The sequence below is a fragment of the Hibiscus syriacus genome, unplaced genomic scaffold, assembly GCF_006381635.1.
Source record: "Hibiscus syriacus cultivar Baekdansim isolate YM2019G1 unplaced genomic scaffold, ASM638163v2 tig00111213_pilon, whole genome shotgun sequence".
Lineage (NCBI taxonomy): Eukaryota > Viridiplantae > Streptophyta > Magnoliopsida > Malvales > Malvaceae > Hibiscus > Hibiscus syriacus.
In genome coordinates, this window is record NW_024063022.1 from 1,193,649 (window position 1) to 1,265,737 (window position 72,089).

The following is a 72,089-nucleotide window of genomic DNA, read 5'->3' on the forward strand; positions in this document are numbered from 1 at the left end:
ACCATTTTGCTTTTATATTGCGGATCAGGGCGGCAAAACATTAGCTCATTCACGTTTATATGATTACATTTGTGCTCCTCTAAAATTGATAAATGTTGGGCTCAATTATAGGATAGAGTACATAAATGGTTTGGTGTTATTTTGTTAAGTATCTTTATTATTAAAAATTTATAAAATAATCATTCGATTATAAGATGTTATTTTATTGAGTTTCTCAAGTATTAAAAGTTAGAAAATGATCATCCGATTATTTATATGTTTCAAACTCATCATTTTTTCATTGTAAAAATAAAGGTTGTCTAAGATGGACATTAACTTGTTGACTATAATATGATAGTCGTTTGAGATTTTATGATCATATTTTATTATATCACAATCAACAAGTTAACCTCCAACTTAGTCGTTAATATTTTAATCGAAAATGATAAGCTTGGAACATATGAATAATTTGATGATCATTTGTAACTTTTAATAATCGGGAATTCAACAAAGCAACACCTTATAATTTAATGATCATTTTATAACTTTTAATAGTTGATGTACTCAATAAAGTAGCATCCTATAATTAGGGCACCATTTATGTACTTTACCCTAAATTATAACACAAATCACTTTATTATTTGTATGTTTAAAATTGGATAATTTTATTTTAAAATTTAATAATTAAGTCATCCATTTATTCAATTGTGACAATTAAGTAATTATATCATTAAATCTCAAACGAATATTAACTTTTTTATATACATTCAGTTATGAATAAATTTATATTTTGATTACTCAATTTTAAAATATAAGTTAACTTTTTTAATTTTTTTAATTTATTACATGTTGGTGCAAGATAAATTATTATATATTGTGATAGAAAATTTATCATATTATAAAAATTTGATATGTATTAAACATATAGATGACGATGATTATGGTAAAGACAAGTATTGAGAATTCCGATAATACAATAATTCAAATAAAAATTCTTTTTCGTACTATGTTTTACAAAATTATAAAGTATAAAAACAACAACAAAAATTTATCTAATAAGAACATTAAAACAATAAGGACGTTGACATATACAAAATTTAAAAAGATAAATCCTAGAGATTGCTCACATCTAAAAGTGGTGTGACCAAAATAGTCATATTCATAACTGAGTGGTTAATATAGCAATGTTTTATTTTACATATTAAATTAAATACATTTAGTATGAAAAATAAATACATATATTTGTTTTATAAATATAATATAATTGTTTGAGTTTAAAGTTTTAAAATATATTATTTTTATTTATAATTGAGACCGGTCAATAGATTTATATTGTATAATTAATTAATTTTACATAGATTAAAGTTTTATCATAACTTGGGAATAAATTATTATGCATGACTACAGGTAAACGTCCTATATTTGATAATAATTCATTTTTTTCAGAGCATAACAATTCAAGGTATATAGTTATATATAACATTAATTTTACTTGTTTTCTCAAAACAATCCCGCGAATACGGGTTTTTTTTTCCGCTTTCCTTCAAGCTTCCGTTCGCAAATCCATGGCTTGATCCAATCTCAGAAAGCATCCACCTTTATCTTGAGTCTTCATTTTGAATCTGCACCGTTCAAATTGTTGGGGTTTTCGCCGCCGGTTTCTGTTTTGTTTGTTTGAATTCACATATTCCCAGGGTCTTCCCTGATTTCAGATCTGGGTTCCTTTTTGCATGCGATTTCGCTGTTAAAAATTTGCGAAGATGTTTTGGCGTATGACTGGATTGTCAACTGCGTCTCCTGTGAGTTTCGCCTTTTTTCTCTCTCTCTATGGTTTCTTGAGCTACACAGAGGTGTATGCCATTTCTCGTGAAATTAATTGAATTATGGTTTTTTTTTATCTTTGCTTGTGGATTTCTGTTTGGCTGCTGGTAAATTGCTAGAAGAATAATAATGGCTTGCAATATTATGTTTCTGAGCCTGGAATTGTTCAAAAGCTATAAGTATTGGGTGCTCCTCATTGTTAGAATATTGATACAGTGTACAATAGGGGGCGTTTAACTTCATACATTGTTTTCAAATCAAGTACATGGATCAGGCTGCATTTATTACGGGATAAAATTGAATACCCTTGCTTCCTTTGAATTTCGGTGTTTGTACTTTGGTATGAATGTTCTCAATACTCAATTGCCTCCTTTGAGGGCTTTGGATGAGTGGATGGAGGGAAATATTTACTTTGTTCCAATTGGTATACATTACTATATTTTAGATTAGCAAAGGGACAAAAATAATTGGACCCTTTTTTTTTCTTTGAAGTAAGTGATATTCTAGGGGAAAATCTTGAGCTTACTTTATCATGTTTGTAGCTGCAAAAAAAGAATTCACAGAATTTTTTAGGATCTTACCCAGGTGCCATGTTTTTCTCTAGAAGCCTAAGATGGCGGTCCCGAAATAATTGTTTCTATTTTGAGTTTTAGGTTCATATTGTGTGTGTTTTCCCATAATTGTAAAATGATATTTAAGGGACAAGACGGCTCTTGTTAATCTACAGTCAGCTTGTATTCACTCCATTTTCTGTTTATGAGTTCCTTAGAAAGTGTGACTTTTGTTCTTCTATTTACTTCTCTTTTGTAACTTTTGTTGTTATGATCAATGTAGATCGACACAATTCTAGATAAGGATAATTTTACATTGGAGGAGCTTCTTGATGAGGATGAAATTATTCAGGAATGCAAATCTCTCAATGGGCGGCTTATAAACTTGTATGCTTTCTAGTCTCCACATATGCTTGCTTTCTTTATTCTTTCAACTCATAGCATGTTAAATTGTTGTATACCATCATGTTTCAATTCAACAATATACGGACTCTAACGTGCTTATGTAGTGCTTTTAAAATCTGATCACCATGCATGTTATTTCAATATCCTTAGTAATAGTTCTCTCTTTTCTACACCTAATATCACCACCACCACGACATGTTACATTGAAACACCTTAGAAGATGAAGTGAAAGAAACCCCTGAAGGACATCAAGGGGATCCCTAGAAGATATCACCAATGTCAAAGTAAAAGCATAAAACCCAGCGTCCAAAAACATTGCCATGGTTTATACTTGGCAGGTCAAGCTAAAGCTTTTTTACCACCTGTACTAGAATGTGAACACATCCAAACCTGTAACTCATTTTCAATAAATGGCTAATTCTATATTTTTGCTTTTTTGGTTTTTTTCACTATTGTTTTGTTCTTACTTGCAGTTTGCGAGAGAAGGTTCAGGTTGAACAACTTATTCAATATATTGTTGTAGAACCTCCAGAGAATGCTGATAAGAAGCAAATTTTCAAGTAGGTTTTAATAGCTTTCGTTGATCAGTTTTTGCCCCTATTCCCTTGATATTACTACACATATTGTTTTGCAATGTTTGTTTCGTGTGGTTGTAGGTTTCCTTCGATTGCATGTGAGATATTTACATGTGAGGTTGATATTGTACTAAAAACATTAGTAGAAGACGAGGGAGTAAGAAGTTGACCCTTTTATTCCCCCTTTCCTTTTGTGTTTGTATTTTCTTTTATTTATGTCAGTTTCTAAATCATTTGGTCCTTGATTTTTTGCAGTTAATGAATTTGTTATTTTCCTTTTTGAATAAAAATCACTCTCATAGCACCCAGCTGGCAGGGTACTTCAGCAGGGTATTCTGTTCTGAACTTTTGAGATATTCATATGTTTAGAATTGTAGCTCCTTTTCCTTTAATTTCTGTTGGTCTGTTTAAATAAGGGACTTTGAATATCTTGTTATCTATGTTTCATATTTGATTACTTTTCTTGCTAGGTTGTCATTTGTCTGCTATTGCGGAAGACATCGACATTCTTGCAGTATATTAAGGTACATTTAAGATTCTATTAAATTTGATTGAGGAATACCTTGTATATATTTATACTGTTAAGATAGGTATGGTGATGTTTTATGGCTATTACATGACATTCATGTGAATATTGTTTTTCTTTAACGAGACCTCCAATTCTTATAAAAAAATTAGATATTGACACATTATTCTAAGAATGAAATTGAAATTTATATTTGCTTTCAAGATCTGATTTGATCTTAAAAAATAGTCATGTCAGAATTAGGACTTTGTGATATGTGTCACAATTTCGTCCATCTAACTATTAAATTTCGTTGTGCCCTTCTTTTAGGGGTCGGTTCATCTATGATCCTGCATCTTGTCTTTTGTAATTTTGTTAACCCTCATGTCAATGATTGTCTATTGGTTAAATATTTGTAGTATTGTTTGTAGAAAACAGACTGTGTAGAAAACAGACTGTAGAAAACAGACAAGTCTGTTATTTTTATTGTTATGTACATTCAGTAGAACATATTACATATTTATATACAAATTATGCCTCTAAACTAGGAAACTCTAAGAAAGTAAACTAATCCTAGGAGATGTAATCCCTTGAAATAAGGGATTGAAAAACAGAAAATAATTACAGAATCTCTTAACTGTTCTGTCTTGATTTTTTCTAAATATAAGTCCAGCTCCTGGGATAAATTTCAAGAACCTTAAAATTCTGTTAACAGCTTCCAAATGTTCTTCTCGAGGATCACTCATATGTTGGCTGACAATGCTCACTGAGTATGCAATATCAGGCTTGGTCAGTGAAAGGTAGATTAACTTCCCAACTAACCTTTGGTAGGTTTCCTTGTTTACTGGATTTCCAGTCCTTTCCTTGCAAAATTTCAAGCTTGGCTCCATTGGAGTTTCAACTGGTTTGCAGTCGAGCATCCCAGTTTCTGCAAGAAGATCCAAAACATACTTACGCTGGTTTATGACCAGCCCTTCCTCGAACCTTGCAACTTCCATACCCAGGAAATACCTCATACTCCCTAAATCCTTGGTTTCAAACTCCTTTGCAAGATTCATCTTTAGCTTTTCTATTTCTTCTATATCACTGCCAGTTATAATCATATCATCTACATAGACAATTAGGAGGGTTATCTTACCACTTGGTGTAATTTTTCTGAATAATGTGTGATCCGCTTGGCTTTGTTTGAAACCATTCTGTGTCATAGCCTTAGCAAATCGATCAAACCAAGCCCTAGGAGACTGTTTTAAGCCATATAAGGATTTATTGAGCTTGCACACAGTTTTCTTAGTGACCTTTCCTTCTAATCCGGGGGGGACCTCCATGTATACCTCTTCTTCAAGGTTCCCATTCAGAAAAGCATTATTTATGTCCAGCTGATGCAATTTCCAGTCCATGTTAACAGCTACTGATAACAATATTCTGATGGTATTCAATTTTGCAATCGGTGCAAAAGTCTCCTGGTAGTCGATGCCATAGGACTGAGAAAAAACCTTTAGCAACCATCCTTGCCTTGTATCTTTCCACACTCCCAGCCGAATGATATTTGACTGTGAATATCCACCTACATCCAACAGCTCTCTTCCCTTTTGGCAAATCTGTCAAACTCCAAGTCTTATTCTTTTGCAACGCTTTTATCTCTTCTTCCACAGCCTTTTTCCACTCAGGAGATTGAAATGCTTCTGTCACATTTCTTGGGATTTTCACAGTGTTAATGCTGGTAGTGAAGGCCCTGAAATTAGACTGTAATTTCCCATATGCAACATACTTATTTATGGGATGAGCAGTGCATTTTCTTACCCTCTTCCTAATAGCAATAGGAAAGTCATCAAGATCAATATTAGTAGCCTCTTGGTAACCATCATTACTGGTAACCATCATTACCTTCTGTTTCAGCTGCAACAGGATCCGAATCTGGTTCTTGGCAAATGTTAGGCTGACTGATTTCTTCAGCAACATCTTTCCTTCTTCTTGAGTAAACACTGAGTTGTTTCAGTTGGGGAGTTATGGTTTCAGGGTCATTGTTAGGTGCATTTTTGGTAGTGGTGGAAGGTGTTTTGCACGGACTAGAGTGCTGAGATAAGGAGGAAGGTAATTCATCAGAGTTATTTAGGTTATTCCCATCACCCTCCCTAGGAACTGTGACAGTGTTAGCCGGCTTTGGAGAGACAGTAATAGGTAAGGAAAGGATAGGCTGTAAAGAAATATCGGTTTGAACAGGTTGAAATTCCTTGTAACTAATAGGCTGTAAAGAAATATCGGTTTGAACAGGCTGAAATTCCTTGTAACTCTCCCCCTAAATTTATGTTCCTGAAAAATAAGGTTGGTTTTCAAAAAAATGTAACATCAAAGGAGACATAGGTCTTTTTTGTGGAAGGTGAGTAACACTTGTAACCCTTCTGACTCGAAGAATAGCCCAAGAACACACACTTTATAGACCTAGGATCTAATTTCCCTCTGTTGTAGATATGAACAAAGGCTGTACACCCAAACACCCGAGGAGAAAGACTTGAGTTTAAATGTTTAAAATGGGGATACAACTGAAACAGAACCTTAGTAGGAATTTTGAAATCTAAGGTCTTACTTGGCATTCTATTGATGAGGTAAGTGGCTGTAAGAAGAGCTTCCCCCCAAAGATACTTAGGAGCATTAGCAGCAAACATAAAAGACCTAGTAACCTCTAGAAGATGTCTATTTTTCCTTTTTGCTACCCCGTTTTGTTGAGGTGTGTTGACACAAGAAGTAAGGTGAACAATGCCTTTTTCCTTAAAGAAATACCCAAGGGTTTTATTCAAATACTCACTCCCATTGTCACTCCTTAGAATTTTGTTTTTTGTGTCAAATTGGGTTTCAATTTTTTGATAAAAACTTTTAAAGAGAGACTCAACCTCATATTTTTCTCTCATTAAGAAAACCCATGTTGTCTTAGAGTAATCATCTATAAAAGACGCAAACCACTTATACCCAGAAATACTTTTGACAGGAGAAGGGCCCCAAATGTCACTATAGATGATGGAAAAAGGTGTTGTTGGTTCAAATTTGGCTGGAATATATGGTTTTCTGGTGTGTTTGGCCATTTGACAAATTTCACAGGAAAACAAAGATGAATCTTTATTAATGAATAAGTTCAGTAACATTTTGGAAAGATAGAAAAAATTAGGATGACCTAATCTAGAATGCCATAACATAATTTTATTGGTATTGAGATCAGAAGATAAAATTAGTTTCCTAAGAGCACTGGATAAGGCATGATTATGAGATGCTTTACCTCCAAGGGTGTACAATCCTTTGCCCAGCCTAGCATTGCCAATCACCCTCTTCGAGCCCTGTGCCTGAAAAATGCAACCACCAGTACCAAACACAACATTACAACCAAAATCTTTAATTAATTTGATGACTGACAACAGATTGCATGCAAGTCTAGGAACATAGAGGACATTATGAAGTAGTAGATTTTTGTTTAATGTAATAGAACCACTCCCTTTGACTGTAGTGAGAGAGCCATCTGCTATTTTGATAGAAGCTGGTAAGCTGCTTTCACTATATTCCTCCAAGAGATCAATATTTCCTGTCATATGATCTGATGCACCCGAGTCTATTATCCATTGTACCGAGGAAGCATATGGATTATTTCCATCAGTAGTAGTATAAGTCACATTTGTAGGCTTGGCTGTCATACTGCTCAAAATCTGCTGCAGTTCCTCTATCTGTTTCTTGCTAAAACTGCTTGAGGAATCATCTTGAGAGGCAATATGAGGCTCCTTTTGAATCCTAGACCGTGTGGGTTGCTAATCGACTGGTTTTCCGTGCAGCTTCCAACATTGATCTATCATATGGCCTGACTTCTTACAATGTTCACACCAAAGGCGATTTTTCCTCTGTTGCTTTGAAAATTTGAAATCTGAAATTTGAAAATCAGATTGAGGGGCTGGTCTGGGAAGTGATTTCGGATGCTGAGGGATCCGGATTAGCCATGAAAAAAAAATAGAGTTGAATAGGAATTGATTTAAAGAGAAGCGGAAATCGGATTGATCGCTCTAACCTGATACCATGTAGAAAACATACTGTGTAGAAAACAGACAAGTCTGTTATTTTTATTGTTATGTACATTCAGTAGAACATATTACATATTTATATACAAATTATGCCTCTAAACTAGGAAACTCTAAGAAAGGAAACTAATCCTAGGAGATGTAATCCCTTGAAATAAGGGATTGAAAAACATAAAATAATTATAGAATCTCTTAACTTAAGGGATTGACAACTCATTTCTATAATTCCTACATTGTTAACCCTTTTGTCAATGATTGTTTAAGTATTGGAGGCTGTTTTCTTAGTTGCACGTTCCAGTCTTCCTGTTTGGTAGGAATTCCATGGTTTCCCCTAGAAGATGTATGTTTCGTCATCAGGAAGAGGATTTTAAATATCAACTTGCTGAATTTAGGTGGTAGTATTTTGAGCTCTTTACGTGTCCATATATTAGTTGGGATTTCTATTTGCACAGATAGAGTCTCTCATTTAGCACTTTTCTCTTTGACCTAAGTTGCATAGAATGTAGATTGGTTTGCTTCAAGCAACAAGACTGAGTTTAGAAAACCACCTATCAGAAAGTGGTGTGTGTGTGTGGAGAAGAGGGGGGGGGGGTTCTTTCCTATTATTTTTAGCTGATTTCCTAGGTCTAAATTCAATTGCTGTGGAGAAAGTGGTGGGTCATTTCAATTGGTAGTTGCCTAGCTTATTTTTTCAGTAGTTACATTTCCAGATGCTTTTTCTTCTTTTCCTATGGTTTCATTTAACATTTTGATTGGATTGATTATCTTTTTTCAGTCTTTGAAGATTCAAAATTTTCTACTTGTTTTGCATTGCGCGTTTCAGTTCAAACTTTTGGTGGCCGGATTTTATTCTTGTAATGACTAAGCTGCAACAAAATTCTTGACTGCACTGCATTGTGTGCTGCTAATATTTGTTTCTTTGTTCAATATAACAAGGCTAAGATGTTTGTGCTTATCGATATAATGTGGCCTTGCTGTTGCTTCAATGCTTGAATTCTTTGGAAATTGAAGGAATCTGATGGGTGTCTCTTCATTCTGTAGTGTTTGTTGAATATGAACTTTCTGCTGAACTTCTCTTTCTTATATCACCTACATAACTGTTGCAGTTGTAGATGCTTATTGTTTTTGTAATGCTTTTTATAGGGAACATAGCTGTTCTTTTTTGCTTTTTAGCTCTCTATATAATCGATCTGAATTGCTGCCTTCACAATGCTGTGCAGGGTCATCAGGAAATTGTTGAGATGCTAGTTGACCTAATTGGCATAACTTCCATAATGGAGGTTAGTGTTGGTTTATCTTTACATTTTTTCTCTCCGTTTGAACCTCTCAAAAACTTTAGGAGTTTTTTACTCTTTCTATTCTTTGTGCTCATTTAATTGGAATTTCTTATGCTTTTGGTTTGTCTAATGAAGTTAATGTTGTTGGAATAATCTGTTGTTTGCAACGAATTAAATAAATTTTGATACTTATTGCCACTCATGACCCTTCTGAGAAGATTTTAGTTATAGCTTGTGAGCAACATTCTTTGTTAAGCAGGTTTTAATACGTCTGATTGGTGCTGATGAGAATATGTACACTAACTACATGGAGTCAATGCAATGGGTAGAGGATACAAATATATTGGAGATGATTGTGGACAAGTTCAGCTCTTCCGTAAGTGCCTTTGAGTGTTTGAGCATACCAAAATCTGTACTTTTCTTCTACTTTGGTAAAACGTGGTTGTTACTTCTCTTCGCACTCATATGGTGGATAGGTGGAGGTTTTCTTTAACTTGTGCCCTGGCTTTATCTTCTTATTTTTACTTTTCCTTCGTTGTTTTATGATAATATCTCTGATTTTGTCAAAGTATTTGACACTTCCAATTCCTTCCACAGTTCTTCCCTTATGCAAGCGAGGAGCCTTTAGGTAGAAAATATATTAGTATCAAGTAATGACTTCTAGTGATGAATTTGAAGTGAACAAATGCGAACATTTGCTTGTCTTCTGATACATCAGAGTTCAGAGTACTTTTGGAACTACTAGTTTATACTCGCACATGGAATGTTTGTGCAAATGTGCAGAGTAATTAACAATTTATTAAGTCCTACACTACTTCACATTTTTATAATATTGAAATTTTATTATTCCATATGTCGAAATCCATGTTTTATTCACATAGTTTGTGTATAGGAATACCAGTTTAAGAATGATAAAGATGATATGCTGATTATTTGTCAGATATCTTGGATTGATGTCCACATAGATGTTTTATGGTCTTTGAAGAGTACAGCTGACTTACGCTTATCGAGGGCATGCGATTAAGGTGTTATTTCATTTATTGTTGTTGAAATGTGGGTCTGTTTTCATTGGAATTTGTTAAAATGTATTTTACAGGATTCTGCTGAGGTGCATGCCAATGCTGCTGAAACCTTGTGTGCTATAACACGATCTGCTCCTCCAGGTCTTTCTGCCAAAATTACAAGCCCAAAGTAGGTGTCATTCTTTCCCTCTCATTTTGCTTATAGATGTGCTGAAAGTGTTCTCTAACTTGTAAATAATTTAATTCTGATGTTTTAATGGGTGCTGTCCTGAAGTTTCATAGGAAGATTATTTAATCATGTTTTGGAAGACTTGAGACCAAAATCCGTTGTGGTCAATTCCTTGTCTGTCTGCGTATCTTTGTTAGATCCCAAGAGGTTAACATTGGGTGTATATCACACATACAACCGCCAAGTCTCTCAAGGTTCAAAGATATCTGCAAACCCTAAGACAGTTGAAGTCATGCTGGAGAATTTAGGTGATGCTATCTATTGCACTTTACTATTAGCCGCATAACAAATCCTTTTGCAGACTCACCTTGTTCGTAGTTCGAAAATGAATTAGCTGGAGGTTACAAGGGCTTTGTTTTCATGGAATATGATTTCTTATTATATGTGTATACCCCCAGAGTTACTCTTTTGAAGCATATTCTCAACTACTACATACCTGAAAATATTTATGCAAAAAGAAAGGAAGAAAGAGCACCAGCATCCCACTATTGTCTCATGACATAGGAATCATTGGAAAAAAACAAGGGACTTGGGCATGATACTATGTGGAAATAGTGATACGACAAGCTTAAAAAAATCAGGACAGAACACAGTGGGATACATCGATAAAAAATGTTTTATTAATTTAAATAAAAATATAGGTAGTTTGCAATCAATTATCTCATAAAAAAGTTGTATATAGACTTTTCAAATGTATGGTTATTGTTGTAGTTGTATTGCATATTCAAATTAATCTAATCCACACCACAGCTTCTCTTTCCGATCAAGGGTTACTACAATTTGTTTTTCCTTTCACTGCCATGCCCATCCATTTCTCGAGTCTGTCCCTCTTTGTCAGATATGTATCTGTGTATCAAATGCATATCAGTGCCCGACACTGATACAGCATGTACTTTGGGAATTCTGACTCGTCTGTTCTTCATAGTTTATGAATGATGCTTAAGTAGTTTATTTTGACTGAACTTATACATCAATGTTATCTCACAGGAAAACTTATAAATCATCTTTACCACGCTGCAGGTAATTTGCTGAAGCTTTTGGATATTTCATCTTCAGAGTCAACCTTATTAACTACGTATGGGAAGTTACAGCCACCACTTGGAAAACATCGTTTGAAGGTACTTTGTTTTTAAAGCTACCTTTTCTTGGATTTTGAGGATTGAATCCGTCTTTTATTTCTTGGTGCCTGCATGAATCAGCTTTAGCTGATGGGCGAACCTCATAATTTCTATACCAATCCACTTATGGTCTATTCTATGGATCACTAACTGCACAATCAGAAACCTGATGGGATCATTTATAATTGACATGGGATTTTCCAGATAGTAGAGTTTATTTCAGTATTGCTGATGGTTGGTAGTGAAGCTGCCGAAAGGAAATTGATTCGACTGGGTGCTTTGCGAAGGATTTTGAACTTATTCTTTGAGTAAGTTTAAGATTCCTGATTTGCAGTGATTTGTTTGCTGATTGGATCCTATTGCTCATTCCCTTGGTTCTTTATGCAGGTATCCATACAACAATTTCTTACATCATCATGTGGAGAATATAATATTTTCATGTTTAGAGAGCAAAAATGTTCCACTTGTTGAAAATCTTCTTTGTGAATGTAATCTTTTGGGAAAAATACTTGAAGCCGAAAAGAATTGCATATTAGATTCTGATCCGAATATGGTAGTTATCCTGTCTTATTGGATCTGTATTGAAGAGCTGGTCTGTAGCATATTATTTTCTTCTACATTTTTATCATTTGAACTTGTTAATTTTTTACCCTCACTCTGCCCCGTCTTTATTTCAATGCTGAGTTGGTTCTTGTTTTTTCCTTTGGTCCTATCTCCTGCAGCCAACAGTTAGTGCTGAAGGTAGAGCACCGCCGAAGATAGGGAATATTGGACACTTGAATCGTATATCTAACAAACTTGTTCAGCTTGGAAATAACAATGGTGGAATTCAGACATATCTGCAGGTTTTAAATCTTTCCTACAGTCTTCATTTCATTTTCTTTGTCATTTTCATTGTTACGTGTACTTTTGCAATTTACAACACTTCATTGGACTTGAAATATCTTTTAAATTTCTGATCTGAGACTGAGAATCAAAAGTAGACCTTAATTTCTACTATTGAGTGTTATCTAACATTTGATCTATCCAATAATGATTCTGTGTTTGCATTTAATTTTGGGACGAATATAAATTATCCATAATCAGAAGTCACATGAAGTGTGGAACCATGAACTATATTTAGGTTAAGAACTTTGACTTTCTATCAGCTGAGGACAAAGAAATGAGATTCTGAAACAAAATACAGACCAAATTGCATATCTGCAGAAAAAGTTGACAATTTTTTTCATGAAATTATAATTTTGGAACTGTTAAAACAATGATACAATAGTCAACTTTATGTATAAAGAAAAAAGACTCGAGTATTGTGAACTTTGGAAAAGCTCAAGTATTGGGAGATAGCCTTCTCCCATGTCAGTAACTCCTCTCCTTTTCCATAGCTTTGAGCCTTGAGATTTCCAAGTTCTGACCATTGGGAAGATCCCAGGGGAAAAGTTCTATCAATTGCTGCCAGATGCACAAATGTTCTTTCCCCAGTTTCATGAGCTGTGTTCTTAATTGTTTTTCTTTTAGCAGGAAAATAATGAATGGATAGATTGGCAGAAGAATGTTCTATCAAAGCGTAATGCTATTGAAAATGTTTACCAGTGGGCATGTGGGTATGTCATCTTTCTAGAACGTTGTTTTATTTTACATATATGCGAATGCTATTTGCAATTGCGTGTTTCATGTGAATTGAAGTTTTCAGCAAGGCTAATATTAAAATTTTGCAAGGTCGAACCTTGTTGATATTGCTATTGCGCCTATGGTTGCTTTGATCCCCATTGACATAAATGCGTAGCCTGCTAAATGGTATCACTATAGTTGGCTGAGGGTGATAATATTGTAGTAGAACTGTTCTGAAATATAATCAATAAACACTAAAGGCCTTGACTGGATGCGATCTCCTTTTGAATAGTCAGTGGAGATGCTAAGCATTACTACTAAATTCTTTTGAAATGAAATGGATGAAAGCTAATGAAATTAAACAAACTAGAGGAATAAAGCCATTAGTTTACTGATTGGAGATTGATATAATGTTGGATTTGAAAATAGTTTTTGCATAAACCTTAATTTTCTGGTCCGTGTTCCTATGCAAATTGTTCAAGGTGTCAAACTTATTTGTCTGAATTGTTAGGAGTTTTGAAATTCAGTCCTTGCTCCCTTAGCGAATATTTGGAACTCTCTTATAATGAGTGAGAGAAAGTTATATATAGAGTTAATACAGTGTAAACGGAAGGTTGGTATAGGAAAAAGAAGAAGCATGGGTGACATATGGAGTCCTATTTTCAATTTTAAAATAGAATGCTATTTTTCAAATTTAAAATAGAATGATTATTTGATCCTTTAAACTGAAAATTTTGAATGCTTTTTGAAATGTTAAAATGTTTTAGGTACAACGATAATTTTTTTTGGATAAGAATAGGATGCCTCATTTAAAACCCCTTTCATGATTAATGGAACTCATAAAAAGCTCCTTAATCAGCGGAAGGAGGAAAAGAGTGTCTTAGAATTTCATTATTGGAGAAAGTCCTCGAAACTTGTTCAACATAAGTCTGAGATGGATGATGTTTCGAGGAATAAATACTGTGAAATTAAAGGTTTTGTGGACGAAGATAAACTTCACGTGTTGAGTAAATGTCTTGTGGGGTGGTGCAAGAACTTTATCAAAATCGGTGATCTTACTAACCAAATGCAAGTCAAGGACTAGCTGGTTTCACGCTAATGAGAGTTTTTGAAGACTCTGATTAGTTGAGAAGCGTAAAGGATGATAAATTAGAGACTCTTGCAAAATGGTTTTCCATAGTTGAAACTTGGTCAGAGAGGCTGGTGGTAGAGTGTCGTCGCGTGTGGTTAGTTTGTGAAGGTGTTCCTTTTCACGCTTAGAATTGGGATACTTTCAAAAACATTGCAGCTAAGTGGGGCAAATTATTAGCAATTGACAACAACTGTGAGTTTCCATCGTCCTTTGATCGGGCTAAAATTCAAATACTCACAAAAGCTCAAGTGAGAATTGATGAGTTGATGGAGTTGAAGGTCGGTGCTAATTTATTGAAAATCATGGTGCATGAAGTTGATCCTTCCTTTAAACCAAATTCTTGAGTCCCTGAAGATTGCGATATTTCATTAGAACTTGTTCCTTCAATTGGATCGTAACTGTTCGGCAACTGTATTCAGAGGCGTTTCTTTTAGTTTTTTGTTGTTGCAAGTGTTGGTTTTTATTTTGTTATGTTCTTTTGCAACTTGAGGTGTATTTTAGAAATTGGGTTACTGTCTTTGGGGCTTTTTGTTTGATGATGGGAGATTTTTAGGTGATATGGTTTTTTGTAATGGTGTATATTCCTGTATGAGGGTATTCGGTGTTTTCACATGTACTTGGTGTTCTAATTAATAAATTATTAGGCACTCTTTTCTTCCTTCCAATAGTATGTTGAAGAATACGAAAGGAGTTTTTAATGAGACCTCCAACTTTTATAAAAAAAATTAAGTACATAGGAATTACAACACCCTAAAACTCCCTTAATAGGAAGTAGAAAACCAAAATACCTCCCTAAACAACAACACATAAATCAACCTATTCCAGCCTTAGCTAGGGCATCTGCCTCTAGGTTAGCTGTCCTATTAACTCATCTAACAACACCTTCAAAAACTTTAAGCTTATCAACAATATCTTTAACAATAGAAGCATAAACATTTGGACATAATTCAACTTTCTTAATCCTGTCCACTGCCACCTTGCTGTCACTCTCAATAATTAGACGATCCTTGATCAGGTCTCGAAAAGAGACAAAGAACGATAAACCCTTTTGAATATCTTTTAATTCTATCAAGGTAGGAGGCCCCGGACCAGCAGACTCCTTAAAAAAGCCTAAGATCAAACCAGAAACATCTTTTAAAACTCCTAACCCACTTCTCTTCCAGTCACTGGTAGTAGCAGCATCAACATTTAATTTGATAAAGCCCTTGGGAGGAGGAGACCAAGGGAATTTAGATACAATCGGATTAGAGTAGTAAGAACAAGAATCCCCTAAGGAAGGATCAGATGTAAGTGAATCCTTAGGGATAAAAACCTCTTTATACTTAGCTAAAAACCATGAAGCAAGCCTAAACCATTCTAAGAAGAAGAATTCAGCTTGGTCTAACTTCCCCCCTTGAAACACAATAGAATTCCTGATTTTCCAAGTGGTCCAAAAGACAACCCTTGGAATAAATCACCATATAGTTGAGTTAGTCTTCAAATCATCCCAGGCTAGGAGAAAGCTTTTAGTATTAGCATGAAAAACAGAATTAATCCACCAAAACTTCATAAATTTATTCCATAAAAACCACACAACCGAACAAGTAAAAAATAAATGAGAGGAAGACTCTTCCACCATCTTGCAAAGAGGACATAACACATCTTCAATACCCTGAACTCCTCTTTTAACCAGTTCTGTCTTCACTGCCAGCTTATGAAGAACAACTTGCCACACAAATGACTCCACTCTTGGAAGCAGCAGACCCCTCCAAATTATATTCTTCCAAAAATAGACCTCCTCCAAACCCGAAGAACAGAGATTAACACAAGATTTAACAGAATACACCCCATCTCCAGTGCCTTTCCACACCAGCCCATCAAAAGATTCTATAGATAGGGAAAAATTCGAAATGACTGCCATCAAATTAGACCATTGTTCAAATTCCCAATCATTCAAATTCCTTCTCAATTGAACATCCCAAATCCAGCCCATAGAGCTATATTCATCGAACTCAAATAATTTGCCGTTCTTGTTTAAGGAAATAGAAAACAGTCTAGAAAAAATAACCAAAAGTGGATGATCCATAGCCCAAACATCTTGCCAGAACCGAATAATTTTACCATCACCAACATGAAAACTGAACATGCTTCTAAACTTAGAACCAATAAAGTCTTTGAAATGGTTATTCACCACAGATCTCCAAATCCAAGAAACTTTAGGTGGAACCTTATTTTTAAACAATAATAAGGATGAATCCATGTTATATTTAGTACAGATAATTTTCCTCCAAACAGAATTCCTGTCACTGGCAAACCTCCAAGATCATTTCCCTAAAAGTGCTCTGTTCATCATGTTGAGATTCATAACTCCGAAAGCACCCTCGTTCTTTGGTTTGCACACTGTGGACCAATTAACCCAATGAATCTTGTTTTTACCGTTTCCCCTTCCCCATAAAAAATGGACATAATTGAATTGAGGGTTTTGTAAACCGAGGTTGGAACCTTAAAAAAGGACAAGTAATATGTTGAAAGCGAACATAGGACCGACTTAATCAATACCAATCTCCCTGTTAATGAAAGAGAGGATGCCTTCCAACCAACAAGTTTGTTGTAGAAATTATGAACCACTAAATCCCAAAGAAATGAAGAATTTCTATTAGCCCCAAGAGGAAGTCCTAGGTAAAGGAAAGCAGCCAACTGAACATCCAATAGTCTTTGCCCACTCCTGAACTTCATCTTCATTTGAATTAACACTAAACAATTTACTCTTCTTTAGATTCAACTGTAGACCAGAAATAACTTCAAACACTCGAAACACCCTCTTCACATTCAAAATATGCATCTTCAAAGCTCCACAAAAGATGATAAGATCATCAGCAAATTGTAAATGAGATAAATTAAAAGTCTCCTTCTCCTTGCTAATAACCAAACCAGAAAATAACCCATCTGAAATAGTCTTAAGGATTAATAAATTAAGAAGTTCCCCTACTAAATTGAGCAACAATGGAGATAAAGAACAACCCTGGAAAAGACCCTTTGCCATTGGGAATTCCTCAGAAGGAACCCCATTGACTAAAACTGAAACAGAGGCTATTGTTACACATTTCCTGATCCAACCACTCCAACTGGAACCAAAACCCATTTTCTCCATTACTTTGAATAGAATAGGCCAATCAACTGTATTATATGCCTTCTTGAAATCAACCTTGAAAACACAACCCGTGAGTCCATTTTTCCTCCAAAAATCTATTCTCTCATTAGCAATTAGAGAACAATCCAAGATTTGATGATCGGGGATGAAAGCAAATTGTGTTGAACTAATGATGTCTGTAATACAACTCCTTAACCTCCTCGAAAGACACTTAGAAAGGATCTTATATAACCCACCTACTAAGCTTATAGGTCTATAATCATCTAGGCCACTAATGTTGGAGCCCTTTGGAATGAGAGTAATAAAGGTATGATTAATACCATGTTCCCATTCTTTCCCCAAGTAGTTGTGAAAGAAATTCATAATCTCTTCCTTAAGAACATGCCAAAACCTTTTGAAAAAGCCCAAATTTAAACCATCTGGCCCCAGAGCTTTATTACTATCATAGGACTTCAAAGTTTCCCGTATTTCCTCCTCTAAAATTCTTTTTCTAAAAACAGACTCTTCTCCAATGAAATTCTAGAAAAATTCAACCTTATGTCATCAACTTCCAAGGTAGACCGAACATTAAATTTTTTAAAGAAATGATCCCTGACAGTGGCCTTAATAACAGACGGGCTTTGAATAATCTCCCCCGTAATATTTAGAGCATTCAAGGCATTCCTCTTTCTCCTAACTGAAGCACAAGTATGGAAAAATCTAGTGTTACGATCCCCATCTGCTACCCACTTCGATCTGGAATTCTGGAACCAAATCAGTTCCTCTATCTTGTAAAGTCTCCACAATTCTATTCTATAAGTTTTCAATTCTGCTGCTTTTTCATTGTCAATTACACCTTGTTGTTGCTGAACATCAAACTCTAACTTGTGAATCTTCCTTTCTAGTTCGGTTATCAATGCTCCTGGAAACTGATCTCTCTTCCCAGCCTAATTTTCGATAGCTAATTTGGTTCTCTTCAAAATACTGACAATTACAGCTTTCCTCTGGTTTTTCTTACAGTCTTGAATAGAAAACCTAACCAATTCCTCAAAACCACCCTCCTCCATCAAATAATTAAAGAGTCTAAAAGGTTTTTTATCCCAATTAACTCCTCCATTCTCAAGTGTTATAGCATTGTGATCTGACACAGACCTTGGGAGAAGTGATTGAACAATATCCGGAAAAGCAGCCAGGAATTGACCATCAACCAAAAACCGATCCAATCTTACAAAAGTGGGATTATCTTGGTTATTGCACCAATTGAACCTACCCCATTCAAAGGTAGATCAATTAAACATGTTTGAAGAATAAACTGACTAAAGATTCCCATAGAATTCCTGTTCTGACCTCTGACAACCTTCTCTTCTTCATGTAAGTAAATATTAAAATCCCCTCCCACACAAACAGGAAGATTCTGTCCGCTTATGTACATGCTTAATTCTTCAAAAAAAAAAAACTAGCTTTCTCTTCCTCCACTGAAGGACCATAAACATTGATGAATCCACATCTAAAATTATTAGCTCGAAATTTTCCTGAAATAGCAATAAATCTTCTGCTAATGTATTGGTTTTCCAACTCGAAAATATTTTCATCCCAACAACACAATAATCCCCCTGATGATCCAACCGATGGAGATTAAATAACACCTTAAAGATTATTTAGTCTGCTTATTCTAAGAAAAGATCTTTGAATCTTCTCATTTTTAGTTTCTTGCAGCCAAAGAAAAGAAGGATAGATCTTAGATACTAAATTCTGTACATCCCTCTATTTCTCTTTTCTTCCCGAACCCCTGACCTTCCATGAAACAATGATTAACTTTATCTTTGTCATTAAAAAAAACAATCTAATCACCCCCTTCAAATTCACCTTGATTAACCACATTCGAGCCTCTCTCTAAATTAATGATTTTTTCCAACAAGGCTGTTTTTCCTTGCTTAAAAGACACCCACATAAGCTTACTTACTTCCCATGTAGCTAAAGCTTCCTCCAAGAAATCCGAGAAGGCTGAAGAGGAAGTTGTTGCAATACTCATTTGTTCTAGGGCTTCCCTTCACAGAATTCTTTTGGCTCTTCTGTTAAAAAAACCAGATTTGAAACTTGAACATTCTCCTTCTGAAAACCACCCTTCAAACTCCCCACACTCCTATCTTCTGAACATCTATCATTAGTAGGTTCCTCACACCCATAAACATTCAGATATGCTTTTAAACAAATCTGTTGACTAGCTCTTAGGACCAGGTCTTTTACTTCATATGTATGACTATGGCTTCCTCTCTTTCAGGCATAAACTTCTGTACATTCCCAGACTAATATTTTCTGTCCCTAGACCTTTTATAAACCCTTTTAAAGCTACTCATGCTTCTCCTCTCTACCAGTTCACTCTTAGTAGAAAACGATCTTTTAGACCGGTAAAGCTGTCTACCCCTTGAGTTATTTCCTGAATTATTAGTGATGGACTCTAACAGCCTTAAATTACCATCCTGAACCTCTATTCCAGCCCTATCAAACATCTCTGAATTTGAACTATTTCCCTTATCTTCTTTCTTTTTACTACCAGACTCAACCGAATCCAGATTCTGAATCATTCTCCCAAACTTGTTGATTTTAAATGCTGGGCCAGAAGGAATTACCTTTAAACTCAGACTGCCCATTATTTTCTGATTGGGCCTGTGACTAATCAACCGAAATATTTGAATTTCTAATTCCCAAAATGGCAAACTCCCCCACTTTTATACTCCCAACATTCTGACAGCCCACTTTTAATGCATTTCCTTTCTATGGAAAGACTTGGAAAATGTTGTTCCCCACCAACTCCACCAAACCCGAGAGTAGCTCCCTGGTCAACTCTCAGTCGATTTTCTTCTGTTGAACTTACTAAACCTTTCCCACTTTCTGACAGCACTCTGTCTTCTTCCTCCTCATACATCAACTCTCCAAAATGTTCCCCACCGGAACCATCCACCGGAGGTTTACTTGAAAAAGAATTTAAAGACTCACACGCCGATCCAACCTTGATACTCACTTTGAAGGATCTTCCATATGATCCAAGAGTTATCACCTCCCGAACATCAAAAGGGCTTGCCACCCTCATTAAAATTCTCGCCGTTGTGAGATCTTACCTGTTTCTAGTGGCATCGTGGATGTCTACCACCGTTCCCCATCTCCCTGCTATCTGTTCCAAGAATGGATCATTCCAGCATAATAGAGGGACCCCAAATAGTTCAACCAGATAGAAGGCCATTGGGACTCCCTCTTCATTCAATAATGGTGCCAACCGATCAAACCAGAATTCTAATTCATCTTTCTTCTTCATCCATACATCCAACATCTCTTCGGATGATTTAAAAGTTATTGCACAAGAATTCCACACATATCCCTATCTAGCAATTTGGACATCATAACCTTCATTAACTAAAGCCTTCTAAACTAACTCTAGCTCAAATGAATGTTTAATGATCCCCGTTAATGACCTTTTAACCCAGCTGGAGCTCTCCGAGGGAATATGCATTTCTAAAATATTTTTCTTAACTTTCCCCCTGTGAAGACCATCAGATGAAAACTCCCTTTTCCCCAGTGCACTTCTGTTCGACATCAAAGCATCTTTATAAGTTCTATCATCCCTTATGCTTCTGTTAAAGTCTTCTACCTCTTTTGAATTTGATGTTTCTGCATTATTCGAACTTAAAACCTTCTTCGAAGAACTATTTTTCCCCACTATCCTTGAACGAGCTTCCTTATATCTTGCAGCTCCAACTGTGATCTTCCTCCCATCTATCAATGCACCATTTAATTTATCTACTGCCCTTTTTCAAACCTGCCTCACTCTTAAACTGAACGAAAGCAAAAGTGGAGAATTTGTATTTTGGATTTCTTGTTTCTTTGGGAATGAAAACTCTCCCAACAGGACCATGAACTAAGAACAATTCCCTTAACGCACGTCGAGACACTCTCCTACTAAGATTGTCCACGAACACCGTCCAAATCTCATCAGAAACTGACTTTCCTTTCAACTTTTCTCTCTCTACGGCTCTATCTCTCTCACTCATCATTTTGTCTCTAACTGGTTACGTTCACTGGAAAAACAATGATTTCTTTCCTTTTGTTTTGACAAATGAACAAAACTGAAGTACCAGGTACAACGATAATTAATCTTTCTGAGCAATGTAAATTTGTTCTGGATAATTATTTGAGCTGTTTTAATGTAGTCACGTGTATGTGTTGTTGGTCCGTTTTCTTTATTGCTGGATGGTCATAATTGAACTCTTGTGGAGTTATGATCAGCTAAGAATATTGGGGTTTTGATATTCTAAGATATTCCTAGGGAATTTATTTTAGTCCTTTTCATCACTGAACAACTTCTGCATCTCTTTTAAAATCAGTCACCAAACCCTAAAACATGAATGATTTTGAGTGGGTTTTTGCAACTTGAACCGTTTAATAGCAAGCCCAATAAAAATTGAGACGCTGAAAGGAAAGTGCATAGAAAGTTTCTTCAAGTCGCTGTTGCCTATCGACCCTTTTATTCGGTATATTATTTGACATTTTTTTCTTGAATTACTTTAATTTTGCTTGATCGATTTTAACAGGAGGCCGACTACATTACAAGACAGGACCAGAGATAGTGATGATGATTACCAAGATAGGGATTATGATGTTACAGTCTTGGCAAATAACTTAAGCCAGGCATTTAGATATGACATTTATAGTAACGATGATACGGATGAGGTGCTTCCTATAACTTTTGTACTAATCCAGCTATATTTATGTTGTATTTATCTACTTATTGAATACCAGGACCAAGAGAATGAACTTCTAAAACAGAAATTATATTTTGGAAATAAGCAATTATTCTACATTTTTTAAGGGGTGTATTTTATTATTTATACTGCAAATCATGAGACCTCATTTGCAATTCTTTGTAGTTATATAACTAGTGATACGTAGTATATTAGAGCCACTTTTAATTATAATTGAAATGTTTCAATGAGTGGTTCTTGATTCTCCCATAATATTCAGCTTAGAAAAAGATCTTGCTGATTTTTTCGAAGCTGCTTGTGCAATTATTGTGGTTTTTCCTTATATTACTTCGACTTTTCATTTTTCTTGAAGTCCTGTTTTGTTTGACATCCATGCTGGACGAATATCTTGGACATGGGTATGAGATATGACCTTCCAAGGACCCTTCCAATACTTGGAAAAACTTGAATAAAATTGAAAATATCTGTATCTAATATTCACATTCGAGTCCGAGTAACATAGGCTTTCCCTACTATTCTCATATTACTTCCACAGTATATTTATCTTCTATTTTCGAACCCAAACTTGTTAGTTCTTTTAATTTAGCGTCTTTTCTTCTCTGCATTTTAATCTTCAACCTTACTAGTTTAGATACCAATTTATTTCATATATTTGAGTCTGTTTTTGTTCTGTTGTTAAATTAGTTAACACTTTGATTTAAAATGCACTGCCAGTTTTTAATATGCATCATTTTTTTGTGTACGTGCTTCTGTTTTTTAATATGCTGATATCATTTTTCATATATTTCAGGTACATGACTCAATTGAAAGAGATGATGAGGTATTTGTTATGTCCTATGATCTTGAATTAAAGTCGATAGATGGAGAATTGGTGTTTTGAATAGTTATGTAGGAACAAAGTTTGCTAAAAATTATTACGAGGACTCTTCCTCTTTGTGCTTTTCGCTCTAGTTTTAGTGCACAACTGCAAGTTCTTGCTAATTGATCTTGCATCCTTTTTTATTTTTTGGCCTTTGAAACCTGATCTCCATATTTTATCATCAAGAGAATCCTATGTAGAAACTGTTCTTTGTTTTCTTACCTGTGTCTGACATCCATGTTTGAAGCATGACTCTCTAAATACATGAAAAAATTTAGAAGAAACTAAACACATCTACCTCAGACTTATATTCGTGTCTGACACTCGCACCTAATTAAGTAACTTGAAGAACATCCCCTCTCCCTAACCCCTTTTTTCCCACTTTTCCATTTATCTTTTGATATTTCTATGGGTGAGTCTTTGTGAATAATAAAAAACTGTTCTGATTATACTTTTCAGGACGTTTACTTTGATGATGAATCTTCTGAGGTTGTAATATCTTCTTTACGCCTAGGTGACAACCAAGAAAGGTTGGTTCAAATCTTCTTTTGAATGAGCTGGTCAGAATTAGAATTTAGTCACTTTGTTTGCTATTGTGAATCTATATATAATATTTGTGTGGAATCATTTGTTTGACCTAATTGTTGGAGAATATTCTTGTGTTGCTGCAGTGGTTCTCTTTTTACAAATTCCAACTGGTTTGCGTTTGAAGATGACAGAGTTTCCGATGAACATTCAACTGGTGCTTTGCCTTCTGCATCTCCTAATACTGAGGGAGCTGGTGTTGTCAATGGTGATGGTGAAGATGATAAGAAGGTTGTCAGCGAAGATGATGACTCAGATGATACGACAACATCTTCTCGGGTAGCTGATGCCAAATTAGAAGTTAACTCTGCTGATCTGACTGACAACTCTAGGGAAGCTGGACCCAATGCAAATGTTGAACCACCTTCCTGGGTTGAATGGAGAGAGACCTCAGATGGAATTGGAGCATCTGTTTCCGATGAATCTGCTACTGTTCAAAATGGGGAACCGCAAGTGAAACTTGAGGATAAAGGCAGTGGGCATGACCAAGATGGTATTACCAAACCTTCGCGGTCATCATCCTCAGACAATACAAGTGAAACCCCCTTGGAGCCATTTTCAAAACCGAAAAATGAGAACCTAGTGTCTGGTGATGGCAATCCAATTCCGCCTATTACTGAGGTTGATCGATGAGACAGCCTCTGGAGCAGGGTCTACCTCTGAGGTTGCCAAGGATGCGGCAGTGGGGAAGGAGAGGGTGAACTAATGTATATTCTAAAAAATTGGTATAATGGGTCCTACCGTGGTGACACTGTTCTGATGCCGCTGACCGAGGCAGTTGTTTTCACATAGCCATCGACACAATCCTTAACCGGGAATTGTTGTTGGTTGGAGTTGATGATTCTTTATCCCCTACACATGCAAATTTTATGTATTTAGGGCAGGTAAATGCAACAATGAATCTGTTGTATAGGTTCTGCTAGTGAATTCAATCAGGAAAATGTTAAAGTTCAAGATTTCCCCCCACGAATGTCAAAGTTCTGGTTATAGGTACAATTTCTTATGGATTGCCTTTAATCAGTCCTTTGCTTCAAGTTCTTGTTTAAATTATATAAAGAATACATAATTGTTGACAAAAAAAGATTTATTTTAAATACTTTATACAGTTTCATTTTATATAAATAAGTCGATTGCTAAGTCGTCCCAGTGATTTATTTGTGGTCAGCTATCACCTAGTTGAAGCCTTGACAATTATTGGATGCACATTCTTATATCAAGGTTTGTTCTATACGACGATCAGCCAATACCTCCATGCATACTCTTGCACAATAGGTGTCATCCTTGAACTAATCAATGTCTTTTATTTATGATTTACCGGTTTCTGCTTCTACTTAATGTACTATCTGATGTTATTTTCGGTTAATGAAATTATATATTCCACAAAAGCATATATTAAAAAATATATAATCTTTTATATAAAAAGTATAATTCGTTTTTGTCATTGTATCACAAGTTCCCACTTTTAAAACTTTAATAAGAAATAAATTAATATAAAAAATAGCATAATGTAGTATTAATTAAAATTGTCATAACAAATCGGTTGCATCATTTTTAGTTGAAAAATTACATAAGAAAGAAACTTTTTATTTTTGAAAATAAATATTTGAAAAAAAATGACTCTTATTTTCTTAACAGATAATCACTAAATAACTTATTCGATTTGATTTTTAACATATCAAATATGTAATGTTAACACATAAATTCAATTTAAAATTTAATGCTCCACAATTTAATAATTCATAGAGTATGGATCACTCAATAATGGATAGATTTCTGTTTTAGTCATCCAATTATAAAACATTATAAATTGGTAACACAACTAATTAAATTTGGCATTGTGAGCTAATTTCAAAGGTAAAATTGATATTTCAATCTTTAAGATTTGTATAATAGAAAAATAGTGTAAAATTCAAGTTCAGAAAACCATTCATATATTACAAACATAAGTAAAATAATACAAGTTCATACTCAGTATAAAAATCAAATGTGACATACATGCCCCTTAATTGCACTTGTACCGTACTCTTCAACCTAAGCCAATGGAACTCCCATTACAGATATCGATAGCTGCACTGGATCAATTCTTTTAACCTGAAATGGAGAGTAAACGAGTGAGCTTTGGGAAGATCAGTAATACATAACTACCAAGTGATTCTGAAGGACATGCAAATAAATGAGAAAGCATAAAAATTTCCTTATTGATTCAGACATCTACAAGTTTTCGGGATGAGATGAGATTCCACTGATATTTCTTCGAGTAAAAGACATGAAGATTTCAGTTCAGAAGAAACATTCAGAGGACCAAGTTCAGGAGATCAGAATAGGATGTCTAGTGTGTTCCAACAAAATAGAGTAATATATATAGATCCTTTAAAAACGTTAGTAGTTTAAAACATATTTTTAAACCACAGCAATACCCTCCAACCAAACACCTTTATGTAGTTTCCCCATAACTGTATCCATAAGGACTTACCCTAAGCACACAGTAAATGAGCCACTCTAAGGGAGTACCTTGGGGCCTATGGGCCTACCCAAGGGTCTTCTTTTGTCCGTAAGGAATTACCAGCTTGATCAGAGCTGAACCTCTATACTCCGGAATCCTACCAATACAATATCCAGTAGAAATCAGATTGAGCAGTAACTTAAATATCAAAATCATGATCCAATAAAATATCTTAAGAGTGAAAATGAAGTTATTTCAATCACATAATTGCCCTCCACCCATACACCATATGCAGTCCCATGATTTACCCAAGGGAGTGCCTTGGGGCATTAAAGCCTACCCAAAGTCACCTTAGGTCCCTAAGGAATAACAAGCTTGATCAAAGCTGAACCTCCATACTCCAGCCTACCCAGATCATATCCCAATAAAACAGTTCAAGTAGTAACCAGTAGATCCCATGATCTATAAATAATGAACGATTATATTTTCCAGTGAAAACAAGAAATCAAAGAACATATATCATGTAGCCATATTTCATTAACAGTAAATCAAAACATTAGCAAATCCGTAATTTCAAAAAATCACGTTTTAAAATAGATAAAACAATTACATGTCACATAGGGAACGCACTAGAGGATCCAATTATTCTTCGGAGGTACTTGGTATTTATCAGGTAGAGAACCATGAAACTTTTGTAATTTAATTGGATTTCAGAATCAAGATCCCTATAAAAAGGGGTTTGATATCTAACAGATTCATCAGTCATTCGGTAAGTGATTTATCAAGATCATATAGTATTCAAATATTTTTCGGAGGCACTAAGTAACCAGGAAGGTATTCAAAATCTTTTGCATCAGAGTTAATTGAGATTTCAGGTATGACAAGAGTGATTCCATTATTCAAGAAATCAGGGGCATATTGGACATTTGGTTCTTGGAGAATTCTTAATAATTTAATATAATAAGAGTGAAACGATTACTCATGATATTTAAGATTCATGTCGATTTATCAAGATCTAGAGTCAACTCGAACGGAATAAATCCCAACATTATGATACCTGTCCATAAGTCAAATCGATGCACTTTAAGGATATTCACACTTTAATATTGACATCACTAGTCGAACTGAACATCTTTAGAATCATCGTTGAATGGATCTTAGGGAGACGAACATGTATTGCAATGGTATTTATTTTATTTTGGTATTGCAACGGTATCAAGAAATGTCATCGTGCTAGATTCGTGGTTCAAAACCCTTATGAACGGTAAAACATATAAGTTCATTAGTGTTTCCATACTTATCCAAGTCATTCGCTTAATTCTAGGTCATTGAGGGTACTTAGGTCATTTAGTAGTCATAGCTTCATTTTTTCAATTTTTTTGTTTCCCTTATCCGTCGCTTCTCTCTATCTCCCCAACTTCTCTCTTTTTTCACATAAACAGTAAAGAGTAAACGGGTAAGCCCGTGGGCCTTAGAATTCAAGACCGTTTATGATTGCGGGCTTTTTAAACCGCTCCGTTTAAGCCCGCACCGTTAAAACCCTCGGGCTACATGGGCGGGTAGCCTATATACCCAGCTTTAATTCCGATTTTAAACCTTTTAACGAAAATAATTAAAATTTAAAGATTATGAGGTTGATTGCTTTATCGGTTAATCACTGAACCTAAAATTATTTCTTATCAGTCTTCTAGTTTCTTATATGTGTAATATGGGTCTTATTCAGTTTAATTACACACATGTAACCAAACTTATTCACCTATGCATTAACCAACGCCAACATGTTCCATAAAGCACATATAAGATATTAATGTATTACCTCAACTTTTTTGCTCCACCGATCGAACATTTAAACTCCATTTGATCACTCTTGAACTTGAATCCAGTGTCCAATAATATCTCAGATACATATAAACATAAATTATTTCATAAACGGGGCTTAATTATGGAAAACAGATCGAATCATAAGTTAAAATGCTGAAAACAACTTACCAGGTTTGAATATAGGGAAATGAACTTCAGATTCAGACTCAGGATGACAAAAAAACATAAATATGACTTTTCAAAAAATTTAACTTTTTGGGTCAAAGTCAACGGTCAACTTCAAAGTTAGTGGGTCAAAGTCAACTGGTTGACTAAGACGAGTTGACTTAGATGAGTTTGGTTCGGGTTGACCCGGTCGGGTCAAACATACCCTGTTCAGACCAGGTTAGGCAGATTCGGTCTACCTGGACTGTTTCTAGAATAAACCAGAGCTGGGGACGAGCCTCACGCGTGTATAGCGATACGTGGTGGCATGTGATAGTGACGACAGGCTCGGGGAAGTTGGTCGATTACTCCCAAGGTAACCAAACATAAAAATCAGTCCAAAAAAGTATGAAATATGAGTCGAAATGGCAAAAATTGAATGAGAAAGGAAACCAGTGCGTTTACCATGATAGACGGTGAATGGGTGATGGTGGAGCGATGATTCCACCTAGGTTCTGACCGAAAGGGAAGGGGATCTCAATCGTGGGGGCGGTGAGGCAAGGCAATTACCTAGGAGACTAGAATCGACAAAAAATCAAGCGATGGAGTTAGGGATTCGACAGGGCTTCTTCAGTCTTTCCCCAATATTTGGCGGCCGACTAGCATCGGTGGTTGGCTGGGGTATTACAATTCTCCTCTCCTTAAAAGAGATTTCATCCTTGAAATTTTCGACAGGGCTTCTTCAGTCTTTCCCCAATATTTGGCGGCCGACTAGCATCGGTGGTTGGCTGGGGTATTACAATTCTCCTCTCCTTAAAAGAGATTTCATCCTTGAAATTTACTTAAATCATAGAAATGTAGAAACTGAGCTTCCATCTAGTCTTCATTCTCTCAGGTATCCTTTACAGGTATATGATTCCTCTTCTAGAACTTAACCAGTTGAATAAGAGCTCTAGGCAAAACTTTCCCTTTTCAAAATTTGAGAATTTGAACAGAATTCTCCTCATAGAACCAAACTTACCTTAATTACCAATCCTTAATTAGAATAACACTTGCTTACTTTCAGTGCAACATAAATATATAATTGTTTTCCTTATACAGGTTAAATCATTGAGGTACATGGCTCGGCACCTATGGGATTTCAATCTCATAAAATTAGAACAAGAATTATTCTAGAAATTCTTCAATTCAATTCATCAACGCAAAACTTTAGGGGGAAAACACCTTGTCAAAGCTTGGATCAAATACCTTGATATTCAATCCACTTGGGTAACAGTTCTTAATCTCGTAAATTCACTTATAAAGTTTAGTTACGAACTTTTCATCACAGAGCGTCTGAGGGACTAGCAAAACTCATATTCAAGTCTGGAGTCAGGTCAAAATTTTCTAACAAGTAACTTTTACGTTACTCGTGAGGCGATTTTCAAAATATGGACAAATCTTAACGATATTCTTTTCCTTCACATATTGAACCTTAGCGATAAGAATACTTAGACATTTTAGAATGTGACTTGACATCAGATTCCGACTCAGAAGAGTACGGTCATAGTCTAGGGGTATGTACAGACCAGACATCCTATGACAGTTGATCGACTGATCTACCCAGAAGACTCGACTTAACCTAAGCTCTTACACCACTAAATGTAACACCCTCAGAACAATGCGGGTGACCCGATCCAATCCGAGGTGTCAAATTAGGGCCACAAAGCGACCCAAAGTAAAAAAACCTGAAAAAATTAAAATTTTTGTTTAAATGCGTAAAATCATAAAATAATTTATAACTAAAATACAAGTTCAGAAAACCATTCATATATTACAAACAAAATTAAATACATATAAGTTCATACTCAGTATAAAAATCAAATGTGACATACATGCCCCATGATTCACTAGTACCATACTCTTCAACCCAAGCCAATGGAACTCCCATTACAGATGTCGATAGCTGCATTGGATCAATTCTTTTAACCTGAAATAGAGAGTAAAAGAGTGAGCTTTGGGAAGCTCAGAAATACATAACTACCAAGTGATGTTGAAGTACATGCAGATAAATAGGAAAGCATAAAAATTTCCTTATTGATTCAGACGTCTACAGTTTTTCGGGATGAGATGAGGTTCCACTGATATTTCTTCGAGTGAAAGACATGAAGATTTCAGTTCAGAGGAAACATTCATAGGACCAAGTTCAGGAGATCGAAATAGGAAGTCTAGTGTGTTCTAACAAAATAGAGTGATGTATATAGATCCTTTAAAAATGTTAGTAGTTTAAAACATATTTTAAAACCATAATAATACCCTTAAACCGAACACCTTTATGTAGTTTCCCTAGAACTGCATCTATAAGGACTTACCCTAAGCACACAACAAATGAGCCACCCTAAGGGAGTACCTTGGGGCCTATGGACCTTCCCAAGGGTCTCCTTAGGTCCGTAATGAATTACCAGCATGATCAGAGATGAACCTCTATACTCTAGAATCCTACCCATATAGTATCAATTATAAATCAGATTGAGCAGTAACTTTAATATCAAAATCATGATCCAGTACAATACCGTAAAAGTGACAATGAAGTTATTTATATCACATAATATCCCTCCACCCATACATCATATGAAGTCCCATGATTTACCCAAGGGAGTGCCTTGGGGCCTTAAAGCCTACCCAAGTTCACCTTAGGTCTGTAACGAATAACCAGCTTGATCAGAGTTGAGCCTCCATACTCTAGCCTACCTAGATCATGTCCCAATAAAATAGTTCAAGTAGTAACTAGTAGATCCCATGATCCATAAATCATGAACGATTATATTTTCCAGTGAAAACAAGAAATCAGAGAACACATATCATGTAGCCATAGTTCATTAACAGTAAATCAAAACATCATCAAATCCGTAATTTCAAAAAATCACGATTTAAAATAGGTAAACGAATTACATGTCACATAGGGAACACACTAGAGGATCCAATTATTCTTCGAAGGTACTTGGTATTTATCATGTAGGGAACCATGAAACTTTTATAATTTAATTGGATTTTAGAATCAATATCCCTATAAAAAGGGGGTTTGATAGCTAACAGATTCATCAGTCATTTGGTAAGTGGCATCTACACTTTAAACATTTATGATACATGCCAACCAAAAATTCCAATAACAATATCACTAACAACCATCTTATGTGATCAGTTGGGAATTGATGGTTTAGAAAGTAAGTCGAATAAGTAATTGTAATATTATAGAGGGTATTTGAAAATGATTCTATTGTGGTAAAGAAGACAAATTAAGTAGGTTTTGCTAGAAGTAAAGAAAAATTAGTTTGAAATATGTATGTAGATAGGAAATTTTTAATTGATGATAGATCAAGAATTAGAACAACAAATTCTATTCAAAGAAATTTTGGTAAATTGGGATTGGAAGATCCATCAGAAATTGTCCAAGTTGAATGAGAAAAAACAATTTATGAGTAGATAAGTATTTGAATATATTTTATGGATCAAGTGAAGAAATTTTAAGTATAAGGAATAATAAAGAGTAGTGTTCTTTACTACTATTGTAGACTACCAAAGTTGGAAGAGTGTAATAAAATTTGCAATCAATAATGGTTACAAGTAGTATGAGAAGGGTATTGGGGTAAGAAAAAGAGAAGACCTATATTATCAGGAAGCTTTTGAATTAAGGAAAGAAAATCTTTTGAGTTATGAGTGAAAGTTAACAAGTATTATGTTTGTTTGAAGATAGTGGCAAAGTGTTGGATCAATTGTATTGACATTTAAGAAAGAGAAGTTGTAAATGTTGGTCAATTAAGAAATGGAAGTTAAAACAAAGTGAAAGAATATGACTTTCTAGTAATTTTAAGAGAGTTGCAGAATTTAATATGTTATGTCAAAAAAAATTTGTTCATAAAGTTGTAAATTTTTTTATGAAAGAAGATGATAGTATAATGAACACAGGGGTAAAGTTAAAGTTATTATGTTAAAACCAAGGACGATTATAAAAGTACATGTTAAGGATATAACAGGAAAACAAGGATAAAATTTAAGATTTATAGGATATGTTTAAAGTAGTAATGATAAGAAAATATTTTTACTCTGAAAGGAATAAAGATATAAGAAATTAAAGTGGATGGTTTAAAAGATAAAGTATGACAAGGGTTATACAGAAGTGAAGTTTATAAGTTTGGCTTAATGGTAAATTGAAAATAAGGTAAAAAGTAAATTTGGAATGAAGGAAACAATTTTCAATTCTAAGTGGAATTAAGAAAGAGTTGTTATGAACTTTGTATCAGGTTTGTTTCTTATACTCAATTTGGACGATTATGAATAGATTAACAAGTTAGCACACTTTAGTTTATCTCGAAGTGAATATTCTATGGATAAGTAATATTGGGTTATATTAAAAAGATTGTTTGACTACATGAAGTATATGTTTCAATCGTATCAGATGGAGTTTAAAAGATTGGAAGAAAAAAAATTACATGCTAAGTTGACCAAGTGTGATATGGATTTGTCTAAGGTTGTGTTTCTTGGCCATGTAGACGCATCTATGGAGATAATATATATATATATATATATATATATATATATATATATATATATATATATATATATATATATATATATATATATCAAGGAAGCACAAGATATAGTTGAATGATAGTTTTCAATGAATGTTTTTGAATTTAAAAGTTCTTGGGATTTGTTGGTTATTATTGAAGGTTCCTAAAGAATTTTTCGATGATTATTTTCCTTTGACCAAGCTTTGAGGATAGACATGTTACTTATTTGGAATGTTAAGTGTCAAGAAAAATTCGAGATGTTAAAAAGGATATTGACATAATCTCCAAGGTTAGTCTAATTAGAATATGGAAAAGATTATATAAATCATAGTAATGCGTATTATAATGGTTTATGATGTCTGTTTGTACAAGAGGAAAAGCTTTTGGTTATATTTCAAAGCAATATCAGAATTATGGAAGAAAATATATCACTCGCAATCTTGAATTGGTAATAATTATGGTTATTTTGTTGATAGAACACCACTATCTACACGGATCCCAAAAGTTAAAAGTATATGTTTAATTGAAGGAGTGGAAAGAATGGAATTGGATTGAAATTCTTGTAGTCTGATGACATGCTTATCAACTACAAACATGAAAGGTTAAGGTGGTGGCTGATACGACAAAGCCGAAAGACATTTCTATTTTGAGAGTTTTGAATAAGTGATTTTCTTTAAAGTAAGATGATGTTTTGATTTTTATAATTAAACTAAATCCTTTGTTGCTGGATAGAATAAAGAATCTTAAGAGAAAAGATGAAAAAAGTTATCATCAAGTTTGGCTTTAAAATGGTTGTCATGTCAGCGAGTTAAAGTAAAATATCAAGGTAACTCAATATGAAGATTTATATGGAAGAAAGTGTAAGATATCATTAAATTGGTTTGAATGGAAAGAATGAGACATAGTGGGGCCAGATTTAATCAAGAAAGTCGAAGAGAAAGTAAGGATTATTCAATATTCATAATGTTTTTCATGTTTTGATACTCAGAAGATACAGATCAAATCATTTTCCCATCATAGCATTGTAAAAGATAGAAGTTCAATTTAACTTGACTTGTGACGAAAAACCAGTACATATGTTATTATATGAAGCTAAACAACTAAGAAATTAGATGATTACATAAGTAATACTGCTTTGGAAAATCACAAAGAGGAAGAGGTGACATGGAAGCATAAAGAGGACATAAGAAGAAAAGTTTCTCATCTCTTTGTGCAGTGAAAATTTAAGGATGAAGTTTCTCAAGGGGGAGAATTATAGTACCCCAAACTTCAGGTCAGAGACTAATATGTAAGGATTTAAAAATTAAGTGGTTTAAGTTTGATAAATTGAAATGTACAAGGATTGATTTTGGAAAATTTTGTTTAGGACTTATTATTAAAGATTGAATAATGGAAGGGGAAATGGTCTTTTGGCATGAAATGAATTTAAAATCCATTTCTTAAGGTTATATAACATGTGATGAAAATGAAGAAAGACAAGAAAGGAAAATTCTGGAGGCTCTTCTATTCCCTTCTCTTCTTCCCACCATGAAAACATGGCTAAGGTAAGTGATTTTAAAGTTGATTGTTTATTTCACTTTTGAGTTGGTTTTTAGTCCTTGGGTGGTATAGGAGATTAAGGAAGCTTAAAGATAACAAAAAACTATTGGATTGATGAGTTAATAGAAAATTGGTAAAATGGGTTTTTTAAGGGAATTGTTGAAAAATGACAACTATTTGGATTCTAAAGGTATATTTGACTTATCAAGGGTTTGAATAAGATGTTAGAAGTGTTAGAAAGGATTGAGAACATGTTTGAGGGATTGGTATGATTTTTAGTTTTAAGGGTTCTATGGAGAATTTTTTATATTAAATTGGTTTTAATGGATATAAGTTAGTTCGAATAAATGTAAATGAGTTTAAGGCATGAATGGAGTTAAAAGTATGAGATTTGGGTGAAGTTGGGTAATTTTTTAAGTGAAATAGGTGAACTCTGGGTAAGGGTTTCAGTACTAGAAGAACAATACCGATACTATAAGGTTAAATTGAAGAAAATAGTATGAATCAGATGAATAATATCGATACTGATTGAAGTAGTATTGATACTAATGTGGAGGTATCGATACCAAGAATAAGGTATCGATACTGTAGTGGAAGATGAAATTCCAGAATGTCAAAATGGTATCGATACTGAAGTAGGTATCAGTACCATAGAAGAGAACTATCTGACTGCGTGAGAGCACCGATACTGTTCAGTTTGAAAGTTTAAATTGTGTTTCATTTTGATTATGTAAATGCTAATTGATTAGACCTTAAGTGAGATTATAATTTATTTTGGATATGTTGATATGTAGAGTCGGATAGAAAGCGTATCAAACAAATCGACGTAGTGAAAAGATTGAACAAAAGTTTAAAGAATTTCGTTTAGGACGTACGTGAGGCAAAGGTGAGTGCCTTTTTACTATACTTTTATATATAATAGGATGAAGACTCGCGATGAGTCAACCTCGAATGTCTTGAAAGAAAAAGGTTTTGAAATTTTATTACGAAATAATTTTATCAAACTTTCTTCAATAAATTTTGAATAATTTGGTTTGTGAAAAGCCAAATCTTGAAAGTTTGATAATGAAATTGATTTGGTTTATGTTATGATATTTTGATATATTTGTGTTTATGGACTTTGACATGAAATGACATATGAGTTTAAATACAATGTTATGTGAAATACTATGAGTATATGTTATAAGTGAATATGTTATATGTGAAAATGTTTTACGTGAAAATATCTATGTGAATATGTCCTAAGTGAAGGTGTTATATATGAATAAACAATAATTTGAAAAATGAAATGTGAAATAAATATATGATTAAAGCCCAAAGTATATGTTATGAGAATTAGAGGTATAGTTGGCATGCCAAGAGTCGAGGGTTCTACGCGGACCTTCGGGACAAATCTATGTGGCACTTTGGTGCAAATTTTATGAGCAGTGGTGACTGTAATTATAGTACACAGCCTCAATGTACTCACATACCTTGAGTTCTTAGTGATATACGTTGGGCTAATTAAACAAATTGATTATAATTTGAACAGTGCTTACAACTATATTTATTTATATGAAACGTAAATTGATTTTCGTATTAAGTATTTTCTCTGAAATGTTTAAATAAATGTTTTATTATACTCATTATGCTTCACTAAGTCAAAGACTTAGTGTGTGAGTGTTTTCACACGTAGGTTCAGAGGAGTAAGTAGAGTAAGCAAGGACAGGAACACATATCTTTAAATAGTATCATATCAGAGAAATTTAAATCGTATGTGATTTTGTTATTGGAATTTTTGGTTGGCATATATCATAAATGTTTAAAGTGTAGATGATCTAATATGTATTCTAATTATGTTTATTAAGTTCTTCTTTCCTTGTCAAGTTTTAGTCACATTTTAAATGAGTCAAAGCGTTTGAAAAGTTAATGTGACACCTCATATTCGTATCCAGGTCGGGTACGGGTCGGGGGTATTACAGAGGTGGTTTACTCTATTTTTGAGATGATAACCTATTCGAAGTCAGAGATAAATTCATTCACATAAGATTTCTTGTTGTTGTGGGGAAGGTTAAAGAGAGTCAATTTAGGTGTGGTTCATTAATATTTACGACCCAATAGTTAAATTAGAGAAGAAGGTTTCTTTGATGAACTATTTTCTTACATTCAGCAGGTGGGTACTCTTTTATCTAATGGTGGGGATTTCAACGCCTATCTGTGGTGTCACATTAGGGTCACTAGAGCGACCCACAGTAAAAATCTTGAAAAAATTAAACTTTTTGTTAAAACGCTTAAAATCATAAAACAATTTATAAATATAAAAGTAAAATTTAACAATATTCAGAAATAAAATAGATTCCAGACTCTGATATAAAAACAAAATATAAGTTACATGCCCATTAAGCACATGCACCGTACTCCTCAAGCAACGCCGGTGGAACTCTCTTATCGATGTCGATAGTTGCACTGGTTCAATCCTTTTAACCTGAAAAGGTAAGTAACAGAGTGAGCTTTGGAAAGTTCACTAATACAGAACTATCAGATGATGCTGAAGAACATGTATATATAACAGATAAACATATGTTTCCTTATTGATTTAGACATATATAGATTTTTATGCTAAGCTGAGGTCCTAGTAATATTTCAGGTAGAAAAAGAGAATAAGCTTTCAGTTTAGTGGAAATATTTCAGATGATTGGGTTCAAGAGATCAGAATATGGTGTCTAGTGTGTTCCCACAAAACCAATGAAAATGTACATATCTGTTTAAAAATAATAGCAGTTTAAAAACGTATTTTTCAAAAACTATAGTAATCCCTCCAACCAAACGCCATATTCAACTCCCCAGAACTGCATAACCTAAGGGAGCACCTTGGGGCCTGAGAGCCTACCTAAGAAAGATTCTCGGGGCTGCAGACCTACCCAAGGGTTGCCTTAGGTCCATAAGGAATTACCAATCGATGTTGAACCTATACAAGGAATTACAAGCAGTGACTGAACCTGCGAGAGATAAGGAATTATCAGTCGGTGTTGAACCAATACAAGGAATTACCAGCAATGATTGAACCTGCCAGAGTCTTCAGTCATACTAGAGTCTCAGTGTACCCTGTATAAAAATAATTTCAATCAGTAAACAGAGATATTAGAAATCAGAGTAGAGATCAGAATAGAAATAAGAGAAAACATTCGTGTGGTCAGGGAACACACTAGAGGTTCCAGATATTATTCGAAGGTACATGATAATCTTTTCAGGAAGGGAAACACAGATTTTAAGTATATCGATAGAATATCGAAAGTTATAGTCATTACCGAAAGAGTTCATTAGCTGACGGGATCATCAGTTATTCAGAACGTGATTTATCAGGATCATATTGTATTCACATATTTTTCAGAGACACTAAGTAATTAGAAAGGTATTCAAAATCCTTTGTATCCAAGTTACTTGTGTTTTCAGATATGACAGGAGTGATTTTATTATTCAAGAAATCAGAGGCATTTTGGGCATTAGGTTCTTGGAGAATTCTTCGTAATTTGAGCTAATAATGGAGAAACGAAGATTCAGGGCATTTATAATTTGTATCGATCTATTGGAATATCGAGTTTACCCGAAATGTACAAGTCCCATCAATGATACCTGTCAACTGGTCAAATTATTGCCCTTCCAGAGTATTCACTTTTTAATACAGATAATTCTTGTCAAATTGATTATCTTAAGAATCATCACAGAATGGATCTTAGGGACGGTGCATCATGTAATTTCGTCAGTGTTTCCAGCTTATCCAAGTTAGTCACTTAACCTTAGGTCATTGAGGGTACTTAGATCATTTAGTAGTTATTTTGGTATTCTTGGTTGATTTGTCCATTTCAGAGCTAAAGATATTAGTTATTCCAAGGCTTGGATGTACTTCAAATCATATTATACTTCAGGGGCATTCCAAATAAATTAAAAGTTAAATCGGTGATTCCAAGATTCTAATGGATCATGATATAAGTTCTCAGGTCGTCTCCATTATAATAGTCATTCATATTATTTTTTACACTTTAAGGGTATTATCATCATTTCATTCAAATCCTATCAATGGCATTACTTCGAATAACTTAGGCTTAAAAGTATTCTAGTTCCATTAGAGTTCAGAGTACTTTGTTCCTTTGATCACTGGAGGTTATTTTCACTACTAGGGGATGTCTTGGTCTTTTTTCAATACAATGACATTTTCATAATTTTACCTATAGTGCTATTTTTGGTAACTTCTTATCCAAATATTCCCAACATTTAACCTTTAATGAGATTAATCAGAATTTACATGTTCTGAAATTGATTGATTTACTGATTATAAAATTGAACTGAAAGTTGCTTCCGATCAGTCTATCAATTTCATTTTTGAGCTATTAGAGTCTTATACAGTGTTCTGTCTTTAATTAAATTTCCGTCTAAGTCCAAAGATAGTTAACTACACCTAATGGAACAATAATTTCCATTTATGCATGTGCCATAATCAGTGAGTACTAAAAAGCATACAAAAGAAAGTAAAGTATTACCTCAATTTTTGTGCCATATCGATTAACCATTTAAACTCCATTTGATCATCCTCAAACTTTAATTCAATATCCAATAATTTTTCGGATACATTACAAAAGAAGTTATGTTAGAAACTGAACTTAATTAAGAAACCAATTTGAATCCGAAGGTAAAACATTGAAAAATGGCTTACCATGTGCGAATTTGGCAAAACAGACTTCGTATTCGGACTCAGTGTTAGAGTACGCCCAAAGACCAATCATATGATGATTGTAATAATACATTTATTTATAGATTTTTTGAATAAAGACATTGCCACTATTATTTTTAGTTATATATATGTTTAACATAAATTGAAAGATAATAAAGTCCATATAATGACATAATTGTTATTATTAAATGATCCCTAGTCAAGTATTATTATGGGCATGGATAATAATAATACGCTTAAGACTAACATGTTATTGATTGATGACAACGAGTTGTCATTGAAATAGAGATGTCAGAATTGATACATGATTATATTGTTAGAGAACAATGTATTGGATTGACCTACCATGAGCATATGTCTTGGATTATTATGTGACAGTCATAACATTGCTCATGGTGATGATTATATGTATGATCCTCAGACTTGAGATCAATACTATCCCAACATATATTGTTGTATGTTTTGATGCAGTTAAACAAGCTCCGTAATTGGTTGCTCTATAAAGATTGTTTTTGAATATATCTCAATATATGTAGTGGGTGTATATGATTAAGATAGGATTTTTCTTTCCTACATAATATGAAATATATCACAGGCCACTTGATTGAGTAAGACTAGAAATGCATGGCCATGCGCAAATAAGTTGATATGAGATATCACAAACTATTCATTAATTAAAGTCTACTCTAGATATCAAGAAACAATAGATGGGCTATACAAGTGTGACTATTCCAAGACTTGTTCATATTCTAGATATAAAGGACATAAGGATGTAATACATAAAAGAGTTAATAACCAAGATGATATGTCAAATCATATTTTCTTGTAACTTAGGTGACAATGGTATATTCCTAGATGTCACTCATTGTATGTAATATTAGAATTGTTCTAATAATTATTGCTAATGTTACAAGAAGCTACATGGTCACACCCTATGATTGAAACGAGCAAAGATGTACAATTTGTTGTATGTTACTAAAATATATCTAGAGTTAAAATATGTATGTTTGATATACATATGTTTTAATAATCTCGAATATTTAATTATAATTAATTAAATAAAGATTAAATTAATTTTAAATAATAAAAATCCCTAATATGATTAGGGTAACTTGGATATAAAAGGAGGTGTAAGGTCTAGCAGTCGTTTTTAACACACATAATCTTCAGTCGTTTTTCACAAAAAAAGTTTTGGGAAAAACAAATATTACTCTCAATAGTGTGAACTAAGTAGAGGTCGAGATGTGATTTCGTGGAGGCTTACGATTCGAACCGATCGACACCACCATTAGTCGCTGTTGTCCTTGCTATTTTTCAAGGAACCCACTGTAAGTATTCGCATCCTTTCCACTCGATTTTCATTTATCGTACTTGGATCGCTGGTGAGACAGTCGAATTTTGTTTCTGCTACACCATGGGTGAGCCGACGGTCCCAACACTCAGGATGTCGAAAAACATAAAATAGGATTTTTTGAAAAATTTAATTTTTTCAGTCAAAGTCAACGTTCAGACCAATCAAAGTCAATGATCAATGGATTGACTCAGTCAAAGTTAACGAGTTGACTCAGTGAGTTGACTCGGTCGAGTTAACTCAGAGACTAGACTGGATCAGGCAGATTGGGTCGGGTTGAATCTATTTAGATCGGTCCAGACCAATTGCACCGGTTATAGAAGAAACCAGAGTGAGGAAATGAGCCCCACGCACACTGTCGGTGTGTTACGACGGTGATGGACGTCGGGGTGGTCGATCGATTACTCCATATTCAATCACCCAATTACAATCACAATCAATCCAAAAATCAACCAAAATCCATCGAAATTAAAAGAAAATTACCGAAATGCCTAACCACGCCGGTAATCGACGAAAACGACAACAATGGGCTACGAACCCGATTGGTTTTTAGTCGCATGGAGATGATGAACTTTAAGAGAAGGGTGGTGAGGTGTGACGGTCACCGGATCGATCAAAAAACGTGTAAAACCGAACAGTGAGTGGGGGTTTGTAGCGGTGATTTTAAGCGTCAATTCACGGCGATCGACTTTGAATAACATTTCGTTGATGACTGGGCCTTGGTCACCGGTCAATGACGAATCAAACGGGGGTAGTAAGGGGTCAAACAGTGGTCAAATTTTGAGAACTTGGGAGCCCGATGAGGCTTCGATTGGGGATTTAGAGATTTGAGTTTTAATAATTTGGGGATAATTTTAGGGTTAACCGATCGGGGGTTTATTTCTCTTTGTAACAAAAATTAGTAAAATTTGGGTTCAAGTCCCTGAATTTTTCTGCACTTCTAAGATTGACTATAAGTTTTATAAACTTATAATTTGACCCGTAAATTGAAGTGTTATAGTCTCTAGAAGAGAAATTTGATGTGTTTCAAAATTTGCACAACATTAAGTTATTCAGAGCCTTCATCCACCAAGCTAATCTTATCGATCTACCACTAATCGGGGGTCATTTCACTTAGTGTAATAATAGAGAAAGTCCTACTTTTATTAGGCTTGATCTTTTTCTAGTGCATGTTAGATTTTTGGCAGCCTTCCCAAATATTTCACAAAAGCTACTTCCGAAGTCTCTTTTGGATCACAATGCAATTGAAATCGTAAATGAATGATTTAATTGGGGCCCCGAGACTTTTAGATTATACAATTACCTGGCAGAGGAAGAATGCTTTATTAGTACGGTTGAACCGATGATTCAAGATCTTAAATGGAAAATAAATGCAGGGGTATTTTGAGAATCCTCATAGGCACAAAAACAGTGATCAAGAAGTGGTCTGGTAGTAGATACTCAAGGATAGTTGAGTCAATTCAAGAGTTGGAGAAGAAAATTTAAAACATGGAGGTGGCATTTTGTTCGCGTGTTGTGAGTACTATAAAATATACGCAAATAATGTGCAAGTATACACAATCGCTCAAGTAATATAATGATGAGTGAGTATCGTCTCCACAGGGATTGGGTGAAATCACAAAAGTCTAACCAAAGCAATGCAATATTCTATCTAAGTATAGTTAGTCTTGATATATACAAATGTCACGGCAATGGATATGTGTATGCTGGTGGATGCGGATTGATGGTGTGATGGTGTAGCAAATGGAAATGTAGTGGCAATGATGGATGTTTAATGTTGAGTATGGTGAAATGTCAAGGCAATGAAAAATGGTAAAAACAGTAAATAAAAAGATAAATAAAATAAGAAGAAAATAATCCTCACGTGACAAGCTTCCAATGAAATGAATGGTAAAGATTGGTCTAAGGTTGCTAAACTTATTTCTCAAGTATATTTAAGCTATATTATCTTTACTTACTCGACAGGGCTTTCCTAAGGTGTTCAAAAGAACCTAACAGAATAGGATGCCAAGGCATCTGCTCTCACTCAACGATGTTGGACAGCCTACCCTATTGATAAAGACACCCTTTTTAGTCGTTGAAATCCTATTCTAGTCTCTTCCGAGATCTAAGGGATTAAGTTATAATATTCCTAGGCCGGTTCAAAGCCCCTTGAAAATACCATAACCCATTGCTTATGAGGATCTTATCTTGCGTTTCTTCCGAATACTTACAAGTATTTTTAGCTTAGGATTCTTCCGAATACCTAACCTTCATCTAAGAGAAGGACATTTCCATGCCTCTTACAAGCCTAGATGGTGAAGCATTCATAAGCAAAGCAAATAAAGAACCCAAAATAAACTTAAATATACCTTAAAAAATAAAGTTTAAATAATCGTTCAACCAACCACCATCAAATAAGTTAGTTCATGGTGGGGTTCGAAATATCCAAACACAAAGTCATGAAAATATTCGCTCCAACAACCCACAAATTAATAGAAAAATAGCAGCAAAAGGGAAGTGAGAAGAAGCCTTCGACGCGCCACCGGAGGTCTCCTCTCGGCCACCACGAACCACCTAGCTCGCTAGCTCCTTCCGGCGCCTAGCTTGCCACTCCTTGGAGCTTTATCAATGGAGGAATATCCCAAGGAAAAAGAAATAAAAATGTGATTTTTTCTGCTCTATGCGTGTGCTCTCTGTCCTCTTTTTTTCTTCTCTCCCATAAGGTGTCATATATAATAAAAATATCTAGGGGTAATGATGAGGTTGTTGGGTGCAAAATACCCCTCATACCCCTAGAATCACATGTTGTGCATGAATCTTATCCTCCAAGTAGCAGCGGTCCTTTGGCAGCTCTGGCATGCGGTTACAGCAGTCCTTCACGTGCAGAGACAGCTGTCCAGTGCCAGCTATCTTTATGCAGAAATATCTTTTTGTCTTTTTTTGCGCCAGAAATGCCAAGGCATTTCAATCTGCTTTAGCAATGTGTGATGCCGCGGCATTACTTCCCAAAGAATCCTTTTTCTTGTTATTCCCTGCACACCATAAACAAACTGCACCTTTCCCTCAAACAGCACCATTAAGAAATAAAATAGCACAACCACCACAAATGCAACTATATGCAACTACATGATCCTAAAATGACTAAAATGAGCTTTTAAACAAACAACAACTTAAGTGAAAAGGGCTTTAAAAGTAGCCTTTTTAGGAAGTTAACACACCCCCAAACTTAAGCTATTGCTTGTCCTCAAGCAATTGATAGCAGTTACATAAGCATAATGTCATGGCAAAGTTCGATAGTAAGACAGTAGGACAAAATTGAATTTCAACCCTCAGAACGATAGGCTTCAACATGCTAGACTTATCAAGAATTCAAGTACTTTTCCCTAGGTCAAAATCCTTTGTGGTAGTGTGTGTGCGTGATTGTATCCAATCTATACTTAGCGAATTTAGACAATTTCTAATCAAGTCCCCTAGTTTTTTTCAAGGAATTTACTTGTCATTAAGCACATTTTTACTCCCTTCTCTTTGAATATTTTTTTTAAACTATTACGAAGGGAGTCAGCTCATCACACCTACTCTCCCACACTCTAGATGAACGGGAGCATACCTTCCATCCCCGAGCTAGTTAAGTAGAGTCATCCCGTGACTTCTTTCATTCACTCATATGCACAAGGCTTCCATTTATTAAAGAAAGTTACAGGAAATGCCACGGCAAAGAGGAGTGTCCCTCTACAGTTATGCTTAAGCATTTATTCACAGTTTCATTTCTAAGGGAGTTTGTTTTTTATTTTTCTTTTAAACACCATACTATATTTCAATGCCAAGACTAACTAAAGTTCCTTCATAAAAATTTCCTAAATTTTCTAAGTATAGAAAACATACAAATCGTTTAAATATTTTTCACAAAGCATCAAGCCCTAGAGTGAGTTCTATCATTCTCAACAGTCATTTACATTCAGATTCTAGCCTAACAAAATTATCATCATCGAGTATCCTCAAAACATTTCATCTAACTGTCCTACCATTTACTGATGCCATGGCATAATACTATGCTAATGCTATCATGCATATGACCTACCAAGAACAATACCTCCCCCAAACTTAAGGGAAGCATTGTCCTCAATGCTTTAAAGAGAACTAAACTAACTATAAACTATATGTTATGCAATGAAATGCAACTAAATGAAAATGGATGCAAGAGAGGTACCTCAATATTTACGTGGTGGTGGTGCTTTGGAGGTGCTAACAGCTCCTCGTCGGGTGCGCTTTTGGATAGGTGCTGGGCTGGACTCGGAAGAAGTGGAGTAATAGTGCGCAATGCGTCCAGCCGTGGTCTTAGTGCAGCGACCACTACGTTGTGCATGAGAAGGATTGGGTGCTGGGACGGGGCTGGGTGTTTCTTCGACAGGGACAGTGGGCGGATATTCAGGAGTCTCGGACCGGTGTGTATCAGGAGTAGGGTCAGCAGCAGGAGGATCGGGTGCATCGTGCTCAGGCTCTGGAGATGCCTCGGCATTGAATGCCGGCAGAATTTCATCTGGGAAACCAGGGAAATTCCGTTGACTGTGGGGAATAATTTCTTGAAACAACGATTCCACCATAGCATCTCTATACTTCACGTATCCAAAGAAATTATGGATATCACCGTGTAAAGCATGTAGTTGAGCTTGAGTCTGCGTCACAGCTTCCTCGAGAGCAAGTAACCTTGCCTCGGCATTCGATTCTGTAGTACCTGTAGATTGCTCATGAACAGGGTCTTTAGACTTGGGATTTTCAAGTCCCAACAATAGTGGAAGTCTAGCCCTAGTGATGCCCGATAATCCAGGTAAAATTTCATCAAAAGCATTTTCCTCAACCTTTTTCTTACGACATAAAGCGTTAATTAAATTAGGAAACACCAAAGCACTTGCCTTTTTACCCAAATAGTCATGAACTTGCTGAACAATAATACGACCCACATCGATCGGACGGGATACTATCATAGAATGTAAAAGCAATAAGCGTGAAAGTGATATCGTAGTGTTGTGGGAAGTGGGCATTAGTTTATGCTTGAGAAAGTGATTCCATAACTTTGCGTGTGACTGAAGACGTTCTCGGTTGACCGAGTATCTACTCGTTTGTCGTCCATTTCACTCAGTGTTTTCAAAACAAAGGTCCTCCAATACCCCATCGTATGTGTTGCTATCAGCTTCCTCTTCGAACATGGCATGGCCGTCTACTACCTCCTGTAAATGAAAATAACGATTAATAGAACTGGATGTAAAACGGATTTGCTTACCTCGAACGAAGATGGAGTGTTGATTGGGCTTGGAAATGTTCGCATAGAACTCCTTAACTAATGAGGCATTCACCGAACCAGGATAACGGGAAAACTTCTGCCACTTGAGCGGCGTCACGATGTCCATAACATCGGGTCCAAAACCACCATCGGTTTCCTCGGTAAAAATAAATCCCAACTCAAAAAAGAGTTTTCGGTTCTTGAAGTTTTGGAACCGAGCCTTGGACTCATCGTTCTCAAACTGTTGCCAAGCGGTCGTGTCGGTTGGAGCTGGTCTTGAGCGCACCATTTTCAGTGTTTTTGAAGTAAGAAAAATGAAAAAGGAAGAAGCTTTTGAAAGCTTTAAAAACTTGGATGTATTTTGGCTATGGAGAGAATAAGGGAAGAAGATGAGTAAAAGAGAGAGAAAAAGTAAAAGTTAACATGAAAAAGAAAAAATGAATAAAGAAAGAGAAAAGAAAAAGTTAAAAATTTGGGAGGGAAAAGGGGTGATAGGACGGTTAAGAGATGAATTAGTGGGTGGGGGGTTGTGCATGTATAGGGAAGGAAAAAAAACTGCCAAAAGGTAATGATGGTGATAGGACAAGTCTGTGGAAAGAGAAAAAGAAATGTCAGAAATTAAATTAAATAAAAAGAAACAAATCAAAAGAATATCTCTCCAATTAATGCTTTGTCCTTTCCTCCCTTTGGTAACCGCTCCTTGTACGGTTTGCAGCAATGTGGTCCCTACAAATCAGATCAAAAATTAATTACAAAATAAAATAAAATAAAATAAAACTAAAGAAAAAAAACTTGAATGTTAAATTTTATTTATGCACAGACACAAATTCATGCCGAGGCATCGAATTTTGGTTCTCCTCTGAGCACGCTTCAGTATCGTGCAGCCGTAACACGTCCTTATTATGCGGTGGTGGAATTCCATTGTAGGCTTTCAGACGCTGGCCATTGAACTTGAAGATCTTCCCATTGTCTATTCTCTTGATGTCAACAGCTCCATGGGGATAGACATAATGCACCTCAAATGGCCCTGACCATCGAGATTTTAGCTTCCCAGGAAAGAGTTTAAGTCTGGAGCTGTAAAGCAAGACTTGTTGCCCCACATGAAAATGCCGTGGCATCAGTTTTTGGTCATGCCACTTCTTGGTTTTCTCAGCATTCTCATATGCTTGTGCTCTAAACTCTTCCATTTCATTAAGTTCTAATAATCTCTGCTCCCCAGCTAGTTGAGCATCGAAATTCAATCGCTTGATAGCCCAATAAGCTTTATGTTCAAGCTCAACCGGGAGATGACAAGCTTTACCATACACTAACTTGAAGGGTGACATCCCCAAAGGAGTTTTGAATGTTGTTCTGTACGCCCAAAGTGCTTCATCCAACTTTGGCGACCAATCCTTTCGCTTTGGGTTCACCACTTTCTCTAAAATCTGCTTGATCTCTCGATTAGATATCTCAGCTTGGCCATTTGTCTGCGGATGATATGCCGTGGTAATCTTGTGTCAAACTCCATATCTCAGCAATGCCTTGGCAATCAACTTGTTATCAAATGGGTTTCTTCATCACTGATGATAGCACGAGGTACTCCAAACCGAGTGAAAATATACTTGTGCAAAAACTTGAGTACGGTCTTGGAGTCATTCTTTGAAGTTGTTATTGCTTCCACCCACTTTGACACATAATCCACAGAAAGCAATATATATAATTTTCCTTCAGAAGATGGGAATGGTCCCATGAAATCAATGCCCCACACATCAAACAACTCTATCTCCAAAATATTTTTGCAGCGGTATCTCATGTCGTCTAGAGATGTTTCCAGTTCGTTGGCATCGATCACATCCTTTGTAAAATGCTTGGGCATCTCTAAACAAAGTTGGCCAGTAAAAGCCTGATTGCAGGACCTTAGCAGCAGTCCTTGTTCCACCAAAATAGCCTCCACTTGGGGCCGAATGACAATGGTACAAAATATCACTTTGCTCCTCTTCAGGTACACATCGTCTAATGAGCTGATCGGCACAATGTTTGAACAGATATGGCTCATCCCAAAAATAGTGCCTTGCATCGTGCTTGAACATCTTTTTAGCCTGACTATTCAAATCAAAAGGCACAATTCCACTAACAAGAAAATTAACAAGGTCAGCGTACCACGGGATTGCCGCGGCATATAAAATTTTCTCATTTGGAAATTCCTCTTGGATATCTACAGTGTCATGGCATTCAGAATTGTTCTCTAGCCTAGATAAGTGATCAGCAACTTGATTTTCAGTTCCTTTTCTATCTACCACCTCTAAGTCAAATTCTTGCAAAAGTAAGATCCACCTAATAAGTCTAGGCTTGGCATCCTTTTTGTTCACTAAGTATTTTATAGCCGAATGATCAGTGTGAACAATAACTTTAGTGCCTATTAGGTAAGGTCTAAATTTATCAAAAGTAAATACTACGGCAAGTAATTCTTTCTCAGTGGTGGTGTAGTTCAATTGTGCTTCATTTAAAGTGCGGCTAGAGTAATAAATAACATGAAAGATTTTACCTCGGCGTTGCCCCAAAACAGCTCCTACGACATAATCGCTTGCATCACACATCAGCTCAAATGGTGATGTCCAGTCGGGAGGGACTACAATGGGTGCCGAGATCAGTTGTCGCTTTAGCTCAGTAAATGCGCCGAGACATAATTCGTCAAACACAAAGGGTTGGTTTTGTTGAAGCAATGTGCACAAGGGTTTAGAAATCTTGGAGAAATCTTTGATAAACCTTCTATAGAATCCAGCATGTCCAAGAAAACTTCTTATTTCCTTGACCGATGTTGGTGGTGGCAATTTTTCAATCACTTCAATCTTTGCCTTGTCCACCTCAATACCCTTGTGTGAAATTTTGTGGCCTAATACAATACCTTCAGTCACCATGAAGTGACATTTTTCCCAGTTTAAGACCAACTCAGCCTCCTCGCATCTCTTGAGAACTTTTGCTAAATTGCCGAGGCATCGTTAAAAATCATCCCCACAAACAGAAAAATTATCCATGAAGATCTCCAGAAAATCCACAACCATATCTGAAAATATAGCTTGCATACAGCACTGAAACGTTGCCGGGGCATTACAGAGTCCAAAAGGCATCCTCCTAAAGGCAAAAGTGCCATAGGGACAAGTAAATGTAGTCTTCTCCTGGTCCTCTGGTGCGATGGCAATTTGATTGTACCCCGAGTACCCATCCAAAAAGCAATAGAATGCTTTGCCGGCTAATCGATCCAACATTTGGTCGATGAAAGGTAGAGGAAAATGGTCATTCTTCGTAGCTTTGTTGAGTTTTCTATAGTCCATACATATCCTCCATCCAGTCACAGTACGAGTGGGTAATAGCTCATTATCCTCATTCGTAACCACCGTTGTGCCTCCTTTCTTCGGAACACATTGGACAGGGCTCACCCATGAGCTATTGGAGATAGGGTAGATCACTCCAGCATCAAGTCATTTTAGAATTTCTTTCATCACCACTTGCTTTATAACAGGGTTGAGTCTTCTTTGTGGTTCAATTGAATTGTCGTGGCAATCTTCTAGTAGAATCTTGTGCATGCAGATCGTGGGACTAATGCCTTTCAAATCGGTCATAGTCCAACCAATTGCTTTCTTATGCTGTATCAAAACACTTAACAAACTTTGCTCTTGGTTAGCAGTAAGGTTAGCGGAAATAATCACCGGTAAAGTCTCATCGCTACCTAAGTAAACATATTTAAGATGCCCTGGCAAAGTCTTAAGCTCTAGATTGGGTGCATGCAATAATGAAGGCTTAGGAGAAATGAATTCATCAAAATTCAGAGGTTCAAAATTCATACCTGATCTAACTTGTACTAAGCTAGATTGCTCCTCCAAAATTGGAAAGTCGTCAGACTCCACTAAGCTTTCATCATCCACCCAATATTCATTTTCTGCTAGCTGAATGAAGTTGTTCTGGCAAAGATGTTCAGTCTCTTCTTCAATCACTGAGTTCAATTCAGAAATGCCTTGGCATTCTTCAGTGTCATCAACATATTTGAGCGTTCTAAAAACATTGACAGTCACACACTGATCAACCACTCTCATGGTGAGTTCACCTTTTTCACAGTCTATCAAGATACGTCTAGTGGCTAGGAAACGTCTTCCCAGAATGATTGGTGCCTTGGCATCAACTTCGCAGTCCAGAATTAAGAAGTCGACTGGAAACACAAACTTGTCCACCCTTACTATGACATCCTCGACTCTCCCTTCAGGTTTAACATAGGATTTGTCGGCAAGTTGTAAAATAACTGAGGTGGGTCTTGCATCTCCTATGCCAAGCTTCAAGAATATCGATTTCGGCATTAAGTTGACACTTGAACCAAGATCACATAAAGCCTTTCCAACGAAATTAGCTCCAATTGAACAATGAATAATGAAGCTACCCGGATCATTTCTCTTTGGCGGCAACCTACTCAATGAAGAACAAAATTCTGTTGCCGTGGTAATAGTCTCTATTTTCCTTTTCTTGGTACAGATGTCCTTCAGAAATTTGGCATACAACGGCATCTGTTCAACAGCTTCCAAGAGAGGTATATTGATATGGAGCTGATCAAGAATGTCTACGAACTTCTTGAACTGAACTTCATCATTGTGCTTCTTCAATCTTTGCGGGAAGGGTGGGGGAGGTCTAGCTTCCTTAGCTGTAGAAATAGAATTTTATTTTGCCTTGGCATCAGAATCTGGTACCTTGGCAGAATCCTCCTCCTTGTCCTTCTCAGAAACTCTATCATCTTGTAATTCAACTTCAGTAGTGGGATTAGAATCATCTTGTTGTGGCCCACTATCCTTGACTTATCGATTGATTTGTGTTCCACTCCTAAGAGTTAACACATTGCAATGTACTTTTCCAGTCCCTTTAGTGACTTCAGTATCACTTGGCAAACGTCCTTGCTGACGCTCTTGCAATGCCGTAGAAATCTGACCAACTTGACCTTCCAAAGCTCTTAGAGACGAGCTATGGCTTTGAAGTAAGGCGCCTTGACTATAAAGTAAAGCTCCTTGATTCTTAATTGATGTAGAATGGTCTTGCAGCATTGTCTTCGTAGTAGATATGAATTATTGAATTGTAGCTTCTAAGGAACTTATGCTCGCTGAAGATGAAGCTCCTTTGTTAGCATTATGCCATGGCATAGCATTTTGGTAACTTTGAGGCTCATTATGATTCTGGTGCCTAGTAGGTTGATTAGCATTGTGGGCTCCTTGATTTTCACATGAAAAATTAGGATGCTGACGCCATCCAGCATTATAAGTGTTTGAGTAAGGATTGTTGCTGCCTCGATTGCAATTGCCTACAAAGTTGATGGACTCATGGTTGGTTGGGCATTCGTTCTCGTGATGATTGCCTTGGCATAACAGACATGCCAGACTAGTTGTTTTCACTTCCTTCACATCAGTGGAACATTGTAAGTTCTTCAACATATTAGTAATAGCGGAGAGTTGAGTGGACACCGAATCTTCGGCTTCTAACTCGAATGCTCCAGGTGCTCTCCTCCCACTCCCAAGTCTTGAGGAAGAAAATTGATAATCATTGTTAGTAATTCTGTCCAAGATAGCAAACGCCTCCGTAGGTGATTTGCTGTCCCATTTGCCGAGGCATCCAGTAACATCCTCGTGGGTGCATTGACTCCATTATAGAACATGAATACTTGAGTCCAATCATGAAATCCATGATTTGAACACTTTCGAAGCAAACTCTTGTAACGATCCCAACACTCATACATGGATTCGTCGTCGCCCTGGCGAAAAGATGATATTTCATTCCTTAGCTGCGTATTCATGTTTGGTGGGTTGTACCTCAATAAGAAACTCTTGCAAAGATCGGCCCATGATTCCATCGAACCGGCTGGTACACCACTCAACCAAGCCCTTGCTCGGTCACGCAATGAATACGGAAAAAGCTTTAATTTCAGAAAATCCTCATGCACTCCTTCTTGGCGGAAAGAATCACAAACCTCCAGAAAATTGCGAATGTGCTGCCTGGCATCTTCAGTTGGCATACCCCCAAACTGCCCAATGGAATTCAACATGTTGAACATGACTGGTTTCAGCTCGAAATGTGCAGCTTGAATTTCGGGTGCCACAATCCCAGGATTCATATCATCCAGCATCGGATTTAAATGACCTCGAATAACACGAGGCCTGATAGCAGGTTCAGCATTGTTTAATGCCGCGGTATTCTGATTTCCGTCATCTTGACCAATGCCTTGGTTTCCAATCAGATACATATTTCCTTGAGCATGTCTTCTTCTTCTAAAGAGACTTTCAATCTCAGGTTCTATCGGTTCCAAAGGCTCTTCAGAATTTCTTCTAGGCATACACTAAATAAACCTGAAAAATAAAACAAAAATATCAAGTAAACTATACAAAAATAAAAATGCAAAACAAAATAAAATGCTCTGGCAAAACTAAATAACTTCAGGCTGCCAATCCCCGGCAACGGCGCCAAAAACTTGTTCGCGTGTTGTGAGTACTATAAAATATACGCAAATAATGTGCAAGTATACACAATCGCTCAAGTAATATAATGATGAGTGAGTATAGTCTGCACGGGGATTGGGTGAAATCACAAAAGTCTAACCAAAGCAATGCAATATTCTATCTAAGTATAGTTAGTCTTGATATATACAAATGTCACGGTAATGGATATGTGTATGCTGGTGGATGCGAATTGATGGTGTGATGGTGTAGCAAATGAAAATGCAGTGGCAATGATGGATGTTTAATGTTGAGTATGGTGAAATGTCAAGGCAATGAAAAATGGTAAAAACAATAAATAAAAAGATAAATAAAATAAGAAGAAAATAATCCTCACGTGACAAGCTTCCAATGAAATGAATGGTAAGGATTGGTCTAAGGTTGCTAAACTTATTTCTCAAGTATATTTAAGCTATCTTGTCTTTACTTACTCGACAAGGCTTTCCTAAGGTGTTCAAAAGAACCTAACAGAATAGGATGCCAAGGCATCTGCTCTCACTCAACGATGTTGGACAGCCTACCCTATTGATAAAGACACCCTTTTTAGTCGTTGAAATCCTATCCTAGTCTCTTCTGAGATCTAAGGGATTAAGTTATAATTTCCTAGGCCGGTTCAAAGCCCCTTGAAAATACCATAACCCATTGCTTATGAGGATCTTATCTTGCGTTTCTTCCGAATACTTACAAGTATTTTTAGCTTAGGATTCTTCCGAATACCTAACCTTCATCTAAGAGATGGACATTTCCATGCCTCTTACAAGCCTAGATGGTGAAGCATTTATAAGCAAAGCAAATAAAGAACCCAAAATAAACTTAAATATACCCTAAAAATAAAGTTTAAACAATCGTTCAACCAACCACCATCAAATAAGTTAGTTCATAGTGGGGTTCGAAATATCCAAACACAAAGTCATAAAAATATTCGTTCCAACAACCCACAAATTAATAGAAAAATAGCAGCAAAAGGGAAGTGAGAAGAAGCCTTCGACGCGCCACCGGAGGTCTCCTCTCGACCACCACGAACCACCTAGCTCGCTAGCTCCTTCCGGCGCCTAGCTTGCCACTTCTTGGAGCTTTATCAATGGAGGAATATCCCAAGGAAAAAGAAATAAAAATGTGATTTTTTCTGCTCTATGCGTGTGCTCCCTGTCCTCTTTTTTTCTTCTCTCCCATGAGGTGTCATATATAATAAAAATATCTAGGGGTAATGATGAGGTTGTTGGGTGCAAAATACCCCTCATACCCCTAGAATCACATGTTGTGCATGAACCTTATCCTCCAAGTGGCAGTGGTCCTTTGGTAGTTCTGGCAGGCGGTTACAGCAGTCCTTCACGTGCAGAGACAGCTGTCCAGTGCCAGCTGTCCTTATACAAAAATGTCTTTTTGTCTTTTTCTGAGACAGAAATGACAAGGCATTTCAATCTGCTTTAGCAACGTGTGATGCCGCGGCATTACTTCCCAAAGAATCTTTTTTCTTGCTATTCCCTGCACACCATAGACAAACTGCACCTTACCCTCAAACAGCACCATTAAGAAATAAAATAGCACAACCACCACAAATGCAACTATATGCAACTACATGATCCTAAAATGACTAAAATGAGCTTTTAAACAAACAATAACTTAAGTGAAAAAGGCTTTAAAAGTAGCCTTTTTAGGAAGTTAACACATTTCAACAAGGGTCGTCATCATCTAATTTATGGGAGTCATTGGCTAATGAGTCATTGGCTAATCATAGGAAGGAATTATGGAATTCGTACAGAATTAAAGAAAGCATTTGGCATCAGAATTCTCGGGCTCAATGGGTAAAGGATGATGATCAAAATTCAAGGTATTTCTATCTATGTGCGTCGAATAGAAGAAGGTTAAATGTTATACAAACTTTAAAAGTTTATGGTTAGAATATATTTGACCCCAATCAAATCAAAAGAAGTGTTCAAGATTTTTTAAGGAAGCTTATAACTTCAACACCACTTTGAAAGTAGAAGATAGTAATTTGAATTTTTCTAAGTTGCCCGTTGAGCAGACTGTACTCTTGGAAAGACAATTCTCGAAGGAGGAAATTTGGGCAGCCATTGTAACTTCAAATAGCAACAAAGTTCCAGGTCTGGATATGTAATACCCCAATTTTTGGGCTAGTAGTTTCAAGTTTTTCCCAAGACACTTGTGGACCCCGTAAATTTCAAAATTTAAGTCTTTGGGCTTAATTGAGTTGAAATTGAACCTAATTAGCCATTTTGAATGGTAGAAAGATGAGGAATGATTAATTATTCAATTTTACACTTTTTAAAAGGTGAATACTTTTTATCTCTTCTATCTCCTTCTTTCTTTCTTCCTCTCCAGACTCCATAACGCAAGGTAAGTTCTTAAACCTCTTTTATACTTTAATTTTACTCTTAATCCCTCCAACAACATCATTTTAATGATTCAAAGCCTTGGGTTCTTTGTTTGCAAGAAAAGTGGCGTTTATTCATCCAAATCTTGGTGGAGGCTTATGGCTAGCTAAAAGAGCTTCATTTCGGGATTTTTTAACCAAGAAAAGTGGGGTTTATTCATCCAAGGCTTTCATAAATATGATGGATTGCTAATATTTGAGTATCTTGAGCATTTTAGGGATTATGCGTGATTTTATGATTAAATGGCATTTTAGATGTAAAAAATGTGATTTTATGCTCCCTTTAAACCCTAAGTAAAACTTCTTAAGGCTTTAGAATTTTGGATGATTTTTAGGTGTTTCTCATGCTTAAATAAGATATATTTGGGTTTAAGTATTGATATTAGATGAACTGGGGCAAAATCTAAGAATTTCAGGCAATGAGTATCATTACTACTAAAAGAGTATTGATAATGCTCCTATAGTATCGATACTCATGGTGTACAGTATCAATATGAGCCCTATTTTTCAGGGTGTACAGTATCAATACTGAGCCCTATTTTCAATAACATAAGCCATTTTTGGTACTGATACACATAGAGGTATCAATACTTGACCCTAGGGTATCGATACTGCAAGTATGATATCAATACTACTCACTTTGGATGGTTAGATTTGACCTAATTAAGGCTCGTAAAAGCTAATGATGATCCATAATGGTAAAACTTAGTCTGTGGGGGACGTAAATGGCCAAAGGAGCTCAAAAACACTCGTAGGATTAAAGTACAACCGAAGTAACCCTAGTAGGCATAATACATCCAAGTATCTTCAATCAAGCACGTAGCGAGTAGTTAAGAATGAATGATCGTTACAGAGGTTGTATCCGCAAGCGATATAACAAATTAATCATATTTTAAAATAACATAATCGAGTACTGCAAAAAAATGATAGAGAATGGTAGGTGTACAATTGTCCTTCTAATTTGAAAGTGAATTGAGGAAAAGCGTGGTAAAAACAAATAGGGTGTCGCTACTCAATAATGAACCCAAGTCAGGTATCAGGCTATCTAGTATCATAGCCAGTTAATAGCAAACACAATAATCATTGTAAAATCACGAAATGTGTAGAGACTCCTCTAGATATAGAAAACGACTAAAACTCCCTTAAGTAACGAACGATAATAATAGAGCCACTTAATCACTAACAATAGCAATAGACAAATAAACCATTACATAACATTATAGGTGATGGAACGAGCGAGATAACGACTAGTGGGAGGATAACCTCACTCTAATATGTTGAGCTATGTTAGGGGTAGCCAAGCTAGTTGCCCTGGTGAGGCATTGTTAATGCGTGAGGCACTTCAGTGACTAACTAGGGTGTGAGGTCCAAACACTCACGAAAAGTGGGTTGATGATGTCAGTATTGTATAGCCTTTGGGCCTTTAGTTATGCATGTATAGTTGAATTAGTCTAATATAGTAGATGATGACCATCTAATGGCATAGGATATTTATATACACCTAATCAAGTGTGTGAGGTACTTCTGTGGTTAACTTTGGCTTGAGGCCTAACACTCGCTAGGGGTTGGTAAGTCAGGTGTGGTATCCTCAGTTATCTAATGTCTGGTGGCTATATGAGACCAGATACTAGTAGTTTTACATTCAAATAGTTCTATGAGTGTCAGTGTCACGTTTAGAGAATGCACAACAGTTGCATTCATTAGGGTTAGAGGCCCTTTAGATGTGTGTTCATGGCAAGGCCCTTAACAGAGAATTAAGGGAAGCGTGAGACTTCTACTTCAGGGATAGAATAATTAAGCCCTAAGTAGGTAACACTTGATTGAGATCATGCATGTAGCTACTTCTTAGTACCATGTCTTTAGCATACTTATGTTTATGAGACTCATAATGCCGCTCTAGATTAGTAATTATATTGATGGGCTTTGTAAGATTAGTGTTTGGATGTTTTCTATTTGTAGGTCAGTAGCCAGAACTAGTCTTGGAGCATCGTCGCAGTATGACCTCTAATATCTCCTTCAGAGTATTATATTGTAACTTTAGTGGCCATATGTATTCATCAGACCTTACTCATGAATTTGGTTTATAACCTCTAATTTTATACTACTTTGATTTTAAATTATGTGTCACTGAGCTCTGGTTTATAAAAAGGTTTATAACCATTATTTATGTCTTTTATGATACTATTCAATATGTTTGAAATGAAAAAAATAGGTTTTGAAATTTAGGGGTTTTCCTTGGTGGCCCAATGTGACACTTTAGGCTTATTCGAGTTTATAGTGTTAAAGAATGGTTTAAATATAGGCTTCTTTAAAAACTTTTGGCCAAATCTAAAAGAGTTTTCTGAACTTTTTATAGATTTTTTATAGGGTAAAAAGTTGGAGAATGGATTCAACCATGCCTTCATCACTTTGATTCCAAAAAAAATCAATTCAAACTGCTTGGAGGACTACATACCAATAAATTTGGTTGGGAGATTATACAACATTTTATCAACGGTCTTCTCTAGGAGATTAAGGATATGCATTAATTCCATCATCAACCATCACAATTTTCTTTTATACTGGGAAGACAAAATTTAGATTGCTCTTTTATTACCAATGAAGGGATCTGCTATTGGATGAATAAAGGCTTTCAAGGTGTTGTGTTTAAAGTAGACTTCAATAGGGCTAATGATTTCATCGAATGGCCAATCCTATTTCGAATTATGAAAGAGATGGGATTTGGTGAGCATTAGTGTTCGTGGATTCTTAAGTGTATTTTCTTGGCCTCTATTTCAGTCCTTGTTAATGGTATGCCAATTGATGAATTTTCGATGACTAGAAAACTCTGACAAGGTTGCTTATTATCACATATGTTTTTAATAAAGTTAGAGAGATGCTTAATTTGATGATGGTCAATATGGTTAATTCGAGAATGTTTAATGGTTTTTCAATTGGCAGAACTAAGAACTCATTCTTACTTTCCCATCTACAGTTCACAGATGATTTAATTATCTTTTGTAATGCATCAATCGACAAGATAAAGAATGTTAAAAGAGTACTACATATATTTGAAGTGATGTTTGGGCTTCAACTAATTTGTACTAAAAGTAAGTTATTTGGGATTAATATTGATGAAGTTGTTCTCAAAGGCTGAGCCTCAACCACCGACTGTTCGGTGGATTCCTTTTCATTGGAGTACATTGGATTACCACTTAGAGCCAAGAAAAATTTTGTGTCAATGTATGATCCCGTGATTCAGAAATTGTATGATAAGCTACTGATTGGGAAGCAGCTTCGCTATCCCTTACTGGAAGATTGGTGTTGTTGAAATCGGTATTAACTACACTGCCCATTTATTTCCTTTCGATCTTGATGATGTCATTACGGCAAGGTTTATTTGGGGGGCAAGATGGAGAAGAATTTTATCCATTTGGTTAAATCGTCAACCATTTGTCAATCAAAGCGGAGTAGAGGCTTGGGAGCTACCGACCTTAATCTAATGAACCAAGCTTTGTGTTACGTGTTATCAGTAATATAAAATTATACACAAATAATGTGAAAGTATACACAATCGCTCAAGTAATAAAGTGATGAGTGAGTACCGTCTCTATAGGGATTGGTTGAAATTACAAAAGTTTAACCAAAGTAAAGCACTACTCTATCTAAGTATAGTTAGTGTTGATATGTACTAAATTAAAATGTCACAGTAATGGAAAGTAGATGTGGGTGGATATGGATTGATATTCTGATGAGGTAGCAAATGGAAATGTAGTGGCAAGAACAGATTTTAATGGTGAAAATGAGTGAAATGTCAAGGCAATGAAAAACTGTAAAAACAACAAATAAATGATAAGTTGATAATCCTCACACAATAAGCTTCCATTGGAATGAATGATAGGGATTGATTTAAGGATGCTATAACTTATATCTCAGGCAGATTTAATCTATTTAAACTTAACTTGCTCGATAGGGTTTACTGAAAGTGCTCCCGCTATCTCTAGCCAAAGGAACCTAACATAATAGAATGACACGGTATCTCATCTCAGTCTCAACTATGGCAGCCTACACTATTGATAAAAGCTACCCTTTTTAGTCATTGAAATCCTATCTTAGTTTCTCTCAAGTACTAAGGGATTAGGATATAGTATTACTAGGCCGACCCAAAGCTTAAGAAAATACTATAGCCCATTGCTTATATGGATCTTTCTTGTGGTTCTCTCGAATACTACAAGTTTTATTAGCTAATTTCTCTCGAACATCTAGCCTTCATCTAAGAAATGGACACTCTCATGCCTTTTACAAACTTAGACGATGAAGCATTCATAAGCAAAGCAAGCAAATACAAAAGATAAACATAAATCTACCATTAAAATAAAGTTAAACATCCATAAAACAACCCCACCAAATAAAGTTAGTTCATGGTGGGGTTCGAATCATTCATAGAACAAGCCATGAAATATTTCCATTCCGAACAACCCAATAATAAATGGAAAACAAACAAATGGAATAGAGAAGAAGCCTTCGACACGTGCCACTAGAGCTCTCCTCAACCACTAAGACTCGCCTTAGCTCACTAACTCCTCTCGGACGTCTAGCTCGCCACTCCTTGGAGCTTATCAATGGAGGAACACCACTCAAGAAAGAAGAAAGGGATACGGTAAAGAAGATAAGAAAATGTTACTAAATAATCCTCCTTCTCTTTTCTCTCATGTGAAGTGTAACATATAATAAAAATATCTAAGGGTAATGATGAGGTTGTTGCACTCTAAATACCCCTAGAGTCACTCCTTAGGCGTGAGTCTCATCCTTCCAGGTGGTAGTGGTCCCCAACAGGCAGTTATAGCCATCATTCACGTGCTCTGCCAGTTGTCCTTTTACAAAAATATCTTTTTGTTCGTTTATGCACCAGAAATGTCAAGGCATTTCAATATGCTTCAGCACCGATGTCACGGCATTCCTTCCCAGTGTGACCTTCTGCTTGCTATTTCCTGCATTCCATAAGTAATTGTACCTTTCTCTCATACATCATCTTTAAAAGATAAAAGAGAAATACCTCCACAAATGCAACTATATGCAACTACATGATCCTAAAATGACTAAAATGAGATTTTAAACAAACAATACCTTAAGTGAAAAAAACCTTAAAATTAGCCTTTTTAGGAAGTTATCACTTTGCTTGAAAAATGGTGATGTGATCCCAATCAACCCTAACTTTGGTCTTGATCTGATTAAATCATTGAAGTTTACCAAGGCTGATTCAAAGGGAGTTCTACCATACTTCATCCTATACCATCTCATTTATGCACTATGTAATACCCCAAAAATTTAGACAATGACCAAAATGAAAATTTTGAAAGTTTGATAGTCAAAGTAGAAAATTGGGAAAAGTTTAGGGAATTAAGTGATAATTTCTTAAAAAGAATTTTATTCCATAAATATATGGTTTACTCTTGAGGATGGAGTTAAATGATCGAAATCTTGTTGGCTCAAATTTAATGAAAGATGTTGAGGATAAAGTAAAGATAATTCAAGAAAATCTCAAGATGGCATTTGATCGGCAAAAGTTTTATGCAGGCTTGAAGCGAAAAGAGATTGAAATTCATGAAGGTGATAAAGTTTTCTTAAAGTATTTCCTTGGATAAATATTTCACGCTCAAAACGCAAAGGAAAATTAAGTCCAAGATTCATTAGACCTTATGAAATATTAAATAGAGTTGGACCGGTGGCGTATCAATTAGCATTACCTCCAGAATTGGATAAGGTTCATAATGTGTTTCATGTGTCGATGCTTAGAAAGTATCGATCAGATCTTTCATATGTCATTTCATCAGAGAAAATTGAGATCTGAATAGATTTGATTTATGAAGAAGAACCAGTTCGGATATTAGCTCGAGAAATCAAAGAACTGCATAACAAGATGATTTCTCTAGTCAAAGTGATTTAGCAGAATCATAATGTTAAGAACGTTACTTGGGAAAGAGAGAATGATATGAAAATGTGTAGATATTTTCAAAACAGGTTGAAGAATTGAATTGAACAGGTTCAAAATCTAATGATTTGCATGATCATCAAGAAATTCCCAAAGTAAAGAAGAAAAATCGGAATTCAAGAAGTTGGCAAGACCAAAAGGGAATTATGAGTTTTCAAGGGAAAAAGAGGAGTTAGTGTTTTCATAGAAAGTTTTAAAATTCGAGGACGAATTTTCTTAAGGAGGGGAGAATTGTAATACCCCAAATATTTAGACAATGACCAAAATGAAAATTTTGAAAGTTTGATGGTCAAAGTAGAAAATTGGGAAAAATAAGTGATAATTTCCTAAAAAGAATTTTATTCCATAAATAGATGGTTTACTCTTGAGGATGGAGTTTTTATAGAAATCATATTTTTGGATTTAAAATTTTAGTAAAGAAAAATTAAAAATGGTCAAAGACGGTAAGAAAATCGGTATTTCATATCAAATTAGAATTTTTCAGAAATTTGAAGGATGTTATAAAATGTTTGGAAATATTATTTTGATATTTCGAATCAGAGAAATTTGGTTTGGAAATGCACAATTTTTCAGATTTGACCGAAACAATGGAATTTAGTGACTAAAACGAAATTTTTGAAAATTCATGGGCAATTTCGTGAGTCAAAGTCAAAATAATTCATATTTGACTTTGAAAGATGATAAGGATGAGTTGCCATGGTTTTATGGTGAATAGGGAGATTCATTAATGGCAAAAATGGAATTTCCTATTGAATTGAATAAAAAATTCCATTTTATTATATTAAGCCATGTGTTAGATTCATTTAACATTAGAATATGAATGATGGTGGAGATTTTCAGCTCATATTCTTCTCCAACAAGCCGTGGGTGTTCTTCAAAGGTGAGAGAAAACTGAATAAGTTGTAAAAAGGAAATTGTTATATGCGAAAAACGCTATTTTTTGGTACCAATATTGTATGATAATCTTGTTAGTGTTCAAAGATCCCAAATCTAAGGGTTTTTGTTCATATAAGGGATCATGAAATTAATGATGGATCTTGATATTTGTGAAGTAGTTGATTCATATTCAAGCATGAAAGATGATTAGAACTTACTTAATCTTTCTAGAACTTATTCTTTAAATTTTTCCCATGAATGGTTTGAGTGAGAAAAATTATGGGAAAATTATATATGGGTTGGAAATGATGAAGGAATTATTTTACAAGTTTTAGAAGAATTGGTGACTATTTCGTAATTTTTGAAAAGTTGGGGATCAATTCATAAATTCTGGAAAATTGATGGGTTGGTGTGTAAGTGTTATATAATTGATGTAATATGCTGGAATTATTGGTATTAAGAATTTAAGTGGTAAAATGGTGAAGGACCATTTTGAGTAAATTGGAAAAGCTTGGTTCCAATGTTAAAAGTAATTATTAAGTATTGAGTATTTTGATAGAAAATGAGTTCAAGTATATTTTGGAGTTATTTTGGAATGTGTTTATGTTAGTATAATACTAACATATGTAATCGTTATGAATTTGTGATTTATACAGATTATGATTGATTTGCAATTGAAGCAAGTCAAGTACAAAAAGGGTTTATTATGGACAATAGTGAGGCACATATTTTAGAAAAATTATAAAGTGCCAAGGTGAGTGCAATACATGCATGACATTATACATGGATGTTTTATACATCATCAGAAAGACTTGCGATAAGTCGACCTTGTTTATGTTGACATGATATTTATGTCATTTATCATATATTTGATATATTCTAAATATGTCAAAGGTTGAAAATAAAATGCATTGATCACTGATTTTTGCATATAATTTTTTATCATGAATGTTATTTCTGGTATGAACTGCCCAATGTTAAATATTCATAATATACTTTGCCATGGATGGATCAAATAAAATAGAATGTACGCCCAAGTAAGTCATTGAGGGACAGGGTATAGTTGGCATGCCATAGAGTCCAGCAGCAGGCTGTATATTCGGAAATACACTAAAGGATACCTAGTGTATATGGTGGGCACGACCTTATGTGTCATATTCGGGACTGTACTTAAGGATACCTAGTACAGATAGTGGACATGACCTTATGTGTCATACTCGGGATAGCACTATGGTGCTTATATTTGACTCGTGTACCCAGGGTCCTTAGGGTTGTATATTAGGCTATTGTCTGTGGTATATGGTTATGGAATAATGGCAAGTGTATTGGTAAAATAAGCTTACGAGCTTATGGTACAAATGGTAAGTATATTGGTAAAATAAGCTTACGAGCTTATGGTACAAATGGTAAGTATTTTGGTAAAATAAGCTTACGAGGTTATAGTTAATAAATGGTAAAATAGTGAATATGCAAATAAAATGATTTTATGGCAATTTGAATTTGTCATTGAAATTCATGCATGATTTTTATTGCAATGTATATTGTTTTAAATTGCCTCACTAAGTTTATACTTAGCGTGTGATGATTTTCACGCGTAGGTAAAAAGCCAATAGTGGATTAAAGAGTTAGGAATGACATCAAGCATCGAGAGGTATATTTCAATATCAGTAAGACATCCTACGATGGAATTTGAATTTAGATAGTGGCATGTAATTTGAAAATGTTCAATTTATTTGTTGAATAAATTTTGGAAATTTTTATACTGTTCATCACTATTCATAAAAAAATCTTTTGTTTTAAATTTGTTATAATGAAACCTAATTTATATGATATGATATTTTTATAATATCAATTACCATTTTAAAGAGAATAAATTTTAGATCACCTTTTGAATTGGGAAAATGGTTTTTCGAAATACGGGTGACATCCGTAATCTGTATAGGTATAAATATACGGGTTATGGGTGTTACACACTATATTTCATCATATGTTTGTATTTACCTCTTAGGATATGCTTATCATATAATATCATTCATTGCATGAGTTTTATTAGTTGCATGACATTCATTTCGTTTAATAAGTATATTATTCATTAAAGCATGCATTGCATTTAAGCATGTATTTCATTTAGGCAAGTAGTTCATTTATGCATCTAGTTATTTAATAAACTACTTCATTCATGCATTTAGTTCATTGAATAAAGTTAGTTCATTGAATAATGTTATTTCATTAATCAAACTAATTCTTATCATCCCATGCATATTTACATGTTATGATTGAATAAAGTTTATCTTTGGGTTTAGGTGCAAGAGGGAAGCTGAACAATCTTAACCGATGCAAGAATATCATTCAGAATGTATTCTAATTCTGGATGCGATACAGACATTTTTGGGTTCAGAAACCAATTGTAAATTATTCCTCTCTCTTAGCTTTTCAACGCCTTTTGAATCACCGCAATCCGATATCGGGAGCTTGAGATATGATCGAATTACCAAAGAAAGTGCAAGTTGGAATTTTCATTACGGGAATTTCATGCATGGATTATTTGGATGAGTTTGACCCAAGGAAGAGTCCTTTCATCTTCTACCAAGATACAAGCAATTGAAGGCTATCTTAATGCTTCTATTCAAAGCAATTCAAGGATTAATTCTTTTCATCTTTTCAAGGTTGTTCATATTCTTGGAGAGACAATGATTTCAATCCTTCATAATTCACCTATTCAAGTCTTATTTATCATTCTTTGAAGGCTATTCACATGTTACCAAGGAACAAGCAATGAAGGCTGATTTTATTTCATTTAATCATCAAATTAAGTGATAAAATCAGTAAGAAATTTGAAGAGACAAGCTGATTTGGACATGTAGGATGTCCACATTCATCCTATGACTTCATTTAACCTCTTTTCTTCCATTTGCAAGCAAAGCAAGGTAGCCCAAGAGTCACCCCTCCTTCTTGGACGAAATTAAGGTCATATTCAGCTTCAAATTATCTAGATTCATCCCCAAAATGATCTAGAATATTCATCCAACTTTGAACATAAGAAGACAAAGCATTCAAGTGCATTTTATTGCTAAATTGATGAGAATGTTATCATCTTTTGAGTCTTTTCATATGCTTCTTAGAAATACTATAAATAGGCACCTTTGGGATCATTTGTAGACACACAATTTGATTTATGAAAATACTTTGAAAGATTGCTTTCATTTTAGTTCTTGGATTAGAACTCTATCGGTTTCTTGTCGGTCTTGAAGCCTTCATCCATTTCATCTTGTTATAGTGTTGGTTCCTAGCTCTACTATAGCTAGTGGGTCACGTTCCACCCTCTATCACTTCGATTCCATCTTTATTATATTGTTGGTTCCTAACTCATATATAGTTAGAGGGTCACAATACATACTTTGAATTACTATCATTCTCCACGCCAACCACAAACATCCTTCACTATTTTCGTTACATTCATTCAACCACTATCACTGCCACACTTCTTTCATTTACAATCCACTTCAACTTCATTCTATCATTTCCATTATTTTCATACACATATTTATATATACATATTTCCCTTCTTATAACGTTGTTTGTACATTTTCAGTCTTCAATCAAAGCACTGTGAAGTTCTTACTAGAATCACGATCGGGCAACATTGTATATGACTCGAAACACATAACCGGGATCATATCAAATGGGCTTGAAAGTTTGACAATGAGAATAGGTCATGGTGGAAGAGGATGATATATAATATATAAAACTTAGACACCAAAATAATGGTAGTCAACAATCTTCAATTCACACAAGCTTCATGGATTTAGTTATCAATAATTGCATTAAGGATGATAAGTTTGGGGAATGCTTTCACAAATATATTCAAACTCGAATAAGGAAGGGAAAGTTATTTTGGCATGATATTTGGCTATGTGGAGTTTCCTTGAAGATTAAATTTTCAAGGTTGTTTGCTCTCTCAACCAATAAAGAATGAAGAGTTGTCGAGTTCGATACAATGGCTCTTCGAGATGGACTTGGAATATCCAAGTGAGAAAAAAATTATGCGACTCTGAACTCGATCAATTGGTAGAACTAATGTCCCTGCTCATCAATTTCATTCTTAATGTAGCAGAGAGAGACTGTTTACTCTGGACATGGAATAAGGAAGGGATTTATTCAGTAAAATCATATTATAAGATAATGAAACACATGAAGGAAGATGATTAGATCTGGAAAAATTATATTTGATTGGGGCTTGGTCCACCAAGAGTGAAGACGTTTGTTTGACAAGTGATTCATTAAAGGTTGGCGGTCAAAGCAAAGTTAATCAAACAAGGCGTCCCTAGGGTGGTTGATCTACTTTGTCCGTTGTGTAGTCTTGTTCCTGAAATTGTTTCACATTTGTTTTTATATTGCACAGTAGTTTGGGAACTTTGGAATTAATGTTTTTCAAATTTGAAAGATTTTCACTGCCTTTTTTCTGAAATATCAGCTCTCCTAGTAACCTGGGAGGATATTGTACCTCACTCTTCTATTTAGAGGCTTATCCCTGGTATTGTATTATGGTCCATATGGAAGATTAGGAATTCTATATCTTTGAAAATAGGTTTGTAGACAACACACTCTTATTCTTTATAACTAGGTTTAGACTAAAAGCATGGTACTCGGTCAAGAATCTCAATTTTTTGATTCCTTTAAACCCTTTTTATTGAAGACCCTTAGCAGACTCTTGCAAACCCATTAGACCAAAAAGGTTTCTTCTTGCGAGTTGGCTCCCTCCTCTTGATGGATTTTTTAAGTTAAATGTTGATTGAGCGGTGAACAGGCATCAAAAAGCAGGTGGTATAAGGGGATTACTAAGGGATTCTTCTAGTTGCATTTTAGATTCTTTTTCGAAAGCTACTGGACTGGGTCCTCCTACCTTAGCAGAATTGAAGGCAATTAAAGTTGGGTTATGTTTCTTCTTATTGTCAGAATGGGGATCAAAGGGTCGTTTGATTCTGGAAAACGATTGCAGGAATGCTTTAGAGTGGAATAAGAACCTTGCCTCGTATCCATCTTGATTTGAATCCATTATTAGAGAAATCAAGTCTATTATAATGAGTCAAGAGGTTTTTATTCATTTTATCCAAAGAAACGCTAATTGGGAGGTGGATGGATTAACAAAAAAAAGAGTAGCTAATGTTAGGGAATAACGTGGTCTAGTCTAGATAGTTTGATTCTTGTAATATCTTTTGAGGGTTGATTTAAACCCTTTTTCTAATAATATTTGAGGTATTTTTTCTATTTCCGCTTTTTGTCAGTTTATTTCTATGGTATATTGACATTTATGAAGGAGGTTTCAATGAGACCTCCTATTCTTATATTAGATAAAATTTTTGAATCAACTATGATATATTAGATAAAATTTCCACTTACTTTATAATAATTTAATTTAATCTTCCTCTCGAAATTAGCATTCATTGACGAGTTTATAACGTATTATAATTAGGTGACTGAAGAAAATTATCCATAGTTAGGTGATCCTGGTTAATTTACTCTAATTATACCCTAATTTGCATCGTAGTAGTAAAAAGAGATTAAAGAAACGGGGTCACCTAGATACCCAAGGGAAAGTAGAAGGTGAAAAACTACTAATTTATTTGCTCTGAATTTCCGATACAAAAATTTTATATATTTATTATGGAATTTTCGTAGCAATTTTATTTGTTAGTTTTCTGTATCTCTGGTAATTCTTGGGGGGGAATTAAAGAAGTGAGTGAAATGCTTGGTGGGCTGTACGGAGATCTTCCACCGCCGTCCGATGAGGATAACCAGCCGAGCAGTAACGCTACGGTATGGTCAAGCAGCACAAAGATGGCTCCTCCCACTCTCCGCAAGCCCTTCTCCGGCTTTGCTCTGCCTCAGACGATCCTCAGATCCCAGAACAAACCCAAGAATCCCGTTCCCAGAACCACAGCTTCACCCGTTCCCGCCTCCATCTCGCCCTCCCCCATGACGGTTGCAACCGAAGGCATGGCGCAACAGCAGCCTGCACTTGTGGGCGTCACTTCCAGTGTAATCGAAGAGTATGACCCGGCTAGGCCCAATGACTACGAGGAATACAGGAGGGAGAGGAAGAAGAAGGCTATGGAGGCGGAGATGAGGAGGGAACTGGAGAGAAGGCGGAGAGAAGAGGAGGAAAGGGAGAGGGAAAAAGAACAGAGGGAAAGAGAGAGAGAGAGAGATTTCAATGATTCAAGGTTGAATATTTCGGGCGAAGAAGCTTGGAGAAGGCGTGCAGCAATGAGTGGCGGGGTTCCAAGGTCCCCATCTCCACCGCCGGGAAAAGCTGAGGGTTTCACTATTGGGAAGACGGAGACAACTGGACTGGGAGTTGGGGCTGGCGGGCAGATGACTGCCGCCCAAAGAATGATGGCGAAAATGGGTTGGAAAGAAGGTCAGGGTCTTGGAAAACAGGAGCAAGGGATTACTACACCATTGATGGCCAAAAAGACTGATAGGAGAGCTGGTGTTATTGTGAATGCCAGTGAGACTCCCAAGTCTGATAAGAAGGTTAAGAGTGTTAGCTTCAATGGCCCCCCTACTCGTGTTTTGCTGCTTAGGAACATGGTAATGCCCATTTGCTCATCTTCATTCCTTTCTCTTCTCCTTTGAATCCTTGTTTTACATACAATACCATATCCGGTTGCAATTTAAAGTTCACTGCTCAAAGGTGTTTTCTAGCTATGTTAACTCAGCTACGTGCATGTTGAGCAAAATTAAGACTCAGAGTAACATATATTTCTAGTATATCCTACTTGTTTATTGCAGCTCTTGATGTTTTCTTATGCTTGCAGTTATTGGTTATGGTGAATGAACTATAAAAGTCTATAGGTTCATTCCTTCTGTTATTTGTAGAGCCCTAGAGAATAAGTAGCCCATTAACCGTGTTCAAATGTGTAGACTGTAGGATATGAATATTTTGAGAAAAATGAAGAGTCAGCATAACATAGCTTTCTAGCATATCCTTTTGATGCTTTCTGTTGCTTGCAGTTTTTGATGATGCCTTTGATTACTGTGACTGAACTGTAAATTTCTTGAGTCTCCTTGGAGTTTTGTCCTTGTTTACTTTCACTTCATTGCTCAAAGTGCGTTTCCTAGCTATGTTACTCAGACTCAGGTTTAAATGTCGAACTTAAATTCAAACTTCTCAAGATTTTCATGTATTTGGAGTGTCCTGGAAAATAATATCCTCAAACCATTTCCAATATATGTAGATACGAGTATTTCAAGAAAAATGAAGAATTGGAGTAACATAGCTCAAAGTTGCTATTATACAATTTTGACTTGACTGGTAACTATGCTACTTCAACTTTTCTTCAAAATGTGTGTTAGTTACCTTTGTCCGACGCATCTGGACATGGATATGAGGATCTCCCAAATACATGGAAATCTCAAGAAAACGAAAATTGAACATATCTGTGTAACAGTCAAATCCTAGTAAACATAGACTTGAACTCTGGTGTTGAAATATTGCTATAAAATGCTGTCTTTGGTCATAAGTGGTGCTTAGCACGTTATATCTATTCTATCATCATTTTCCCTGTATGGCTTTTATTGCATGCCGCATTGCACTAACTACAGAACATTTCTTGTTCCAATCCGATCTACTTTCAATTATATACCTCCCATAGCCTCTCCTAACAAAAGACTGCATGAGGAGGAAGATCAAGTGTTTCTTTTTCTTTTCTTTTGGTTTTAAGTCCTGTAACTTGGGTTGTCCTATTTGTAACTGTGTTGTGGAACAAGCATTGCATCTGTAATTATGGATGAAATAGTTTACTGAATTTAGTTAAAAGAATTGTAAAATCTGAATGAATAGCAGATCCTATTTGGTTCTTATTGTTAACTGCAGAAGGGTTTTTTTTTTTTTTTTGGAAAAGCAAATTGATTATTCTTTACCAAACTACGGGGAATTATTGTAAGGTTTATAAATTTGATGAGTAGCTTGCATTGCATTGAATCATATTAGTAAGATAAAAAGGTAGCCTATTTGTATGATTTAGTAGAATGCTAATATTGTCAGTTGCATACATGGTGTTGTCTACTTATTGTTTATGTTCGTTGTGGATTCACTGGTTTCATTTGTAATTCAGTGCTACTTATGTTTTATTTGATCTTTTTTTTTTATTCCTTGTCATTTTGAACTATGTTTGCTTCAGTTTTTTGTTTTTATATATCCACGTATGACACCCATGTTTGGCATAGACATGAATATGGGAATATGATCCATCTATTGATACATACACAACACCTAAGTTCGAGTAACATAGTTGTTGAATGCTTTTGAGCTATTCATGAAATTATTATTTGTCTAGGCATTCTTGATCACTGTTTATATATTGAAATTTGTGTTCTTAAAAATAAATGTTAAAGAGGGAAACAGTGGCTATTGATATTTATTTGTCGTCCTGATGACTGCAATCAATGATGGTGAGAGTGGCTAACTATTAACTTTTTGAAGGTTGGTCCTGGTGAGGTAGATGATGAACTAGAAGACGAAGTTGGATCTGAGTGTGCCAAGTATGGAACCGTTACCCGTGTTCTGATATTTGAGATAACAGAGCCAAATTTCCCAGCTGATGAGGCCGTCAGAATCTTTATTCAGTTCGAGAGATCAGAGGAAACAACTAAAGCATTAGTTGACCTCGACGGCCGTTTCTTTGGGGGTAGGGTTGTTAAAGCCTCATTTTATGATGAAGAGAGATTTAGTAAGAATGAGCTAGCTCCCATGCCGGGTGAAATTCCAGGTTTCTCTTGATGCTCTAAATTTTATGCCGAGCAGGTGGCATTGATAATCAATGGGGAAAACCGTAGATTTCCAGTTTACGTAATAGCAGTATGAGGGTCTCAAATCAGAGTTGATATATCTTGATGATGTGAAGTAGCATTCAAGCTTTGAATTGGGTCGAGTTTCGTATCTCATACGGAATGCTTGTGGTGCTAATTCCCAGCATTTTGCATGGTCTGATCATAAATTATTGTTTGTGTTCCATTAGAGCTATGCTTTGCCTTTTGCAGTTGACTTTTACTAAAACAAAACTGAGTTTGGGCAAATGAAGGTTTTTTAGGTATTTGATTCTTACAAAATTCATTATAAAATAATAATAAGTTATTGCAATTATTGTAATGTTTTCTTATTACAAAATACATTAGTAAACAAAAGAAAATGGGCAAGTACATGAAGCATGATGCCTTGCGAAATCCTTGATGTTCAAAAGAAGAAAAATTATAAACTATTTTTACCATTATTATCATAATTTTATGTTTCATTACTGTTATTTTATTATGGACACTAATTGGCAGAAGCAACGAGCTCGTAATAAACATGGTGGTGATCAGTTTTGATTCGACAATTGTGGGGCTTCCTCCGAAGTCTGTCTTTCTCGAGTTCAAGCAGCTTGGCAGGCAGTACACAAATGGAGCTGCTCTTGACAAGATCAACGCTGTTGGGATTGCGTTAAAGGATTGGCAAAAAGAATGAGCATCGTCATCGCGTGACCGTATTGCTGCTGATCTTCTCTAACAATGGTCTATCAAGGGACATGGTCGACTAGATATGAATATGTTTCTAGACTCCAAACGTGAACTCCAACAGCTTCTTGATAACGAAAAAAAGCTACTGGGCACAACGGTCAAGAGTCAATTAGCAATCGCAATACTGCGTTTTTTAATGTTTGGTCGAGTCAAAAGACAAAAGAAGAATAAAATCTAATGTCTATATAATGCACGCGGATTATGGACTGAAAAGCATGATGATCTTGAGGATATAGTGGTAGGCTATTTCCAAGAGCTTTTTACCTCTTCCAAAGTGGTTCCTGGTCAGCATATTTTAAATGCTATAGACTGTTGTTTCGAAGGATATGAATATGGAATTGTCTAAACCGTTTACAAAGGACCAAGTTCTTCACGCGTTTAAGGATATAAATCCTAGGAAAGCGTCGGGGTTTGACGGACTACCGGGCAGCTTCTATAGGTTACACTAGTCTCTTTTTGGTGATGACGTGATAAGCCTGTGTTTAGACCTACTTCATGGTAAAATGGACACGTCCCTTGTGAATAAGACAATCCTATTACTCATCCCAAAAATCGAGCAACCTAAGCATATGAAACAAATTCGAGCTCAGTTTATATATGGTGGTTTATAAAATTATTTGTAAGGTATTAGTCAATCGCCTTAAGCCTTAATGGCCACATGCATAAGCGACAAGTAAGTAACATTCCTATATGGAAGACAAATAGCAGACAACATTTTAGTGACCCATGAAATAGTGCACTATCTGAACTCTTCCAAAAATGGTATTAATAAGGTGCAGCTATGTAGCTAGATATTGAGAAGGTCTATGACAAAGTGGAATGTGTTTTTCTTAAAAGTGTAATGTTGAAGCTAGGGATCCATGAATAGTTTGTGGACTTGATTATGACTTGTGGCACTTCTGTATCCTTCCAAGCTCATGTTAATGGTTCTTTAATCGGAGAAATTCGGCCTAGTCGTGAACTTCGACAGGATGATCCTTTATCACCATTTCTTTTTCTTTTGGTAACACAATGTCTTTCAGCTTTATTTCACAAAGCACAACTGGTGGGAGATATTAAAGGCATTCGTGTATGTCAAAATGGACCACGTATCTCACATCAACTATTTACAGATGATAGTCTAGTTAGTGGTGTAAAAAACTGACCCGACCTGTAAAACTGACTGAAACCGACTCGAGTTAAAACTGTTTTTGACCTGCGCTGTAACGATCCGAAACCGACTTGAGTCAGAACTGGTGTTAACCTGAACCCGAGTTGGACCTGGAAATTGTGGATCTGAACCCGACCTGCATCTGACCTGAGAACAACATGAACCCGAATTGAACCGAAAATATGATATCCGAACTACATCCGACTGATATGAATCCGAACCCGAGATTGACCTGGTAA

The 72,089-nt window shown here is 35.5% G+C and overlaps 2 protein-coding genes across 3 annotated transcripts; both read left to right on the forward strand.

Annotated features, from left to right (window-relative positions):
• Positions 1 to 1,510: 1,510 nt before the first annotated feature.
• LOC120156244 (serine/threonine-protein phosphatase 6 regulatory subunit 3-like) lies at positions 1,511 to 24,539 on the forward strand. 2 transcript variants are annotated; one of them, XM_039167624.1, is made up of 19 exons: positions 1,511 to 1,778; positions 2,635 to 2,738; positions 3,230 to 3,316; positions 3,413 to 3,488; positions 3,587 to 3,661; positions 3,802 to 3,855; positions 9,109 to 9,168; positions 9,425 to 9,541; positions 10,262 to 10,356; positions 10,462 to 10,664; positions 11,437 to 11,534; positions 11,739 to 11,842; positions 11,922 to 12,087; positions 12,257 to 12,379; positions 13,050 to 13,132; positions 21,967 to 22,105; positions 22,928 to 22,957; positions 23,456 to 23,526; positions 23,668 to 24,539. In XM_039167624.1, exons 1-19 carry the CDS (start codon positions 1,740 to 1,742, stop codon positions 24,212 to 24,214), a joined length of 2,271 nt encoding a protein of 756 aa, XP_039023555.1. In that variant the 5' UTR covers positions 1,511 to 1,739; the 3' UTR covers positions 24,215 to 24,539. The 2 variants fall into 2 exon arrangements, with proteins under 2 accessions (XP_039023555.1, XP_039023556.1); XM_039167625.1 differs by lacking the exons at positions 11,739 to 11,842; positions 11,922 to 12,087.
• Positions 24,540 to 66,813: 42,274 nt separating this feature from the next.
• Positions 66,814 to 70,083, forward strand: LOC120156257 (DNA-damage-repair/toleration protein DRT111, chloroplastic-like). Its single transcript, XM_039167646.1, has 2 exons — positions 66,814 to 67,733; positions 69,628 to 70,083. Exons 1-2 carry the CDS (start codon positions 66,885 to 66,887, stop codon positions 69,922 to 69,924), a joined length of 1,146 nt encoding a protein of 381 aa, XP_039023577.1. The 5' UTR covers positions 66,814 to 66,884; the 3' UTR covers positions 69,925 to 70,083.
• The last annotated feature ends 2,006 nt before the right edge of the window (positions 70,084 to 72,089 follow it).

What these genes read in the sequence shown, in the direction of transcription:
- LOC120156244 (XM_039167624.1), top strand. Translation starts at nt 1,740, where the DNA reads ATGTTTTGGCGTATGACTGGATTGTCAACTGCGTCTCCT. An exon ending in AGTCATGCTGGAGAATTTAG is followed by an intron (nt 10,665 to 11,436) that starts GTGATGCTATCT and finishes ACCACGCTGCAG; the next exon opens with GTAATTTGCTGAAGCTTTTG. An exon ending in TTGGAAAACATCGTTTGAAG is followed by an intron (nt 11,535 to 11,738) that starts GTACTTTGTTTT and finishes GGGATTTTCCAG; the next exon opens with ATAGTAGAGTTTATTTCAGT.
- LOC120156257 (XM_039167646.1), top strand. Translation starts at nt 66,885, where the DNA reads ATGCTTGGTGGGCTGTACGGAGATCTTCCACCGCCGTCCGATGAGGAT. An exon ending in TTTTGCTGCTTAGGAACATG is followed by an intron (nt 67,734 to 69,627) that starts GTAATGCCCATT and finishes AACTTTTTGAAG; the next exon opens with GTTGGTCCTGGTGAGGTAGA.